This window comes from Triticum aestivum, chromosome 6A (genome assembly GCF_018294505.1).
Source record: "Triticum aestivum cultivar Chinese Spring chromosome 6A, IWGSC CS RefSeq v2.1, whole genome shotgun sequence".
NCBI classification, from domain to species: domain Eukaryota; kingdom Viridiplantae; phylum Streptophyta; class Magnoliopsida; order Poales; family Poaceae; genus Triticum; species Triticum aestivum.
The window spans coordinates 12,591,311-12,663,399 of record NC_057809.1 but is presented as its reverse complement, the minus strand read 5'-3'; the positions used below and the strand labels follow the sequence as shown (position 1 = coordinate 12,663,399).

Genomic DNA, 72,089 nt, shown 5'->3' with positions numbered 1-72,089 from the left:
ATGACACCATTCATCCTTTCGAACGGCATCATGTTGTGCAGGAACGTCATCCCGAGTTGGATGATATCCTCCACGATATGGACCAGCAGATGCACCATAACATCGAAGAATGCGGGCGGGAAGTACAGCTCAAGCTCGCATAGTATCACCATGATCTCTTCCTGTAGCCTTCTGAGTTGCCTCACGCCAATCGACTTCCGAGAGATGACGTCGAAAAAGTTGCATAGGCCAAATAGCGTTTCACGGACGTGCGCTTCCATGATCCCACGGATTGCAACTGGAAGTATCTGCATCATCAGCACGTGACAGTCGTGAGACTTCATCCCGCTGAACTTCTGCTTCGCTGGGTCTAGGTATCTGCTTATCTTCCACGCGTAACCGTAAGGAAGTTTTACTCCTAGGAGGCAGGTGAAAAACTGCTCGATCTCCTCCTGACTTAGAGTGAAGCACGCGGGAGGGTAGTCATTTCCGGTCTTCTTGGCCTTTTTGCCTTTGCGACGACTTTCTGTGTCCTGCTTCGCCTCATCATCATCATCATCATCATCATCATCACCATCATCATCATCATTAGCGTGAAGCTCCTGCCTGATGCCCATTGATTTCAAGTCTGCCCTTGCTTTCGGCCCATCTTTGGTCCTCTCTGGCATGTTGAGCAGGGTACCAAGCCGACTCTCGCACACGTTCTTCGTGATATGCATGACATCAAGGCTGTGAGGCACACGGTGGATCTTCCAGTACGGCAAGTCCCAGAAAACAGACCTCGTTTTCCATACCTTCAGCAGCGGCTCTGGCGCCTTTCGCTTCTTTCCTGGCTCTGGCGCCTTTTGCTTCTTTCCCGGCAGTGGGCAGTCTTCCCAATTTTTCAACAGCTCGTCTATTTCCTCGCCGCTCCTCGTACACGGGCGTTTTCGGGGTTCAGTTTCACCATCGAATAGATCCTTGCATTTCCTCCACGGGTCATCGTCGCGAAGCCACCTTCGATGTCCCATGAACACGGTTTTCGAAGACCCGGGATCTCTATCTAGCTGGCGATACGTTGTGTCATCCATGCACCTTACGCATCCAGAAAATCCGTGGACTACCTGCCCCGCGAGATATCCGTATCCGAGATAGTCGTGCACCGTCGTGAGCAGTGCGGCTCTCATAGGGAAATATTCTTTCTCTGCGGCGTCCCACGTATAGGCTGGCGTTTTCCACAGTGTGTCTAGCTCCTCCTTCAGCAGCCCCAGATACAGATTGATGTCGTTCCCTGGTTGTTTCGGCCCTTCAATTAGCATACTCATGTGAATGTACTTCCTCTTCGTGCACAACCAGGGGGGAAGGTTGTACATCCACACAAACACAGGCCAGGTGCTATGTGTGCTTCTCTGGCTGCCAAATGGATTGACTTCATCGGTGCTCGCGCCCAGCACGATGTTCCTTGGATCCTTCCCAAATTCTGGGTATTCGAAGTTCAACACTTGCCACTGGCTCGCATCCTTAGGGTGACTCGGCATCTTGTGTTTTTTATTTATCTCTGGATCATTCCCGTCATCTTCCCGCTTCTTCTCCTCCCTATCCGCGTGCCAACGTAGGAGCTTTTCTACCTTAGGGTCCGCGAAATACCGCTGCAGACGAGGAGTGATCAGAAAGTACCACACCGATTTTCGAGGAGCTTTCTTCCTCTTCTTGTATTCAAGGACAACCAAGAGCCTAAGCTTGGGGATGCCCCAGATGGCATCCCCTCTTTCGTCTTCGTTCATCGGTAACTTTACTTGGAGCTATATTTTTATTCACCACATGATATGTGTTTTGCTTGGAGCGTCATTTTATTTTGTTAGTATTTTCTTGCTGTTATTTAGATTAGTGTTTTGCATCTTTAGTTTCAATAAAAAAAGTCAAGGATAGCCTTTGCCATGCTTATTTTGCTACTATACATGTTGCTCTTTGAAAACAGAAAGTTTACAGCTGTTGCAAAAATTCTCTAGAGAAGTCTGAGAGTGGTATAATGTTTAATCTTTTTGCATATTGAGCTCTGATAAATTTACTACAGTGGGAATTTTAGTTCATAATTTTTGGAGTTAGGGAAGTATTGACACTCTTGCATTCTTTACAGACTGTACTGTTTTGGCAGATTGCTATTATAGTTGCATTGTTTGCATATGTTTGCTTGTTTAATGATTCTATTTGAGGATAGGAGTATTAAATATGCAGAGGCATTTAGTATTCAATGTTGAATAATAATTTTAGTGATTTGTTACAGTAGAAAATGATAAGGTTTTGCATTGGTTTATACTAACCTATCTCACGAGTTCTTGTTGAGATTGTTGTGAATTAAGCTTTTGATAAAAAGAGAAACCATGATAAGAGAGGAATTAAGGAGACACAAAAGTTCAAGCTTGGGGATGCCCAAGGCACCCCAAGATAATATTTCAAGAAGTCTCAAGCATCTAAGCTTGGGGATGCCCCGGTAGGCATCCCACCTTTCTTCTTCAACAACTATCGGTTAGTATCGGTTGAGCCTAAGTTTTTGTTTCTTCACATGAGTTGTGCTATCCTTGCAATGTAATTTTATTTTGTTTTGCTTGCTGCTTGAATACAATACCAAGATCTGAAATTCTTAAATGATAGAGAGTCTTCACATAGTTGCATAATTATTTCGCTACTCATTGATCTTCACTTATATCTTTTTGGAGTAGCTTTTCATTTACTCGTGTGCTTCACTTATATCCTATGAGTAAATGGTTGAATAAGTTGAATGTCACAAATCTGAAATTATATATGTTTCATTTGCTTATCCCATGGGGAGTAATGACTTCACATCTAAGAAGTAGAGGTTGTAAATTTATTGACAGTTAGCAAGCATTGTATTAGTCATTTGAACAATTCATGAAAGAATATTGAAGGAAGAGAGATTTCACATATAAATATATTATCATAGACATCTTTCATAATTGGGAGCACTCATTAAGTATGACATGCTAAAGAGTTGATGTTGGACAAGGAAGACAACGTAATGGGTTATGTTTTCTCGCATCTCAGTTAAAGTATATTGTCATGGATCATTCAAACATGTTGAGCTTGCCTTTCCCCCTCACGCTAGCCAAAATTCCTAGCACCAAGTAGAGATACTACTTGTGCTTCCAAATATCCTTAAACCCAGTTTTGCCATGAGTGTCCACCATACCTACCTATATGCGGTATTTACCTACCGTTCCAAGTAAATTTGCATGTGCCAAACTCTAAACCTTCAAATTATAATCTGTTTTGTATGCCCGAATTGCAACTAGGGGCTGTCAGTGTCTTCCATGCTAGGTGGGTTATTCTCAAGAGGAGTGGACTCCGCTCCTCATTCACGAGAAAGTGGCGGCAACCGGGATGCCCAGTCCCATGATCCAAAAAGATCAAAGCAAATCAAAATAATTAAACAAAACTCCCCCAGGATTGTTGTTAGTTGGAGGCACTCGTTGTTTCGAGCAAGCCATGGATTGATGCTTGTTGGTGGTTGGGGGAGTATAAATTTTTACCATTCTGTTTGGGAACCGCCTATAATGTATGTAGTATGGAAGATATTGGGAACTCTTGGTTGTTATGTTGACAATGAGATCATAGCTCTCAAAATTATTTATCTCTGTTTTAAAAATTGAGCTCTGGCACCTCTGAAAATCCCTGCTTCCCTCTACGAAGGGCCTATCTTTTACTTTATGCATGAGTCAAGGTGATCTTCACCTTTCCCTTTTTCATTTTATCCTTTGGCAAGCACTTCATGGTGGGGTGATCCTGATATATATATCCAATTGGATGTACGTTAGCATGAACTATTATTGTTGACATCACCCAAAGGTGAATAAGTTTGGAGGCAACATTATAAGCCCCAATCTTTCTCTGTGTCTGATTAAAACTTCATAACCACAAGTATTGCGTGAGTGTTAGCAATTGTAGAATACTATATGATAGTTGAGTATGTGGAGTTTGCTATTCCTGAAAATAAGATAAATTGCAATTGTTTTGAAGTTTGCTAGTTTTCAAGAATGTTTATGGTCTATGCCTTGATATGTGAATTGCTTGTCACTTTATCGTGAGAAGTTTTATGAGATTAACTACTGTTATGACATATAATCATGCTAGAAAAGGTGATTGAAATTATCGTTGATCAAACTTGTGCACCTCTAGCATTCACACTTCATAAATTCTTTCTTTATCATTTACCTACTCGAGGACGAGTAGGAATTAAGCTTGGGGATGCTGATACGTCTCCAACGTATCTATAATTTATGAAGCATTCATGCTATATTACTATGTGTTTTGAATGATTATGGGCTTTATTATACACTTTTATATTATTTTTGGGACTAACCTATTAACCGAAGGCCCAGCCCAGATTTCCTGTTTTATGCCTATTTCAGTATTTCGAGGAAAAGGAATATCAGACGGAGTCAAAACGGAACGAAATCAACTGGAGAAGTTATTTTTGGAAGGAAAGCCACCCAGGGAACTTGGAGTGCACGTCAGGGGAGATACGGGCTGCTCACGAGGGTGGGGGGCGTGCCCCCTGCCTCGTGGGGCCCCTGTAGCTCCACCGACGTTCTCCTTTCACCCATATATATCGTCGTACCCTAAAACTTCCAGAATAGGAGATTAGATCTGCAGTTCCGCCGCCGCAAGCCTCTGTAGCCACCAAAAACCAATCGGGACCCTGTTTCGGCACCCTGCCGGAGGGGGGAACCCTCACCGGTAGCCATCTTCATCATCTCGGCGCTCTCCATGATGAGGAGGGAGTAGTTCACCCTCGGGGCTGAGGGTATGTACCAGTAGCTATGTGTTTATCTCTCTCTCTCTCTCGTGTTCTTGATTTGGCACGATCTTGATGTATCGCGAGCTTTGCTATTATAGTTGGATCTTATGTTTCTTTCCCCCCTCTTCTCTCTCGTAATGGATTGAGTTTTCCCCTTGAAGTAATCTTATCGGATTGAGTCTTTAAAGATTTGAGAACACTTGATGTATGTCTTGCCGTGCGTATCTGTGGTGACAATGGGATATCACGTGATTCATCTTGATGTATGTTTTGGTGATCAACTTGTGGGTTCCTCCCATGAACCTATGCATAGGGGTTGGCACACGTTTTCGTCGTGATTCTCCGGTAGAAACTTTGGGGCACTCTTTGAGGTTCTATGTGTTGGTTGAGTAGATGAATTGAGATTGTGTGATGCATATTGTATAATCATGCCCACGGATACTTGAGGTGACATTGGAGTATCTAGGTGACATTAGGGTTTTGGTTGATTTGTATCTTAAGGTGTTATTCTAGTACGAACTCTAGGGCTGTTTGTGACACTTATAGGAATAGCCCAACGGATTGATTGGAAAGAATAACTTTGAGGTGGTTTCGTACCCTACCATAGTCTCTTTGTTTGTTCACCGCTATTAGTGACTTTGGAGTGACTCTTTGTTGCATGTTGAGGGATAGTTATATGATCCAATTATGTTATTATTATTGAGAGAACTTGCACTAGTGAAAGTATGAACCCTAGGCCTTGTTTCCTAGCATTGCAATACCGTTTACACTCACTTTTACCACTTGTTACCTTGCTGTTTTTATATTTTCAGTTTACAAAAACCTATATCTACCATCCATATTGCACTTGTATCACCATCTCTTCGCCGAACTAGTGCACCTATACAATTTACCATTGTATTGGGTGTGTTGGGGACACAAGAGACTCTTTGTTATTTGGTTGCAGGGTTGCTTGAGAGAGACCATCTTCATCCTACGCCTCCCACGGATTGATAAACCTTAGGTCATCCACTTGAGGGAAATTTGCTACTGTCCTACAAACCTCTGCACTTGGAGGCCCAACAACGTCTACAAGAAGAAGGTTGTGTAGTAGACATCATGGACGCCAAGTCAGCGAAGCGTGTAATATCACGGCGACTTATGGCGTTGAGGATTCCCTTGTCCGTGCAATTGTTGCAGAAGAATGAAATTGCGTCTTCCTCGCGGCAGTCCTTTATCATGTTCATAACCAGGAGGAATCTGGCCCAGTAATGATGTACTATTTCTTTGGGCTCTTGCCTTACTTGGGATAGATCGCTTATGTTCGGGTGGGTGGGTGGAATTAAATCCAAAACCTCACCCAATCTGAGACTCCGGGGCCGAGGAGTTTCCGAACTCGAAAGCTTGGATTCCTGGATGTTGTCCAATGAATCTAGCCCATTACCTGACTTTAAGTTCAGGTCTTGAGTGACGTCCCCCCGTCCGCGGGTATCCGTCTTGGAGGGATCGGGAATCCAGACATAGCTAGTCCTTAAGATAGATGAAGGGTCGCTGCACTGTCCCTCTACCACTGCAACATGATGGGTGACCTGGGGAGAGTTAATCTCTCTCAGATCGGGTTTAGGCCCAATCTGGTCGTAGTCTGTAGCGACTCCCAGGGCGGCGATGCGATCCAAGAGCTCGTTTAGGGAAGAGAGCTCCATTGGATCTAACTGCTCGGCGAGTTCCGAGTTGACATGAAGATTGCTTTTGATGACCCGAGAGGTCATCGTCGGTGCAGCAGCCGAACAGGCAGTCATAAGAAAACCACCTAGCCGGAGAGTTTGGCCGACAGCCAGAGCTCCCTTAGCAACGGTGCCGTCTTTAAATACGGGACGAGGCATCCTTCCTAATGGCGACGACACAGAGGAACTCTCAATGAAAGCACCAATGTTGGTGTCAAAACCGGCGGATCTCGGGTAGGGGGTCCCGAACTGTGCGTCTAGGCGGATGGTAACTGGAGACAAGGGACAAGATGTTTTTATCCAGGTTCGGGCCCTCTCGATGGAGGTAAAACCCTACTCCTGCTTGATTAATATTGATGATATGGGTAGTACAAGAGTAGATCTACCACGAGATCAAGGAGGCTAAACCCTACAAGCTAGCCTATGGTATGATTGTTGTTCGTCGTACGGACTAAAACCCTCCGGTTTATATAGACACCGGAGAGGGCTAGGGTTACACAGAGATGGTTACAATGGTAGAAGATCTACATATCCGTATCGCCAAGCTTGCCTTCCACGCCAAGGAAAGTCCCATCTGGACCCGGGACGAAGTCTTCAATCTTGCATCTTCATAGTCTAGGAGTCCAACCAAAGGTATAGTCCGGCTATCCGGACACCCCCTAATTCAGGACTCCCTCAAGTACCAAACCTTGTTCACCCCATGCAATCAGGTTTTTTGCAAGGCAGATCTATAGTGGAAAACTTTGTCATGGCAGCGGAGATGGTTCAAACTGCTCATAAAAGGAGACTGCCAACCATCGCCTTAAAACTGGACTTCGAGAAGGCTTTTGATTCAGTAAGTTGGGACTGCCTTTTTCAGGTTCTGGAAGCCAGAGTTTTTCCCGCAAGATGGGCACAGTGGATCAATGCACTACTATCCTTGGGCAGTTCTCAAGTGCTTCTCAATGGAGAGCTTGGGGACCCTTCTGTTGCTAAAAAAGGCTTTAGGCAAGGGGATTCCTTGTCACCGTATCTGTTTCTGCTGGTTGCTGATGTGCTTTAGATGCTTTGCTTGTACCATTCACTACAGGAATCCAGTATTTTGCCGTCTGCCACGGCGGACGGAAAAGGCACGGATGGCGGACGGCAAAGAGCTTTGCCGTCAGCGGCGGACGGCAAACAGGGACGGCAAAGACAGGGTCGGCAAACACCTTCTTTGCCGTCTGCTTTTTGCAGCGGACGGCAAAGAGGCCTTTGCCGTCAGTGGCGGACGGCAAAGAAATGGATGGCAAATAGTGGGTGTTAGCCACGTTAGGTGCTAACGAAGGCTTTGCCGTCCGCCAAACTAATGTTTTGCCGTCTGCCGACTAATAACAGACGGCAAAAATGTCCATCTACACGTTTATTAAAATCAGAGACATAAAAGGATTTTATTTATTAAAATATAGTGAACCAGCAGCCCAAGTGCACCACAGTATCCATCTACGCTTTGTTCCAACAATCGACGATGAATAAAAAAATTTCACAATACCAAATTAGTCTATTTACACAGAATAGATTTGCATTTGCTCCATCTACACAAAATTACTCTATTTACATGAACACCACATTATCCATCTACACAAAATCAGCACAAAAACCACAGTATCCACCGCCACCATGGACGCCCGAGGACCTGCCGCTGCTCCTTGAGGCAGAATATGGTGCGGCGTCAAGGGAGGGTGACGGCGCCGGGGCCGACAGAGACCTGGGGGGGACGGGGCCGAGGCCTGCGGGGGCGATAGGCGACGGGGCGTGGAGGCCGCCGGTGGCGACAGGCGACGGGGCGCGGAGGTCACCCGGGCGAAAGGCGAAGGGGCGAGAGGCGACGGGGCGCAGATGAATCAGCCGGGGGCGACGGGCGACGGGGCCGGGCCATGGCCGGCGGGCGCGATGGGGGCCAGCGAGGCCGGGGCCGGGCCATGGCCGGCGGGCGCGATGGCGGCCAGCGAAGCCGGGGCCAGGCCATGGCCGGCGGGCGCGATGGCGGCCAGCGAGGCCGGGGACTGCCGACGAGGCCGGGGACTGCCGACGAGGTGGTGGTGAGCGCTTGCGCGGGAAGTGGATCGAGAGCAGGGAGAGAGATGAGAGAGAGACGTGGTGGGGTGGGGGTGAGACGTGGATAAGGCAGACTGTGGGGTGGGGTGAGATGTGGGGCGCGTGGGTGTTTCCCTGGGGGCGCGTGCATCATGGGTGGGTTGGGTATGCGTCCGACGGAGTGATCAGCGTGCGTCTCAGATCTTGCCAATTCATCGATCTAGGTGATTGATCCGCGTGAGTGTTTCTTTGCCGTCTGCTTAACGACCCTTTGCCGTCCGCCGCGCTTTGCCGTCCGCCTTTTTTTTCTCTTTGCCGTCCGCTAGCAGACGGCAAAGAGGTGGAGCGTTAAGTTTTTTCTAAACGGGCGGGGGGTGGGGGCCACCTCTCTCTTTGCCATCAGCCAGCTGACGGCAAAGAGCCGACAGATGGCAAAGGCCTTCTTTGCCGTCAGCGGTTTCTTTGTCGTCTGCTTTTCGGTAGCTGATGGCAAAGAGCTTCTTTGCCGTCTGCTAGCAGACAGCAAAGAGCTGGCAGATGGCAAAGTAGCTGATTCCAGTAGTGATTTCAATAACAGCAGCCTCGTGCACCCCCTTGGATCTACTGTACAAGACTCCTTCCCGATTTTGTAGTACGCGGACGACACGCTTATCATCTTCCGTGGGGATATTCAGCAGGCCAGTGTGATCAAAAGCATTCTCACTGCTTTCTCAGCTTTCTCTGGGCTTAATATCAACTTCCACAAGAGCACGCTGGTACCTATCGCCGTTGACAATGGCACTGCTTCGGAGATCGCCTCTCTGCTAGGGTGCCCACTGTCCTCCTTCCCTTGCACCTACCTGGGGCTGCCCTTGTCTGTTCATAAGATCAAGCACGGTCTGCTATTGCCTGTCATTCACAAAGTCGATCGCCATCTGTCTGGCTGGTTGGCCTCCTTCCTCTCCTGGGGAGCCAGGCTTACGTTGCTCAATTCTATGCTAGCTGGCATCCCTACTTACTTCATGGCATGCTTCCTATGGCCTAAGGAGTCCCTGGACAAGCTAGATGGTCTGCTTCGGGCTTTCTTTTGGCAAGGCAAGAACACAGTGAAAGGTGGCCAGTGTTTGGTAGCTTGTGATAAAGTTACCTTGCCTAGGGCCAATGGTGGGCTAGGTGTCAGGAATCTCCAGGCACATAATCAGGCCTTGGTCTGCAAGTTTGTGTCCAAAGTCCTACAGTCATCTGACATTCCTTGTTTGTGTCCAAAGTATTGCAATATGTCCATCCCTCACAATGCCAGCACGCAAGACACTGCTATCTGGAAAGGTTTGAAGGCTTGTATCCCTCTGGTCATCTCCTCCTCGAGATATTCTCTTGGAAACGGGACTCTTGTCTCCTTCTGGCACGATCTCTGGCCCCCGGAGGGCAGGTTGAAGCTTCTGTTTCCTATCCTGTTCTCGTTCGCATGGCACCCCCACTGCTCAGTACAATCACAGTATAATGCTGGGAGCTGGGAGCTGGAACTTGTCTCTGCATCCAAACTTATCTTACTCTGCGGTACAACAACTTCAACTGCTACAACAACTCCTTGCGCCAGCATCTCTTGTCAGCTCCAGGCCTGACTCCCGTGTGCCCCTTGTTCTTGGGAAGAAGTTTGACTCGGGACTCTTCTACCGCCTGTTCACCTTCAGAGGAGTCTTTCGGAGTTTTCACGAGTGGGTTTGGGACCCAATAATCCCACTGGTGTACAGAATCTTCCTTTGGTTGCCGTTCTGGGAACGCCTCAACACTCGTGATTTCATGACCAGAAAAGGTTGGTCCGCGGTGGCTCCGTCTGCTTGCTGCGACATCTGCCCGGCCCTGGAAACTGTCCATCATATCGTGCTACGATGCCGGTACGCCAATGCTATCTGGGACAAGTTAATGCTGAACACCCTTGCTTGCAATTCTCCGGATATCCAGTCCTTCTTCCTTCAGGCGAGCGGACAGCTACGCTTCAAAAAGCAATGGCATGTCACTTTCGCGGCATCCGCTGTTGCTCTTTGGCACGCCAGGAACGATCACGTCTTTAACGGAAACTGCTGGTGTGAGCTTAAGATCAGATCCTATGCTGCCAACTTAATTGAGTTGTGGACCATGAGAGCTCGTAAACCAGCTGTTAAAACAGACATGCAAATGTGGGTTAGGATGCTTCAGGATTAGTTTCTCCGGTAGCACAGCATAACTGATCCTTCTGCTGCTTCTTTCTTTCTTTCTTCTACCCCTTTTTCTGTCGGCCACTTGCGGCCATGCACCTTGGTGCATCTAGCAAGACCCTGTAATCTGCCTTCAGGCTTATGCCTGTTTTTGAAATATAAAGTTGGCCATGAGCCATCTTTCCTTAAAAAAAAACGGTCTTGTTCCTGGGTCTAGGTGTGTGTTTAAGCCTCCTAGGTGCTAAGGTTGCAGCAGCGGCAGCGGCGTGTCATTGAGTATCAGGTCAAGGATGGTTATCTCCTTCCGCTCCTTCTTGGGTACCAGGGACGACAAGAGTCACCGGGGTGCATCGTTTGACCAAGCATTCTCTTCGCCTTGTTCCACCGTGGAGCGGAGCTTACTTGAAGAGTTCCAATACTTCCCTTTTAGTACCTGCATGATATTACTCCCATGTTCCGGCGGCATCTTCGGCACAGCATCGGCTTGTGTGAGATGAAGAAGATGGAGAATTTCTTGAGGACCAAACTGTAATTTTTTGTTTCTTTACAGACATTTTTGTAATGATTGTTTTGGAAGAAGAAGATGAGTCCTTCACAACCTTTCCCGGGACATATCTATAAATATTCAGACTTCCCAATCCCAAATCCCGCAGTTCATCATACAATCCCAAACTCCCAATCCCACGCTTGATCCGACCAGCATTCGCTCCAGTACTCCTCGAACATGCACAAGATCTCGTTGCTGTCGGACCTGGGCTTAGACGCCGGCGGAGGGTCGTCAGGCTTCTTCCGCCCTGTGGCCGACGGCTTCCCGATCACACCCATCTCCAATGGCTCACCGCACCACCGCCTCACCAAGGTCTCTGTCATCGGCGCCGGCAAGGTGGGCATGGCCATCGTGCAGACCATCCTCACCCGGAACCTCGCCGACGAGATCGCGCTCGTCAGCGCTCACCCCGACAAGCTCCGCGGCGAGGCGCTGGACCTGCAGCACGCCGCCACCTTCCTCCCCCACATAAACATTGTCTATGGCACCGATGCGGCGGTGACCAAGAACTCTGACATCGTGGTCATCACTTGCGATTTGCAGAATCCTAGATTCATGCTCGATCTTGGTATTGAAGTATGAAATCTTGCAATGGCTAAAAAAAACTCATCTGCAGTACACATGTTCCTCTGGTCTGATTAGTTTGATGTCACAACATTGCCCAAAAGATTCCAGTCCTTGGGTTAAATTTGATCATATGGCAGACAAGTGGGAGCCACTTGGGTTGAACCAGACCACACCATCCGCGAGAATCATCTTCACGCCACCCACCGGTCGTCGGTCTTTCCCCATTCCTCCGTCGTCACCGCCGCCGCCGCGCTCACCATCTCCCTCTCCGCCGCGGTGCCATGCTCTGCCTCCGAAGTTGCATCCTCGCCCATCTCCTCTCTTCTCGGGCCGCCTTTCCCGTATCCCCTCTCCACCACCTCCTATCTGCAGAAGCACCCGCCATCTCTCCAAGTGCCGGATTCGCCACCGAGGAGTACCTTGTCTCCATTTGCGGCCTCACCCGACAACAGGCCCTCAAGGCCTCTTGAAGAGCACGGACGTGATGGAATGGGCCAAGCCCAGACATATTAGCCCATAAGTCTTAACTTAAGTTCTGCATGTACCTAGTATTGATATGCGTTCGCTTCCTGTTTGATTGGAAGTCCATCCTCGATGTTTGCCGCCGCCATCTACGCTAGGTTTTCTTCGAGTATCAGACATGACGAGCCTCCATGCCGGTGACTGCCTTACTGGTGAACTGAGGTTGTTGCATGCCGGTACAGGTCTACTACCAGCCGATCCAGTTGCCCAAGATCCCCGCTTGTCGAAATCTGCGATCTTGACAGTTCAAGAATGACGCCATAACTCTAATCTAGCCTGAATCTCAAGGTATACTACAATACGGTAATTTTACATGTTTATACAAGCCATCAGTTGGAATTACCTTTTTTATCAATTGCGAGCTATATAATTGAGGGTCCGGTAATTGAATCACTGGGATCACATAAAGCACGGAGGAAGATACCACCAAATTATTCAAGTCGTTCGTTTCACCCTCTAACTATACCATTACAAATGTAAATCAATGGTATATATAGCGAACAAATAACTAAAAACGTGGTTCAGATTATTGATGACTTGTTCGATGGCCCTTGTTGACATAAATCTCTCTCCAAATTAGTAAAAGTTAATACTATTTTCAATTTGCAAAACATATTATCTGCGGTTGAATATCTATATTAAGAACAAGCATCTTTGTGTTACATCTCTTGTAGGGTAATGGTCTTTTCTTCGCCCGCCCTCTCTATGTTCAATTCCTGGCTCCGCCCCTGGCTGTAGCGCAGGTCCCAGTTCTTCTTCTCTGGGTTGGAGCCGGCCTAGATTGCTCAACGGTCGTTTATGCTCGGTTACAACCTAGAGGGCCGGTTCAGGCCAGTTTCCCAAGGAAAATGGGATTGATCAAGCGTGTTCCAAGCTGGCATACCATTTTCAATCTTTGACTTCTAATTTTTAAACTTCTATATTAAAAAAATCCAAATTAAGTTTTATATTCATATTCGTGTTTCTCGTGACCAGCACTTTCAAATAAGATCAATTTTGAATATATTCTGATGACTTAAAAAATGTTAAATTTTTAATCTTGAACCGATAAAAATCACGTATTTTGTGCCTACGGCCAAGAAAAAAATTGATTAAAAATTTAGCTCTGAAAATTGGTACAAGCGAGCAAGGAAATCAAAATTTTCAGATGCAAAATCATAAGTTTCACCATTTAGACTTGAAACTTATTGTGCCCTCGTGTTGCATTCAACTATTTCACGAATCGCGAGAGAAGTCGAGCGGTCGGGCAGCACTTGGCAGGTGCGTGCCCCGCACTCGCGTGCCTCTATAAATTTCCGATTTATACTGAGGACTCGAGGAGGGGAGGAAGGTCGTTGAGCTCTTGTAAAGGGAGCTCGCCGTACCGCCGACAATTGCACGGCGACTCGAAGCAATCCTTCGCGCCATGCAACCGCAGTCCTTGGAAATTTCGATTCTCTTCAATGTCCCAAAAGAAAGTTATTGCAAAGTTTATCTGCTCAGTGGGCCGGAACAATCTCCAAGATAGCGAAAGCAGCGAGCATTTGCCAGTGCTGCTTTTCTTTTGCACTGTATCCGCGTCAGAGGGGAAAAAAAATAAAAAATGGGGTTGTCCTTCGTGTTGCAGCCGGCTGGATTCCAGAATCCTCTATTGTGGCAATTAGAAGGGCACTAGACTTTGCGTTTTAATGGCACATCTGGACCACTTCAACTCTATCTGTTTCTTGTTAAAGATGAACAATTCTACATAAAAAAATGGAAGAACAGAACTAAGCTGAGTTGATCAATACTCCTCGTTCGTTCGGTTTATGGTGTTCGGTTCAGCGTTTCCATCGTTAGTTGTTTGTGTTGGCGTGTATCGTCGGTTTTCATCCTACATAACAAAATGGACATCACTTTTCTCTAACTTTCCTACTTTTGTTAGTACGTGTAGGCATGGCCGCATGGCCCTTGGCCCATGTACAATGCATGCCGCCCACGCTACCCAATTCACTCATGCCTCTCCTCTTAGAGTTACTCTCACTGCACTTATTTTCGTCCTCAAAAGGACTACAATCTCTCAACCTAGTTGCATCCCAATCTTGGGGTTAGTTTTACTGCCACAATGCTTAGCTACGACGGCTCTCCGACAGGCGATTATGTTGGATTGGCTCTCCAGCGCTTGATCTTTTTGTTCTAGCTCACCCCAGCGCTAGCATCACATCAATCTTCCACGTGAATCCATCACCCAAGGAGCACGATGCGACCCGATCGCACTTCGCGGAACCAGAAAGCCGGCACCACCCTCTCACGAACACAAGAGGCAAAAAACAGAGTGGTCCTTTCCCGATAACAACATAACCCACATGCGCGAGGGGTCCTATTTAGCGTGCAATGCATCGAAGGATGACCAAACCCACATGCCCCAAGACACTGGCTTCGGTTGGCTGGCCAGTCCCCCTATTGGGCCTCGACCATCCGATGAAACGAAAGTTAAAAAAACAAAGAGGAAGGAAAAGCAGGAAAATGTAAATAGGATATTTAAAATCTAAAAAATTGTTCATGAATTAAAAAACATTGTAAAATAAAAATATTAGTGAATTTATAAAATTTTACAGATTTGAAAAAATATTTGTGAATTTAGCAAAAAAAATCAAAAACTAAGAAATGTTCATGAATTCTAAAAAATGTTCCCTGCAAATGCTCATGAATTTAGAAAATGTTCTTGGATTTCAGAAATTAGTTCCCTGAATTTCAAAAATGCTCACAGGTTTTAAAAATATTCATCAGTTTAAGAAATATATATGAATTCAAAGGTTTGCCTATTGATCAGTTAGGAGTTAATAGGCCCAACCGCAGCCCACAACGAACCCACTCCCTGAGGCCACGAATGCAAAAACTACCTCGAGGCTCCACTACAAGGGAGTTTAGTAAGTTGAGAGATATCATGGAGTCGAAGTTGAGAGATACGAGATCAGCCAGTGGCCACCCCAAACAATAGTGGTAAAATATCATCGGCCAGGATGTAGAACTCCAACCGTTTTGTATTTGAGCTAGCCTACAATATAAATTTGTTCCCAGCACTAACACTCTCCACCTCACATCCAGCTAGGCTCATGGAGTGCCTGAATGGTGCAAATACACAATGCTTCAGCACGTGGAGGAAATAGGAATACATGTCTACCCAGTTGCACCATACACACTGGAATGCCAAAATCCCAAACCCAATGTCTAAATTTATGTGCACAATGAGAACCCAATACCGCAAGGGCGAATGCTTAGGTACTTACTGAAATATCATGTGCCGAAGCGATAGCGCACATGATCTTTGAACCCATGATTGTATTCCGCCACGAAATCACATCACAATTCACTGCTTAGACGATGCCTCAGACTCCAGATGTGCTTCAGTATCGGCACAAAAAGTCCTCAGAGCCTGGACGACGACACTCATTCGTGGCCGGAAGTCCGCCTCGTACTGTACGCAAAGCGCCGCGGTTGCAGCCATCTGCTTGCCAGAGTGTCAATAAACACGAGAGCAACCGTTAATACTTTCAGAAATTTACCGTGAGGTTAGAAACACCAATAGAGCATCTTTAAGAATGGCAAACAAGATAATATGGTGAATACGACTTCCTCTCTTATTCCGACGACCAAAGGACCAAAGGCCCGCCAATCCAAAGACTTTGAGCGCTAGCACCACAGGAAAATTCCTGTTATGGCAATGATAACAGAAGGATGACTCGGTTCACTTTTTTTTGGGTGTTCTTTCGATCGTCGCTGTTGGAACTACTCGGGGTAGGGTAGATTACTGCTTATGCTCATCAGATTTTTGCTGGCCCTTGTTTTTGGGAGATCTGTGTTTTGGTCTTGTGGTATATTTGGAAGGAGAGAAATGGCTTCATTTTCCAGCAGTGTCTTATGCCAGATAGAAAGTGTTTTTCAAGAGAGATTTACATCTTACCAGCCACAGGTTGGACCATTTAAAACCAGCCTTGTTAGCTTGGATAATCACAGTAATCTTGTTAGAATTGTGTCAAATATGAATGCTTCGGTACAACCCCCCCCCCCCCCCCCCCCCTCACAAAGCGTATAAAGGGTAATTTAGACTTTTGACAAATCGTATCCAGTTTTGTACGTAGGAGGACCTCCTCTACGCTGGAATACGGCACAGGCAAAGCTAACCTGGGCCGGCCCATTTGCGCTGGAAAATCAACAAAAATTACGCCCTATATGGGTATCGAACTCACGACCAGCCATATAATTCCAACCGCTGCTAGCCACTTCGGCTGCCTAACTAAAGTGCTACAGACCGCCACGCCTAAAGAATTAGTGAAAGCGGAAACACTTTAACACCAATTCACAAATACATAAATGGGTGCGCGGATCTCACACACAAGCTCCTGCGAGTGCATAACATCACTAGTCCAAAACAATCTATTTTTTTGAAATTTCGTATGTGAATTTCTGTTTCACAAATAACTTTCTTTTAAACCCAAACATTTTCAAAATCTGTGAACATATTTTTTTAAACACAAACCTTTTGTGAACAACGTTTCAGACCCTCAAACTTTGTTTTAGAAAAATAAGAGCACAATTGAAAGTGAGAACATTTCTTGAAACTACAAAAAAAAATTAAAATACGAACATTTTCTTGTAAGAGGAACAAAACTGAAAACATGGACATTTTCTGAAACTATGAACAATTATTTCAAAATGCGAACATTTTATGAATTCCTTGGAATGTTTTTGTATTTTCAAATTGCTCATAATGTCAAAGCACAAATATTTTTACAAAGAGCTAACAAAATTTTGAACCCGAACATTTTTCTTTTAACATTTTAGGAAAGTCACTATTAAATTTGGAATTTCAAGAAAACTACGAATAAAAATTTGTAACAATTTTTTTCAATTTGCTCGATTTTTTGTATTCGTGTAGAAAAATCACCATGTTCAACGTAGGGTGTCGGGGTAGGTCAGAAGGCTCCGTTTGGGAGCATGTTTTTTCTCGACATCCGTCCAATGACCTAATTTTTTTCACTAGCAACAATTCAGGGCACCATGCCAAGGTTTTTTGGTTTTCTACAAATTTTACATTTTCTGAAGCTTTCTTTGTCAAAAAAGGGTGATAAATTGCCAAACGTGTCGCAACTTGCATACGGTGTCAAAAATCGTTCAAACTTGGCATGGATTCCTACCATGGGTAGGCCCACGTGCTTGCAAAAGTTGGGTTATTGCAAGCGTATCCAAAAATAGACATCCATTAAATGGCCCCAATTATTCCCATGGCCTTGTATGGCTAATTCAAGACACCATGGCAAGTTGTTTTGGTTTTCAATAATTTTTGCATTTTCTAGAGTTTTCTTGGTAAAAAAAAGAAAATAAATGCTCGGACATGTGGCAACTTGCATACACTGTCGAAAATAGTTCAAACTTGACATAGATGCCTACCATGTGCATGCTCAACTTCTTGGAAAAGTTGAGGTCATTTGAAGGATATCTAAAAATAGACCATGTTCAAATGAGTGTATTCAGGTAGGTCAGAAAGCTCCGCCTGAGAGCACGTTGTGTTTCGACATCCATGAAATTGCCCCAATTTTTTATATGACCTTGTATGGCCAACTAAATGCACCATGCCAACTTTTTTTTTGTTTTTTTTGATGAATTTTGCGTTTTCTGGAGTTTTCTCAGCCAAAAAAGGTCGATAAATGGTTGGACGTGTCGCGACTTGTATACGATGTTAGAAATCATTCAAACTTGACATGGATGTCTACCATGGGCATGCTCACCTACTTAAAAAAGTTGTGGTTATTTCAAGAATGTCCAAAACTAGACCATGGTCAATGAAGGGTGTTCGGTTGCCAGAAGGCTCTCTTTGAGAGCACGTTGTTTCCTTCACATCCTTGAAATGGCCCCAATTTTTTCATGGCCTTGTATGACCAATTCAAGACACCATGCCAAGTTGTTTGGATTTTCAACAAGTTCTGCATTTTCTGGAGTTTTTCCGATGAAAAAAGACCGATAAATGATCGGGCGTGTCGCAAGTTGCATGCGGTGTCAGAAATCATTCAAACCTATCACTGGTGCCTACCATGGGCAATGCCCACCTTCCTGCAAAAGTTGGGGTCATTTCAAGAATATCCAAAACTAGACTATGTTCATTGAAGGGTGTTCGGTTGCTAGAAGGATTCATGAATTTAGAAAAAAAATCTTTATTCATCTTGAGAAATCATTCATCTTGAATAAAGATTCATCAATTTAGAAAAAAAGAAATCTCTACTCAACTTTTGCAGGAAATGAATAAAGAGTCATCTTGAATCATGCTCGGAAAAAGAAATCATGCATCTTAAAAATCATCTACTCTAAAAAAGAAATCATTCATCTCGAGAAAGATTCATCAATATTAAAAAAAGGTTCATTGATTTTTTTAAAGGAAACTGAAAAAGTTTGCACATTCAAAAGAAAAAGTAAAACAAAAAGGAAAATAAAACTAAAAAGAAAAAAAAGGGAAATGAAAACCGAAAAAAATGTTTGAAAAACTAAGAAAAAAAGGAAATCAGAAACAGGAAAGAGCAAGGAAGAAAAGGACAAGACAGAACTACCTAAACACAAGTGCTCAAGTCGCCGGTTGGTTATCACGTCGAATTTTGTACAAGGTAGAACCTGGTTCGATTCCTCTCAGCCTCATATTTTTTCGCGATTTAAAATCGGAAAAAAAGAAGGGAAAGATGGGCCAGCCCAGCTCACTATACATCGTATACAGCAGATGAATGATTTCTAATATATGACCATCGTGCCCTTACTTATGAAGAGGTATTGATTAATCTGGGCCGTTCACGTGTTTGGGGGGTGAGGGGGAGGGTGTACCGAAACAGAAGTGTTATTGTACAAGTTAGGTTACAGTTGGACTTTGAGTCATATGGTGTGTAGATAGGATATGCAGTTGTGTCCTAAAAGGACACTCGTATCCTAGGCCTCTTATATGATGGGGGTAGACACACGAAATAATCTATGCGAACATAATAGCACAGGCAAGCGGGGGAGTCGGCGGCGTATGCCGGCGCCCGGGCGGTCGGGGTGTGGTATTGTAACGGTGTCACAAGGAGGAGCGTCCTGGTCTGTCCCCAGGGATGTAGCCATATCGATGAACCTCGTTAACAAATCTCGGTGTCCTGCTCGTGTGATTGCTTGATTCTCGGATGATCGACGGTGTGCTTCGAAGTGGTATCATGAACAATGGTTGCGAAGAGGCTGTTTGATTGATCTAGAGGAGGGCGATGAAGGACGTCTGATAACTCGGCCGTGGTGATTGAAAGAGTTTTCGACGGGTGTTAAAATTGTCGGAGGAAAAGCAATCAGAAGTGGCATGCGAAGAAAGCGAGCAAGCAGCCAGCACGGGGTTCTCTACCTGATCGAAGTTGTATGGCGAGGCGGCGGCCAAGGCACGCAGATGAGAGCAGCAGGAGTGTGCGCACAAGCGGCAGGCCACACAGGTTGGCCGAGGTTGCATCACAAAAGTTCGCACACGGGTGTGCTTGTGTTGATGGGCTGCTGCCTAGGCAAATGTATGGACAAAGTACAGAAGAAGAAAGCTCCATGAAACGTTGCATTTGTTAAGAAAAAAAAGAAAGCTACATAATAGATTGATGCTAACCATCGGGAGAAAGATATAGGAAAGACCAATGGATCTACAGCCTACAGGAGTACGTGGTGGACTTTGGAGGTTTTTGATCTTCATGGCTAGGTGCAACGGGATGGCTTACATGACAGAGTTTGGCATTATTTCTTTGTACACGGGTTGTGTATCGGGATGGTGTGGAGTAAGGGTCTGTGGCGCGCGTGGCAAGAATGGCGATGTGCGTATATGGCTCGAAGGAGTTCGGAGCGTGTTGTGGCAGGGATCATGTATATACAGGGCATTAAGCAATACACAAAGAGGTGTGCGGGCGGACACAACGCAGGGTGAGACATGGTTGCAGTCGGACAATTTCGACTAGGTCGGACTGGACAGTCTGATGGATCGACAAGGATGTTGGTCAAAGCAGAAGACGGTGGTGATTTCAGCGACAATGACATAGGAGCGTCATGTTGATGGTGACCGAATTCTGGGGTATGGAAACACGTGGTGCGGGCCTGAGGGCTTGTGCGGGCTTTAGCAAGACTATGACGTAAGGTTGATTCAAGGCAGTGTACACACGAGAGCTTGAAGTCGACAGGGCGCGGGGTAGCATAGCGCAGCTACATGGAGTCATGTTGAAGGTGGAGCTGGAATCTGATGGATGACTACACTCTGTGCTAATGGAGGGGCTATGTCGTAAATGTATGGAGAGTCGAAGCCTATTTCATCAGAAAAGCAAGAGACACATGGATTGGACTGGGTGCCAGTGGTTTGAAGGAAACATGATACTCAACATCGGTCGGTGATGATCGGCGGTTCTCTACAGTAAAGATTTGGGTGGTGTTGGTCGCGACCCTGGAGACTCGACCGGGATAGCAAAGGCTCGGGGCGCGGTGATAGCGGTGAGGTGTGCGATAAGCACGAGACACAGCGACAAGCCAAGGCACTGGTGGTCAGACATGTGATTAGACAAAGTGTGCAGGGGTGCTGAAGCAGTGTTGACGAGTACCAAATTCAAGTTGGGACTGGGTCTTGGTGCCAGAAGATGGACATGCATTGACCATGGAGAATCTGAGAAAGTGGCGGGAAGTCTTAATGTTAAAAGCTGAAATAGTACATGAACATATATTCTGTGGTGTTCAATGCACGTGGTGTGACAAGACAGAAGGAGATAGAGTGCTATAGTTGTGGGGCATGTAAGAGACTATTCGTAAAAAAGGATCAGGCAACCGTGAATTTACTTCAAGTTTCAGATAGACGGTCAAGAAAGAGCGGCGATGTTGAGTTCAGGTAACTCTTGTATGTGGTGTCCAATATGTGAGCTGTTAACTTTCATGCAGACCAGTGATTGGTGTGTGATGGCATGGAACGAATACTCCGAAAGTTGGGAGCACGAAATAGAGTAATGAGGAACTTAATTTTGCTCTAGTGTTGACTATGAAGAAGACGAGAAGAACCTACAGTTGCAGGTGGAGTCACATGAAGTCTGGAGTAGCAGCGGTGCTCACGGCGTATCTCAAGTCCAATGTATATGGAGGTTCGACACAAGGACGGAGCCAGAAAATCAAGATAGGGGGGGGGGCAAGAACTGGAAGCATCAAACCATAGGATATATAGTCAACATACTCCCTCCGTTTTTAAATATAAGTCTTTGTAGGGATTCTACTATAAACCACATACGAATGTATATAGATGCATTTTAAGTGTAGATTCATTCATTTTGCACCGTATGTAGTCCACCTAGTGAAACCTCTATAAAGACTTATATTTACGAACGGAGGGAGTAGTAAATGTTTGGCTGGGCACTTTGGGGCTCTGATCCAAAGAGGCCCCTAAGATAGTTTATATATGTCTCCGTTGTTTCACAATAAGAACAAAAGGTACATAGTTGTTAATTCAAAATTTGATTTACGAACAACAGTATCAAAGATCGATAATTTTCTAACTGATAGTTCTTGATGTCTGTTGTTCTACAGTATCAAAGATCGATAATTTCTAACTGCTAGTTGTTGATGTCTGTTGTTCTACAATTACACTTATACTGTTTACAAGACACAAACTAATCTAATCCAATGATAAATATAAACTAACCTTTTTCATCGTTTGATCGCTCATCCGTGCGGCCGGCCGGACAGAACGCGCGGCGGATCACACGGCGCGCTTGCATTCTTTTTAGAAGAAAGAGGGCCCAGCCCCGATTCCATTGCAAAGCAAAGAAATCACAACAGTTCAGTACATCAAAGAGCACGACATCTCAGTAACTACAGAAGTAACACTACCGCACACTAAAACAAAAGGAGAAAAGGCTAGTAGCCAGCTATTACAAGTAATACGGCCACAAATTAAGCATAGAACACTAGCCACCTCCCCTGTCTAACTCCAGAGCCACAGGCTCAATAACCAACTAAAAGCAAAAAAAAAAACTGCACCCAGCTCTTCAGCCTGGATCTGGCCACATCAACGGTAATGGAGCTTTACTTAGAATCTCCAGCTCCCGCACCATGTTCTGAATTTGCTTCTTAACAGGGTCTACAAACAGCGTTTCCCACCGTGCAGCGTATGAGGCCGTCTTGCGCCATAGCACCTGTATATTAAGCCATTTGGCGCGGTTAAAAATTAAGTCATTCCTGGTATTCCAGATGGCCCAAAGGCCGGCTGAATGCACAATATTTGTGGCACTCATATTACCCCCTCTAAGCCAACAGTCTGACAAGGATAGCATGTTGACTGTTCTATTGTAGCCAGTGATCCTGGAGATGTTTCTCCAAAATTCAGTCATAACATCGCATCCAAAAAATAGATGGTGGCAAGATTCATCACTCGAACAGAAAGCACAAGATAAGTCAGGTACATTGTCTTTTATCCAGGTTATCTCTGGTCAAAATCTCGTTATTGACCACCAGCCACAAAAAAATATGAATCCTGGCAGGGATCTTAATATTCCACACAAAAGGAGTGTTATTGGGAAGCACACCCCTAAGATTAACTACATTATACAAAGATTTAACAGAGTAAACCCCACTGGGATTAAGGTCCCAAATGAGTGAGTCCTCATCCGAAGTAAAAACAATAGATTTAGCAATCTCTACTAGCTCAAACCACAAAGAGAGAAGCTCACTAGAAAAACATCTCCTAAAAGTAATCTTAAGGTTAGAGCCATCCCAAACTTGGTCTAAAGTGCAATCTTGTTCATTGGCAATGTTATATAAGTCCCAGTATAGAGTAGCGAGAGGGGCCGACCCAAACCAGCGATCCTCCCAAAACCTGGCTTTCTTACCATTGCCAACATTCCAGGAGTAACCAAACTTAGTAGCTTGGGCAGCCCAGAGAACACCTTTCTAGAAAGGTGAAGCACTAGCAGAAGGGCAAGTAAAGATGTTAGGGGACTGGGTGTTATACTTAGCATCTATTATGCTTTTCCAGATCTTACCCTCATCTCTATTATATCTGCTGACCCAAGAAGCAAGCAGACATAAGTTCATATCAGAGAGATCAGTAATCCCTAACCCTCCATATATCTTTTTCATAGTAAGAGACCCCCAACTAGCAAGGTGATATTTGTGATGACCTTCATAGTCATCCCAAAAACAATGTGCCAGTTGAGAGTTAATAAGCTTAATAGCCCACTTGGGGAATTTAATATACCCCATAAGATAAGAAGGGATGCTGGCTAGGCAAGCTTGCACCAGAGTCAACCTCTTACCAAAGGAAAGCAGTCTCCCCCTCCAGCCAGCTGCTCTTTTAATAATAGAGTCAACCAAAGGCTGGAGGTCCTCTCTTCTAATTTTAGAGTAGTGGAGGGGAGCACCCAGATATTTAATGGGGAAAGAGCTTAGCTTACAACCCAAAGACTGAGCAAAACTAGTAGTCTCCTCCCTATCAATATTGATAGGAACCAGATCACATTTGTGGAAGTTGATCCTCATACCAGAAAGTTGCTCAAAACAAGAGAGGAGCCACTTTAAATTCCTAGTATGCTCTAAATTCTTATCCAAAAACAGGAGGGTATCATCAGCATATTGCATACTTATGACCCCAGCTGGGTTAGAAGGAGGAAAACCCCTAGCAATCATGTTCTGGTTAGCAGCTTTGGCCAGTATTCTAGTGAACACATCAGCAGCCAGATTAAAAAGCAAGGGTGAGGCAGGATCACCCTGCCTCACACCTTTACCTGCAATAAAAAACTCACTATTGATGTCATTAATTCTGACCCCAACAGATCCATTGTGAAGCAGAGAGCCTAATTTGTACATCCATTTAGGGCCAAAGCCTCTCCTTCTAAGAATGTCCAAAAGGAACTCTCTATTCACCATGTCATAAGCTTTTTCATAATCTAGTTTAAAACAAAATCCCTAGAGATGGTTGCTAGCTACAGCATGCACCACCTCACGGGCTGAAACAATACTCTCCAATATAAACCTGCCTTTAATAAAAGCGGTTTGGTTAGGAGAGATTAAATCATTGCAAACTAGGCCTAGCTTATTAGCAGCACATTTTGCAAAGATCTTGAAACTACAGTTAATCATTGCAAGGGGTCTGAACCTATCCAAGGAAACAACATTTGGTTCCTTTGGGACAAGGGTCAGAAGGGAGAAGTTGAGTCTGTATAAATCTAGCTCCCACTTCTCCCAATCTCTAAAAAGAGCAAACAAATCATTTTTAACAAGATCCCAAAAATGTTGATAAAATAAAAAAGGGAAACCATCAGGACCAGGAGCAACTTCAGCATACGAGCCAAAAACTGCATTTTTAATTTCTTCTTCAGAAAACGGTTTTTCCAAGAATTCAATATGATCAGCAGTAGCCATGCTAGACTGATCCCAGAAATTATCAACAAGTTTAATATTAATAGCAGGAGAGTAGCCAAAGAGCTTTTTATAGTAATCTACTGCATTAGCAACAACACCTTTAGTGTCTTCAACTAGGCCAGCAGCAGTTTCCAGTACAACAATATGCTTCTTCCTCCTCTTCTGATTGGCCAGGGCTTGGAAGTAATCAGAGTTCAGATCCCCCTCTCTGATGTCCCTTTCCCTAGCTCTTTGCCTGGCCTTGATTTCCTCTTTCTTCCAAATCTCATTTAGCTCACCTGAAATCACTTTAATTCTAGCTTCAGGATTAGGAGAAAGAGGCTGAGTTTCTGCAAGAATGTCTAAGCAATTATATTCAGCAACTAGAGTTTGCTTAGTCCTGTTTTGAGAAGCCTCATAATTGAGACTCCACCCCTTGGTGGCTTTTCTAGTATTCCTGATCTTGAACTGCCAAATATCAATAGCAGAGGAGTACTTACAATCAGCATTCCAAGCTTTGTGAACAATCTCATCAAAGCCAGGAACTTCTAACCACCACTTTTCAAATCTATAAACTTTATTCTTAGGAATGGAAATAGCATCTGAATTGTAAATAAGAGGAGTGTGATCACTCCCAATTCTTGGAAGAGATTTAACCTGGCTAGCAGGAAAAAGTTTTTCCCAGTCAGCAGAAACAAACATCCTATCTAGAGCAGCCATGACTAAATTGTCTTGGTTATTGGCCCAAGAAACTTTCTGCCAGCATTCTCGATCTCAATGAGGCCAAATTTATTAATCCAGTCATTGAAAAGATCAGCCCAATGCTGGATAACTAGTCCAGTGTTCTTGTCCTCAGCAGTTCTAACCAAATTAAAGTCACCTCCCACTATGGTGGGTCCAGTCCAGTTATTTAGGAGGTTATGAAGCTCATTAATAAAATCAAGCTTAAATTCCTCATAAGCAGAACCGTACACAGAGATAAGCCTCCAAACAGTGTTATTACACTTGTTCTTCAGCAAACAAGAGATATTGTAAGTGAATACTTCACAAGCTATGATCTCAAATTTATCTTCCTTGACCCCTACTAATAAGCCTCCAGCAGTGTTATTAGCAGGCAGCCAATTCCAAATAAAACCATTTCTAGAGTCTATAGCCTCTAGCTGAGTAATACTAAACTCAGTTTTCTTGGTTTCAGATAAACAAACAAAGTCAGGGCAGTGAGCTCTATTGAGCTCCTGCACCTTAGTGATCTTATGAGGGCCATTGAGCCCTCTAACATTCCAAAATAGACCTATCATCTAAATCTAGTGGAAATTTTAGCTTGACACTTTTTGGACCTCTGACTTTTAACCTCCACCCAAGAAGAGGCATCATCAGACTCTTTTTCCATATTTGGATCAGAGTAATGGTCAATTTTTGTGTCAATAGTAGCAACAGAATTGTAAATATTGCAGTATTCTTCCTCGGTGACATCAATATCTCCAGGAAGAAAAATATGGATTATCCTGTTTAAACTTGTCTAATCTTTCTAGTTCTAATTTCTTAACAACTTCAACATTATTGCTAGCTTGAGAAGGATTATCTCCCATCACAATTCCAGCATTGAAGGCTTTAGAAATTAGATCATCATTGTCTAGACAAGCAAAAGAATTATGGAAGACCTTGGGGTTATTACCTCTGGGAATCTCCAATTTCTTCTTCTGCTTAATCTCTTGAGCTTTGACCAGGGCTGGTTTCCCATCTCTCTTGATCCTGTCACTCATCCTAGTGGAAACAACAGGGCCCCATTTATCTCTCCCAGCTTTAAGGCTAGCTGTGTGGGAGGGGCAAGGGATTAACCCCCCAAGAGAAGCAGGAAAACTATCATAACTGGTCATTCCAGCCTTTGAAGCAGCTTCAAACTCAGGAAGCAGGATAGTACCACAATTCTCAACTGGGGTTCTTTTAACAGCTTGCAGGTAGCTTTTGGTAAGAGGAGCATCCTGAATCTTTAAGAAAACCGATCTCTCCAAGGTGATGTTGTTATTCATCTCCACCCCAGAGATAGCAGGAGAAGAGACAACATCTTAGTATGAGTTCTGTTTCTAGTCCCACTAGGAGCTGAGGCAGTTCTTGGCCTGAAATTGGAGTTCTTCCTACTATTATCTTGGTCATGTTCCATCTCCTCTCCCAGCAGGTCATCATTGCTGAACTCATCTTCACCCTCCTGTTTCTTGCTACTGTCATCATCATCAGTTTTGTGATCTGTGGGATCAGAGGGGTTATCAGACTCCACAGGCTCTCCCTCCTCAACTTTGAAGGTGAGTAGGAACAGCTCTTGTTGAATTTCAAAAAGTCTGTCTCTAGGAATCAAAGCAGGGTCTCTAACAGCAACCTGAACTCTCACCACCTCATAAAAACTACTGAAGATCCCATGCCAATCCATGTTAGTGATGACACCTAAGGTAGCAGCAACTTGGGCAATCACAGACCAGGAGCACCACACAGGAGGCAGGCCCACAATATCCACCCATATCTCAGTCAGGGAGTCATAAGCAGTTAGCTCTCCATGGCAATTCTTGAAAGAAATTGAGACCCCTTTCTTCTTGAGGTTGATGGAGTCATAAGCAACTAAATCAGTGATTTTCTTGTTAGGGGGAAATCTAACTAGATATTGGGACTCATCATAGGCTCTAATCTGCCAAGGCCAGTTGGTTTTCCACATGCTAGTGAAGCAAGCACCCAGTTCCTCAGCAGAAATTTCTCCTTCTTCAATAACCACCAGACCCACATTCCAAAATTCAGCCAGTCGCTATTGCTTTTTTCTCCAGCCTCAAGATGAAAGAAGCCCAAGCCATCCCAGCACTTCCCCAGAACTGAGCAGCTGGGTAGGGCTTGTACCACAGGGGGCAGGCATCCATATGGTGACCAGGAATAGCACACATGAAACAATTCCTAGGTATCTGGCACATACCCACATAATGTCCAGGTAGCCCGCAGTTGAAACAAGTAGCCCCAATATACTTAGGGTCTACGTTGTAAGAGTCAGGAGCATCAGTAGACACAGTAACTTGAGGAGCAGCAAGCCCAGCATCAGTCTTCATAGCTTTCTTCCCAGCAGCATTCCTCTGTTTCTTTTTACTTTTACTCTGACCAACTTGACCACTCTAGATCCAGAGCCACTGCCAGCATTCCCAGGCTGAGGGTATTGCATTGGAGCGATCTGGTTAGGGGCCATGAATGGGAATTGAAACTATTGCTGATTAGGCCAAGTAATAGCAGGATATTGCTGATAACCAGGAGGAGGGTATCCTGGGAACCCCGACCCCATGTTTTGCGGCTAGAACATCTGAGAGTTAGAGGCCAAAGGGAAAATGGGAGGCTTAGCATAAATGGAAAGGGGGGGAGGTTGGTTTTGCTGCTGAATCTGCTGTTGCTGTTGGACCATAGGAGGTCGAACAGGGGGGCAGTAGGCGGCACAGTGGTGAGCTGGGGAGGAGGGCGCGCCTCGGTGCGCCCACGGCCACCGTTGCCCCTCGCACCTCCTCTAGCACCCTGACCTGCAGCAGCTCCAGCCATCTTGCGGGTAACCTCCGCATAGGTCTCCCTTCCTTCACGCTTCGCCCAAAAATCAGACGAGAAACTAAATTTGATGGGAATTTGGTGTTTGGCAGTAGCACCAGCAGGATAACAATCATTAGCAGTGAAACATCCACTCCAGAATTTGTCCTTCCTAATCCAGAATTGAGAAGGAGGAGGAGGGGGGCGCGCTTGCATATCCCCTTCCTTTCTTGAAGCAGGCGGCTGACAGACGATCTAGCGGGCGGCCGGCGGCAGGCTCGATCGCAGGAGCGGGTTGGAAACGAAGCGATTAGAGGGGAGATCTAAACTGCAAACTGTGCGTACTGCTTCTAGCCTGGCCCCTTTGCTTCCATGGTGGGCTATTTCCCTTTTTTACTTTTCCTGGGATTTGGGCCTTTTACGTGCAATTTTTGTTGTAAACAGTACACGGGCCCTTTTTGAAAAAAAAGAAAGAGAGAATAGTACACGGGCCCTGGTTAAGAAAGGAATAGGGGGGGCGAAGCAAGCCACTTGCAGTTATATAGCGAGAAAAACTAGCGAACAACCGATCGATATTAAGGGGCGACACGATCGTCAGGGGGGGTCTCGCCCCCCCTTGAATCCGTCCCTGGTTCGACACATGAGCGAATTCAAGGTGGTCAAGGATATTCGCCAAGATGGAGTTCTTTAGAATTGTATCGAATATTATTTTACAAGTTAGATTACAGTTGGACTCTGGGGATAGGATATAGAGTTGTGTCTTAATAGGACACTTGTATCCTAGGCCTCTTATATATAAGGGGGTAGACACACGATGTAACCTATGCCAATATAATAGCACAGGCACGCAGGGGAGCCGGCAACGTGTGTCGGCACCCGGGTGGCTGGTGTGCGGTATTGTAACAGCGTCATGAGGAGGAACGCACGTAGTCAGGCCCTGGGGATGTAGCCATATGGATGAACCTAATAAAAAAATATTGATGTCGTGCTCGTGTGATTGTTTGATTCTCGGATGATCGACGGTGTGCCTCAAATTAATTTTAAGAAACATGATCTCACGCAATTGCGCCTTTTTTACATATAAAAATTTAAGCGTAGGGCCTTCCCCTACTGTTTTGGGTAAAAGAAAAAAAAAGGGTTCAAGAACATACCTTAGCGACAGCCTTAGGAGGGTAATCTCCTCCCATCCTCGGATCCACGCATTCTTGCACCTTGCATTCAGAAAGTCTTGGTGTAGCCTGCATGTTGATGTCATTAGAGTTTCGCTATCGCATCTTCTGAACAAATTATATCAGCGCATCCAATGCATACGTACCCACATCACGAGGGATTGTTGGCCACACGGTAGTGTATGATCAATTGCCTTTCGACCGGTTAGAAGTTCCAGCAGCACGACCCCAAAGCTGTAGACATCACTCATTGTAGAAAGTTGTTCCTTCATTACATACCTGACAGGACAAAAGACTAGATAAGTAGGAGAGTACTGATTTTCAAAACCGGTGGAAGAATCTGACAGCAGTGAAACATTTTGTTGCATACTCAGGCGCATCATAACCGTAACAGGTAGTAAAGTTAATACGATCCAAAAAGATATTGTCTATAGGGGGCTGCCGTCTGGAAACATCAGGCCAACCAATTTTCGCAACGTCGCTGTCAAAGAGAAATATGTTGCTGGATTTGATGCCATTGTGGACAGCGCAAGGCTGTGTCTTCTCGTGGAGGAATTCTAGCCCAGTTGCAGCACCCATGGAAATCTTCACACGCTGCGCCCAGGATAGAACCGGTCCTGGTTCGGCTCCCCTGACATTCTTCTTACCTGTGATCATAAGCCACAAGAATATCAGCTTTTTTGCGAGATAATTTTTTTTAATCCAATATTCATACCAGTTGATCAATTTGATGATACTTGTTATCGTTTGATAATATATATATATATCTTTTGGCTCATAAACGCCCCAGATTAAGATTGATCTGGCACAAACATGAATATTCACACAACAAAGTGCCCCTCTCCTATTTGGCCTTGCTTGGATTGCGTGTAATATTTATGTGCTCTCGCTAAATACCAGAGAGCACATAAAAATTTGGAAGTAACAACTCACCATGAAGAATATCGTACAACGATCCCCTGGATGCATACTCACAAGCAAGAATGTGGTTGTCTCCTTCAACACAGTATCCAAGAAGCTAGATAACATTTTCATGTTTGAATCTTGAGACCATCGGAACCCGCAAAAAGTCAGGGGACGCAGCCATGACCTCCAAAATATTTTTTGTACTAGGCCGCCTAGGCTTCTTGATCGCAGATTTATGTCCATCTTTCAGCACTCCGAAAAAAACTTTATTGTTTGAGCCCTCTCCTATTAGAGCATCATTGCTAAAGTTCCTAGTTATTTCCTTCAGTTCAGCCATGAAAATGGTTGGTACCACTGATGGTGGAATTCCGTCAGTGTTGTTGACAGTGGCAGTGGTAATAGTGATCGGGGAAGCCACATCCTCTGTCTTTCCACTTATAGAAAGACCAGAGTTGCTACCTGCATTAGGAGAAAATTGAAATGAAGATTTAAAAATGAGAAGCTCTTCAAGAAACAGTCGATTATTTAGTTCTACTATTTGGCACAACAATATTTATCAACAAGTTTCTAATGTGATAACAAATGAAATTGGTCTCTACGTAGTTGACCTGGTACACTGAACCACCAATAAGACACCAGGAATGAGAAACACAAAGCATGTTGATAGCATACAAGGAAAATTATTGATATTTATATACTAATATTTTGAAATAAAAATGGTGTATTTTTATCGATTCACAAATTATTGAGTTAACCATTATAACTGAGTTCAAATGTAATATATATAGGAAAACAACTAGTGAGGCAGACTCGACATTAATTGAACGAGAGAGGAACTATTAAAATTGACATCCCAATTGGAAAGGGCCATACAAATTCATTATTACCTGCAGAACTTCTGCCCTTGCGCTGGTGGTAAGCTTTTCTAATTGTTCTAAGTCTATCCGCTACTTCAACCATTTCAGGACGCATTTTGCCCTCCATTTTTAAGCACTCAGCTGCTAGTTTTGCAACATCTTCAAGAAATTTCATGTTCTTTTTGTCATTCGCAATTTCCACATCAAACAGTTGTCTCATCTTTTTCCCTTTTCTCAGGGCTTCAGCAGAAGTTTGAGCAAGGATGATGTTCCCATCCACAGCTTTCTTTCGGGTGATGATTTCCAGCAAAACGACTCCAAAACTGTATACATCATTCTTTGGTGTTAGTCTCCCACTCTGACAAAACAAAGGGTCCATGTAACCTATGCAACCAATGACATATCTGGTATGTTGTGTCTCATCAGCAGCAAGCAATCTTGCTATCCCAAAATCCGATATCTTTGGCCGGAGATTTTCATCTAGTAGTATGTTAGCAGGTTGTTGACACTGATTTTGGCAAGATACAGATTGCAACGAAGATGGTCTCGAGTGAATGAGTTTTCAGCATAAAAATATTCGCGTCACCGAGTGGAACCACTTTGATGTTTCGGTTATATTCATTCGACTTTATCTTACGGACCGAAACTATACTCCGAGTGGCATAGTTCAATATTCCGAGTGGTTTTTGGCCAATCACGTTTTCAAGATGACCTCAGATGAAGGATCACTCTTAAGGAATTGTCTTTGTCTCATCGAGGCAATCGATTTTGATATATAAATAATCTCAATCCGAGTTCATATGCAAAAGTTAGAGGCAATATACTGCAGACTGAACCTCAACGGAAATATGACGCGAGGTGCCAGACACTTGTCTGATAGGTTGCGCGAGTAATTCGGCCATCAATACGGCCTTTAATCGAAAAACCTTCAACATGGAAAAGTTTCGTCTCGTCGAGCCGATCGGTTTTCATATATAATTTGTCTCAATCCGAGATCATATGAGGCCTGGAGAGACAAATCAAGATCGGGCTATGCTTTCAGTCGGAAATCCGAGTGAAAAGTTTACGGTCGAGTGAAAGTTTACGGTCGAGTGAAAATTTGCTGACCGGATGAACTTATTATTATCCAAGTGAAAATATAGTCATCCGAGTGGAAATATGATCATCCGAGTGAAATTGTCGTCCAGGTGAAAATATTCTGAGTGAAAAGATTACCATCGGGACGAAAACTTGCCGATTGAATAAGATAGTGCCTTCCAAGTGGAAATATAGTCATCCGAGTAAATAAGATAGTGCCTTCCGAGTGGAAATATAGTCATCCGAGTGGAAATATAGTCATCCGAGTGAAAGATTGTCTTCCGAGTGAAAAGTCCAATCGGACGATCCGAGTGAAACTATATAATATCCGAGTGGATGAGCTCAAGTCCGAGTGAAATTGAACATGTGCTCGAAACTTTATCAAAATGACCTTGGATGAAGAAGTGTTCAATACAGAAGTTGTGCGTATCATCAAGACGGTAAATTTTGATTTTGGAGTCATCATCATCAGAGATAATCCAGTCTACAAATTCACTACGAGACTCAGATAATCTAGTCTACTGCAAAACCGAGTCCGACTGGAAGATAAAGATGACCTCAAAAAGTATTCAAGATGGCCTTATTGAAAAAAATGATCAACATGAGAGTTGTTCGTATTGTCGAAGCGCACAAGTTTGATATTTGGGCCGTCTCGATCGGAGATCATATGCAAGCTCGGCGGCCCGCGCAAGAAGGAAGACAGAGTTTGGGCCAGATTCAGACTGAATCCGAGTTGGAATAGAATTAGGACTCTAGGATGTGAATTGATGTAATTTTTCTTGTAAGGAAAGCCTAGATGAATCCTTTACTTGTACGAGAAGTCCAGCCGCCTCTTATATATGTTGGGGGTGACGGCCGATTGAACAACACACAATCAAACAAATCAATATACTACTTTTTCATATACGTTTTATCTCTCCACCATTTTTCTATCTCGTTCTTCGTTGTTCTTCGTGTTTGCGAGCTGCGAATTCCGAGGCTCTAGGGGCGAGCGAATCGACCTAGGGCAGCCCATAGCCGCCGCACTCCCTGACGGGGTCCCTCCCGGGGGTGTGGGGTTTTCGGGTCTGCAAAAGCGCCCGTCGACTGTCTTGCGTATCGCGCTGTCGGTCGGGTTTCCTTCGACGTGAGCTGCGGTGCATCACCCCCGGCATCGAGGGTACACGTGACGTGTTCGTATGTCAACACACTTTTTGGCGACTCCGCTGGGGATCGAAGATCAATCGTCATCATCCACCATGTCCGATCTTCCCAAGCCATCTGAGGTAGACACCGATAACATCATTAAGCCTAGTCTTGATGAGATATCGGCCGATCATTGCCAAGTCTATGAGGAGTACAAGAAGGCGCGCGAGGAGAAGGACCTGCAGGAGTTCCTTGCAAAATTCAAGAAAGATCGCCAAGGCAACATCACTCCGATTGAAGAAATCAAGTTCCCTCCTCTTCAAATTGAACAGGTTAAGCCTTCTGTAAGTACTGCCTTTTCTCCTGAGCAATGGGCTGAGATTGAAAGTCGTATTGCTGATGGTAACAATCTAGTCTATCAAACTTTTATAGAAAATACTAATGCTCAGAAGAATATATCTCAATCGTCTAGTGGTAATAATGGTGTAGCTGCTAGTGTGCAAAACCCTAATCTGACTTTACCTATTGCATCGGCGCCTCCCGTGCCGATGACTTATTATCCTATCCAAACAAATCAGATTGTGGCTACACCCATTAATCCTATCATGAACATGCCAGGTTCGGTGGCAACGCCGAACCAAACCCTACCTACAGCTACAACCACTCGACCATTACCAAATTATGGGTCGACATACATGCCACAATTCTTACCTACGGCTAGTAACCCTACTCTTCCTATGCCACTGCCACAAGCTTCATCGTCCACTATGGATGATGGTCTAGCTAATCTTAGAGAGGAGATGGCTAAGATGCTTCGGGAGAATTTTGGAGTTGAGTTACCTCGGAATCGGATTTACCAAAAGCCGTACCCCGAGTACTTTGATGCCATCCAGTGCCCTCCGGGGTATAAGATTCCAGATTTTGTTAAGTTCAATGGAGAGGGCACAAAAACCACATGGGAGCATGTTAGTCAATATTTAGCATAATTGGGTGAAGCAGGCTCATTAAATGAGTTGAAAGTGCATTTGTTTCCTTTATCTTTAACTGGTACTGCATTTTCATGGTTTTCTTCTTTACCACATGGTTCCATTCGAGTTTGGTCGCAGCTAGAGCAGAAATTTCATGATCACTTTTATAGCGGCGACAATGAACTCAAGTTGTCACATCTAACATCGGTTAAACAGAAGCATGATGAATCGGTCTCCGATTACGTCAAGAGATTCAGAGAAACAAAAAACCGGTGTTTTAGTTTGGTGATAACTGAGAGGGACTTGGCAGACCTAGTGCTGAGTGGTTTGAGAACTCCCATTAGAGAAAAGCTAGAAGGCTATGAGTTCTTAAATATCAACCAAGTCTTACAAAGGGCTTTGGCTCAGGAAAGCCGAAGCAAAGACCTCAAAGAAGTGCATAGATACAAAGCCGATCGTCCAAAGATGAATATGGTGGAATATGATAGTGATCACTCGGACGATGAGGGTGATGTTTTTGCTATTGAGTTTGTTTGGCCATCTAAGGCCAAACCCTTTACTTGCAATGATCTGAAACCGATTCATAAGAATCGTGATGAAGAAATGAAATTTACTTTTAACATTGCTAAGTGTGATAGAATATTTGATGCTTTGCTGCAGGCTAAAATTATTAGAGTATCTCATACTTTGCCGCCGTTTGAAGAGCTGAAACGGCGCGCTTATTGCAAGTATCATAATTCTTTTTCTCATGCTACTAATGATTGCAATGTTTTTCGACGACAGATACAATCGGCCATTAATGACGGACGATTGAACTTTTCTGAGATGCAAGTTGACAAACAACCTTTTCCAATGAATACCATGGATTTGGAGGGGAAGAAGCTACTCATTCGGCCGGAGATAGCCGAATCTGCTAATAAAGCTAATGTCATTGTTGGTGAGCCCAGGAAAGACAAGGAGGACAACAAGGTCTTGGGGAGACAGGTTGTGCTTGATAAGCAACCCGATGGCAAGGAAGTGATCAAAATCACCATCAAGAATCCTACACTCGGGGGGCAACTGCAAGTGCAAGAAAATGCTCGTGTGAGATTTGTCAAACCCAAGAGTCCAGAAATTGGCAAGTGGAAAAGGAATGAAGTTAAAGTACAGCGCAAGCGGATCAAGCCAACTTTTGATATGTTGATGTCCAAGTACACCAACCAGTCGGCCGGTTCTAGCTTTAATCGGCCGACTCATCTGAAGCGACCAAGGTCACCATCAGCTGATATGTTCAGTCAGTATATGAAACCGAGTGGACCAAGGGTGCCGTTTCCAGAAGAGCATACACAATCTGTTTGGGATCGACTTGACTATTCATATAGAGGCCGACTGAACATCGGTAACTATCGGTCGGCTGGTCAAAACATGCGACCGGATGGAAATTATCCAAGTGTAAGAATGCACCCAGGTGGAAGCTATCCGAGTGAAAAAATGTGGCCGAGTAGATTCCATCCGACTGAATTCCATCCGAGTGATATCCATCCGAGTGGATCCCATCAGAGTAAAAAGGTGCGCCCAAGTGGAAATTTCATGCATCTGGATAGTCGAAAAGAATGGCGTGTTAAATCACCAAGTGTTGCAGCAGTTGAGTCGGGAAAAGGCAAGGAGAAAATGGATGTCGACTCACTTATCTTGGGCACCAAAACATTCGCCATACATCAGCCGATTGTGCATAGCAATCCGACTGAGCCGATACTTGCTATCGCGCCAAAGCACTCGGCTAATGACCATGAGGCAAGCACCAGCCAGGTAAAGAAGAGAGATCCTAAATACACTCAGCCAAAGTGGTGTCCTCCAGGGCTAACAAAGACACAAAAGAGGAAACTGCAGAGGTTACAGAGTCAAGAGATGGCAGAACAGGAGGCCGAGAAACAAAGGGATAAGTTGTTCGATGACACTCGACCCATGGTTCCACCAAAACAAGTATGGAGGCCTAAACAAATACAAGATACAGCAACTTCTACATCTATCACAGCAATACCTACATCACCAGAGGAGGGCCATGCAACAGATATGACATCGTCTGCGACACTTCTTACTTCTCCTTCACTCGAACAAATTTCAGAATCTGTGGATGCACCCGAGGAGGGGGCTGATATGTTGGACTATGAGTCTACGCCGGTTCATGAAGGTATGGATATCAACATGGTGTATTACTTACCTGCTGAGTTTCGTGCTGTAGACGAAGAAGGGGAGGTGGCTCAGCTGGATTTTGGCCCTAAAAACGCAATATTCGAGAAACCAAAAGAACCAGTAACACATCTGAAACCATTATATCTCAGAGGTCATATCAATGGGTCGCCGCTCACTCGGATGCTTGTTGATGGTGGTGCTGTGGTAAATCTTATGCCCTATTCGGTCTTCAAGAAATTGGGTTTGCCTGATGAAGAATTGATCAAGACCAATATGGTGCTCAACGGGTTTGAAGGCAAAGAGAAAACTGAAGCCAAAGGTGTAATGTATGTGGAGCTTACAATCGGAAGCAAAACTTTGGCTACTGCATTCTTTGTCGCTGAGGTGCAAGGTAACTACAACGTCATACTAGGCCGTGATTGGGTTCATGCAAACCAGTGCGTGCCATCCACTATGCACCAGTTTTTGATTCAGTGGGTTGATGATGAAGTGGAAGTTATTCACGCGGATAACTCGGCCTGTGTTGCTTTGGCCGATGCATCGGTGGATTGGCAACATCCCAACGCTACTTGCTTGACGGGACGTGACTTATCAGAATTTGATTTTCTCAGCGCGACCAAGAATGGTTTTGTGCCCGTCTCTTTAAAGCCGAGTGAATGCAATCGGCTCCAAGGTATGATATGTTTAAATGGATCCTAATTCCGAGTGGTTACAAAAACGTCTTGTAAAGTATCGTTCCAATGAGAACGATATGTATGAGTCTATAGAGGAGTTGGATGATATGGACAAACTTGGACAAGGTTTTACATTAGCCGATCCGTTAGAAGAGGTAGATATTGGAGATGGTTCAGTCACTCGACCGACATTTATAAACAAAAATTTGAAAGCCGATTGTAAGGCTAAGTTAATCGAGCTACTGAAAGAATATGTTTGTTGCTTTGCATGGGAATATCATGAGATGCCAGGGTTAAGCCGAGAGCTAGTGGATCATCGGTTGCCTATAAGGGCCGGTTTTAGACCTTATAAACAGTCGGCCAGAAAATTTAATCCGAAAACATATGACCGGATCAAGGAAGAGATCGGTCGACTGCTTGAAGCTAATTTCATTCGACCTTGCAGGTATGCCGAGTGGATTTCTAACATTGTCCCGGTAGAGAAGAAAGGATCTGGCAAGTTGAGGGTGTGCATTGATTTCAAAGATTTGAATAGGGCTACACCCAAAGATGAGTATCATATGCCAATAGCCGATATGCTTATTAATGATGCTTCTGGACATAAGGTTATTAGCTTTCTAGATGGTAATGCCGGATACAATCAAATTTTTATGGCCGAAGAGGACATGTACAAAACGGCTTTCCGATGTCCTGGTTTCCTTGGTTTATTCGAGTGGACAGTGATGACATTCGGATTAAAAAATGCGGGAGCCACGTATCAAAGGGCTATGAATTTAATTTTTCATGATTTACTCGGTGTCATACTTGAAGTTTATATTGATGATATTGTTGTCAAATCGAATGCTTTTGAATCTCACTTGGCCGATTTGCGTTTAGCTTTTGAAAGAATGAAAAAGTATGGACTGAAAATGAATCCTCTGAAGTGTGCTTTCAGCGTGTCAGCTGGCAAGTTTTTGGGTTTCATTATTCATGAAGATGGTATAGAGATTAATCCCAAAAAGATAGAGGCTATACAGAAGGTGGAGGCTCCAACATGCAAGAGAGATATGAAAAAGTTCCTTGGCAAGGTCAATTATTTGAGAAGGTTCATAGCTAATCTATCAGGGAAAGTTGATGAATTTACTCCTATCCTTCGGTTAAAGAATGATGCTGATTTCACTTGGGGGGGCAAAACAACAAGAAGCATTTGATATGATCAAGAATTATTTATGCACTCCTCCGGTGATGAAAGCACCCAAGCATAGGAAACCCTTCAGACTTTACATTGCAGCAGAGGAAGGAGTTATTGGTGCTGTTCTAACTCAAGAGACCGAAGGAAAAGAGTATGCCATCACTTATTTGAGCCGCCGTTTATTGGGCGCAGAGACAAGGTATACATTTATTGAGAAATTATGTCTATGCTTATATTATGCTTGCACAAAATTGAGACATTATTTAGTGTCGAGTGTTTGTGTAGTAGATTGTCAAACCGATGTCATTAAATACATGTTGCATAGGCCAATTCTTAGTGGTAGAATTGGCAAGTGGGCTTATGCTTTGATTGAATATGATTTGGCTTATGAATCTCTAAAATCCATGAAAGGCCAAATTGTTGCTAATTTCATTGTTGAACATCGGATTAATAACAAGCATGATGTTGATATGAACCTTGTTTCATTAGTACCATGGAGATTATACTTTGATGGTTCAGTTTGTAGCAATGGCCAAGGTGTTGGTATTGTTTATATATCTCCTCATGGTGCTGTTTTTGAAGCCTCATGCCGCTTAGAATATTTTTGCACAAACAATCAAGCCGAAAATGAAGCATTGTTATTCGGCCTAGAGATGTTACTTGCTATAGGTGCTACACGTATTGAGGCTTATGGTGATTTGTTACTAGTGGTGCAGCAAATATCCAAAGTCTTTCAGTGTTTGGACGAATCACTTAATGTTTATCTTGATAGATGTCTAGATATAATTTTTACTTTGGATTGCTTTAGCATTGCTCATATATCTAGACATGACAATTGGAAAGCAAATGAATTGGCACAACAAGCATCCGGATATCATGTTGGTCATGGCATGTTTCATATCTCTCAAAGACCGATATCTTGTCTTGCCAATATGGGAGAGGCCGAACCTGAACCCACTGATTCGGCCATTAACAAAAAGTCTAGTGCAGGTAACAATCCCGACTGGAGGAAGCCCATTGTTGATTACTTGTGCAATCCGAGTGAAAGGGTGGACAGGGCTGTTCGGCGTATGGCTTTCAAGTATACAATGAGAGATGATGGTCTTTATCGCCGAACCGTCGATGATGTTCTTCTAAAGTGTTTGGACGAGGACCAGGCAAGAGTTGCTATGGGAGAAGTACATGAAGGTATTTGTGGCACTCACCAGTCGGCTCCCAAGATGAAATGGTTATTGCGACGTGTTGGGTTTTATTGGCCGACTATGATTAATGATTGCTTCAGATATTATAGGGGGTGTGAAGCTTGTCAAAAGTTTGGTGATATTCAATTGGCTCCTGCTGCTATGCTACATCCTATTATCAAACCGTGGCCTTTCAGAGGTTGGGGTTTAGATTTCATTGGACAAATCCATCCATCTTCCTCAAAAGGGCATCGGTTCGTATTGGTGGCAACTGATTATTTCACTAAATGGTCTGAAGCAGTACCTCTCAAGAGCATGACACATACGGAGGTAATTCAATTCATAACCGAGCACATTATTCATAGATTCGGTATTCCTCAAACGTTAACTATAGATCAAGGTTCATCTTTCATGTCACACCAAGTCAGAGAGTTTGCCGAATCTTATAACATAAAGTTGCTCAATTCCTCTCCATATTATGCTCAAGCTAATGGACAAGCTGAGTCTAGCAATAAAATTTTAATCAAGCTTATCAAGAAGAAGATTGAGGATAATCCAAGGAGATGGCATGACTTGTTGTCTGAGGCATTATGGGCACATAGAATCTCAAGGCATGGTGCTACGAAAGTGACTCCATATGAGCTAGTATATGGTCAGGAGGCTGTTTTACCGGTGGAAGTAAATTTGAATGCTTTGAGAATAGCCAAACAAAATGATTTATCGGCAATAGACTTCTATAACTTGATGATGGACAACATTGATGAGGCTGCTGATAACGTTTGGCTGCTTTGAACGCCATAGAGAGAGATAAGTTGAGGGTGGCAAGGGCTTACAATAAGAAAGTTAAGTTGAAGAATTTTCATGTTGGTGATCTCATTTGGAAAGTGATTCTGCCGATTGGTTCAAGAGATAGAAAATTCGGGAAGTGGTCTCCGAGTTGGGAAGGTCCTTTTAAAATTACAAGAGTTGTTCCCGGAAATTCATATTTGGTGGAATCAATACAAGGGGCATTGTTACCTCGAGCTCTCAATGGCAAATATATGAAGAAGTACCACCCGAGTGTGTGGCAGGAAGCCTAAGTGGGCAATGGCCGATATACGATTATCGCCCTTAGCACAAACATGGCCGATACGTAACTATCGCCCTGAGGAAAATAAATGGTCGATGGAGTGTTGATATCGTCCTTGGAACAAACACTATGCATATTATTTTTCGGCATGCAAGCTTTGCCGAAAAACAGGGGGGCATGTGTTGACACCTGATTTTGGCAAGATACAGATTGCAACGAAGATGGTCTCGAGTGAATGAGTTTTCAGCATAAAAATATTCACGTCACCGAGTGAAACCACTTTGATGTTTCGGTTATATTCATTCGACTTTATCTTACGGACCGAAACTATACTCCAAGTGGCATAGTTCAATGTTCCGAGTGGTTTTTGGCCAATCACGTTTTCAAGATGACCTCGGATGAAGGATCACTCTTAAGGAATTGTCTTCGTCTCGTCGAGGCAATCGATTTTGATATATAAATCATCTCAATCTGAGTTCATATGCAAAAGTTAGAGGCAATATACTGCAGACTGAACCTCAACGGAAATATGGCGCGAGGTGCTAGACACTTGTTTGATAGGTTGCGCGAGTAATTCGGCCATCAATACGGCCTTGAATCAAAAAACCTTCAACATGGAAAAGTTTCGTCTCATCGAGCTGATCGATTTTCATATATAATTCGTCTCAATCCGAGATCATATGAGGCCTGGAGAGACAAATCAAGATCGGGCTATGTTTTCAATCGGAAATCCGAGTGAAAAGTTTACGGTCGAGTGAAAGTTTACGGTCGAGTGAAAGTTTGCTGACCGGATGAACTTATTATTATCCAAGTGAAAATATAGTCATCCGAGTGGAAATATGATCATCCGAGTGAAATTGTCGTCCAGGTGAAAATATTCCGAGTGAAAAGATTACCATCGGGACGAAAACTTGCCGATTGAATAAGATAGTGCCTTCCGAGTGGAAATATAGTCATCCGAGTGAATAAGATAGTGCCTTCCGAGTGGAAATATAGTCATCCGAGTGGAAATATAGTCATCCGAGTGAAAGATTGTCTTCCGAGTGAAAAGTTGTCAGGACCCCGACTCAATGCCACATCGATCTAGCATGTAACACCTCATATCACTTTGCGGCCTCACGCACGGTATTCCCACGGGTGTCGCCTTACCTTTGCCCGGGACCGTTTGCGTCTTTTGGCACACGTATATGATAGTGTCGCTAGCATCCATATGATAAGGAGCCCGGGCTGACATGGCTAGTCGTAAACCCAAAGTGGCCCAAACTTACAGGGACAGGCATCCATGACCCAACATCGAACGTGTCGGTCATCAGGGAGTGAATCCAGGCTGTAGCACTGGGCTAGCAGGACTCCGGTGAACCGGGCTGTAGCGGGCTAACAGGACTCCGATATTCATCGCGTGACATTTCCCCGAAGGGACAGACACAGGAACGAAGAAGGACACATGCCGGCCAGCCTAAGTGTTTCGGAGCAGTAGCAAGCTACCATGGCTCAGTGGAAACACTAGGAGACATTTCCCGGTAAGAGAGGCTACTAAGGATAAACAACTAGATAGCCAGATCCCACACATACCAAGCATTTCAATAACATACACACAATATGCTTGATATGTGCAAATACAACATGGCATCACAACATGACTCTACGACTCAAGTATTTATTCATTAGGCTCCGAGGAGCGAGATATTACAAACATGGGTCTCATGACCCAACAATCAGAGCATACAAATCAAAGCACAAGCGGAAGCTATCATGTCTGGGTACAGACATCTATAACTGAAAAGGGCTGAGAAGCCTGACTATCTACCAGATCCTGCCGGGGCACAAGATCGTAGCTGAGGTAACAAGCTAAACGTCGAAGTCCACGCGAAACTACTAGTGAGACCGAAGTCTCTCTGCAAAAACATAAAATAGGCAAACGTGAGTACAAATGTACCCAGCAAGACTTACATCAGAACTAACTACATATGCATCATTTTCAACAAAGGGGATGGTGGGGTTTAACTGCAGCAAGCCAGCTTTGACTCGGTGGCTATCCTGAACTACGACTGCAATGTAACTCTTTTGAGGTGGCGCACACGAGTCCACATATTCCCCATATCAATACACCACTATGGATCCGCTCCCGTCTTCCTACGAGAACGCCATCCATAGCACTCACGCTTATCTTGCGTATTTTAGAGTATCCACTTTCACTTGTCTATGAACTGATATAAGCAACCCAGAAGTCCTTTACCGCGGACACGGCTATTCGAATAGATGATGTTAACCCTGCAGGGGTGTACTTCTTCATACATGTTTCCACCACTTAGCGTCTGCACACGACATGTGCTCGGCAGACTTCAAGCGAAAGCCGACGTGGGTGTAGACCACGACCTACCTAAACACTTAAGCCTCTAGTCCAGGTTTATCGCCTATTCAGGTTCCATCCGCAGGGAGTCCGACCGAGGTTTCCCATACGGCCCCGAACGATGTGAACAGGGTTCCCGAGATACCTAACGGGTATTCGGTACACCCGGCCACGTACCTACCGCATCACAGCCCACCCCTACGGTCAGCGCTGTCCACGGCCTCCAGTAGACTACAAACACCAGAAACTACTTGCAACTCCTGGACAGAGGACAAGAGTGAATAAGAAGTCGAGCGGGGTCATATTTCAGGGCCCAATGTATGGTAGTAGCTGAATCATGGATCACAAACACAGAACTCAGTTCCTGAGGACGGCTTCAATGAGACAACCCACCATGTACTCCTACATGGCCTCTCACCACTACCTTTACCAAATCGTGTTCACACACTTAGCTCACACACAGTAGGACATGTTCACACACCTCTAATTCATCCCCGATGAATCAGACCTGACTCAACTCTAAGCAGTAGCAGGCATGACAAACAAACATGAATGAGTAGGCACAACAGGGCTCAAACAACTCCTACTCATGCTAGTGGGTTTCATCTATTTACTGTGGCAATGACAGGTCATGCAGAGGATAAAGGGGTTCAACTACCGCAGCATGTAACAGTTGAATCGGTGTTGTCCTAATGCAGTAAAAGAGAGCAGGAGCGAGAGAGTGGGATTGTATCGGAATGAACAAGGGGGTTTTGCTTGCCTGGCACTTCTGAAGATAGCATTGAGTCTTCATCAGTGTCAACGATCGCATCATCGGTATCACGTCTATCGAGAGGGGACAAATACCGGCAACACAGAAGGAAACATAATCAATGCAATGCACAATATGATGCATGATCATGACATGGCAAAATGAATGTGTTTTGGGCTAATGCAACTAGCCACAGATTAAATGAAGTTGGTTTGAATACAAGATTCAAATTCAAACTCCATATGTGATTATTCAAATGCCATTTAATTGATTTGTGCTAAACAGCAGCTATAAGTTGTTCTAACATGCATGAAAATGGTACAGATGGATTCCTTGAATTTTTCTGATAATTTTTCATATATAATTTATTTAATTTGGAGTTATGGTTAATTTTCTATGATTTATAGAAGTTTATATAATTTTCTGGATTTTCTGATTTATTTTAAATCCAGAAAATCATTTAATGCATCAGCATGACATCACCTTGACGTCATCAGGTCAACGGGGCAGATTCAGGTCAAACCTGACCAGTGGGGTCCACTGGTCAGTGACACAACTAATTAACCAAGTTAATTAGTCTTAAGTTAATTCTAACTAAACTGTTTGTGGGGCCGGGGCCCACTGGTCAGCGACTAATCAGCTAACTAACCTAGGTTAATTAGTGTTAAACTAATACTAACTAAAATGTCAGGGGGGGTGGCCCACACGTCAGTGACACACGGGGAAGGTCAAACCTGGGTCAACTCGCCGGAGTTGACCCGCGACTCGTCGCCGGCGGAGCCAGAGACGGCGGAGGGGTGCGGGTTTCCTCCTCCGGCGACCAAATGGCCGGCGGAGAGCGTCTACGTGACGCGGGCGCTCGTCCGCGTCGAGTAGTGGCAGCGGCTGGGCCTAAGATGGCCGGAGTCGTCACCGGCGTCGAGCGTGGCGGTCGCCGGAGCTCGGGCGAGCTCGGGGTTGACGCTACGGTGGCCGGGGAGGCTCGTGCGGGGCACCTACGTGTTCCAGGCAGCGCGGGGAGGAAGCTGAGCACGACAGCCGGGCCACTAGGTGGCCGGAGGCACGTCGGCGGCGATCACAGACGGCGGCGGGTTTCGGTCATCAAGGGGGCGACGGCTACGGCAACCAAACGAAGAGGAAAAGAGGGGGAAACGGTGGCGGAGCTCACAGGGGTTGCGACGGTGGCCTCGGGGAGCTCGGGGAGGCGTCGGAGGCGGCGAATCGACAGCGGTGAGCTTCGGTGGCCGGCGACGGAACGGCGATGGTGGCGGCGTTGCAGGGCTTCCGGAGGGCCGTGGGTCGGTGGAGAGGGAAGAGGGGGTCGAGGCGGAGCCTCTGGGCTAGTCGGGGAAGCGAGGGAGGCCCGGTGGCCGTGGTTATGGCGAGCGGCGTCGGCGGCTGCGCTCTGCTTCGGGAGAGGGGGCGAGGGAGGCGAAGCAGGGAGAGAGGGAAGAGGTGCATGGGAGAGTGAGGGGGGTCAGGGGGATCGGGACGGCCTGCGGAAGTCGTCCACGCGGCCAGGAGCTCGTCGGCAAGCAGGAGGTGGCCGCGCGGCCGTGCGCGTGCGAGCACGCAGCAGCTTCGGGGCGAGGGGAGGAAGACGACGGAGGGCTGCAGTGGTGGGCTGGGCCGGCTGGGGGAGCTGGGCCAGGTAAGTGGCGCCAGGTAGGTGGCCCAGGTGGCCTTCTCTCTCTGTTTTATTTATTGTTTTCTATTTTGTTCTGTTTTATTTTGGTTTAGTAAAATACTAAACCATTTTATAAAATCCTGAAAATAATTATGTGGCTAGAACTAAAATATACTAAACCACATAAAATGTTCCAGAATTATTGGACATATATTAATTATATATAATATATATATCCAATGCAAATAATTATGCATTAATTCCAAATGCCCAGAATAAATACTTATGGGCTCCTAAAAATATTGGTTTGATTTTTATCTCTGTCCAATATTTTCAGAGAGCAACATGAGCATTTTCTTGGACCTTTTTGGAGCAATTTTTATTTGGGTCATTTCCAAAAATGATTCTAAGGGTTTCACAAATCCCCATTTCAAATTTAAATGGAATTTAAACATGATGCACACATGAAGCTAGCCTAGAGCATTACCAGAAGCTAGGGATGTGACAAAAGTCCAATCGGACGATCCGAGTGAAACTATCTAATATCCGAGTGGATGAGCTCAAGTCCGAGTGAAATTGAACATGTGCTCGAAACTTTATCAAAATGACCTTGGATGAAGAAGTTTTCAATACAGAAGTTGTGCGTATCATCAAGACGGTAAATTTTGATTTTGGAGTCATCATCATCAGAGACAATATATAGCCTACAAATTCACTACGAGACTCGAATAATCCAGTCTACTGCAAAACCGAGTCCGACTGGAAGATAAAGATGACCTCAAAAAGTATTCAAGATGGCCTTATTTGAAAAAAATAATCAACATGAGAGTTGTTCGTATTGTCGAAGCGCACAAGTTTGATATTTGGGCCGTCTCGATCGGAGATCATATGCAAGCTCGGCGGCCCGCGCAAGAAGGAAGACAGAGTTTGGGCCAGATTCAGACTGAATCCGAGTTGGAATAGAATTAGGACTCTAGGACGTGAATTGATGTAATTTTTTTTGTAAGGAAAGCCTAGATGAATCCTTTACTTGTACGGGAAGTCCAGCCGCCTCTTACATATGTTGGGGTTGACGGCCGATTGAACAACACACAATCGAACAAATCAATATACTACTTTTTCATATACGTTTTATCTCTCCACCGTTTTTCTATCTCATTCTTCGCTGTTCTTTGTGTTTGAGAGCTGCGAATTCCGAGGCTCTAGGGGCGAGCGAATCGACCTAGGGCAGCCCATAGCCGCCGCACTCCCTGACGGGGTCCCTCCCGGGGGTGTGGGGTTTTCGGGTCTGCAAAAGCGCCCGTCGACTGTCTTGCGTATCGCGCTGTCGGTCGGGTCTCCTTCGACGTGAGCTGCGGTGCATCACCCCCGGCGTCGAGGGTACACGTGACGTGTTCGTGTGTCAACACAGGTTTAATGTCACCATGAAGAATAGGACTGTACATTGAATGCATGCATGATAATGCTTCAGCTGACTCAATGGCAATGTCCAAACGCTTGTCCAAAGGGAAGGGTATAGAACCATTACCATTGCTGCTGCAGCAGTGAAGGATGTTGTAGAGGTTGCCATTGCATACAAACTCCATAACAATTGTAAGAGCATTTACCTCTGTGCAGCAACCAAACAGTCTGACAACATTCTTGTGATTTATCTGGGAATGCACTATCACCTCTTTGGCAAACTCTTCTTTCTTGGTTCCATTTTTGTATATCTTTACTGCGACTGGACGATGATTATCGAGTTTTCCTTTGTAAACCTTACCGAAGCCCCCTTCTCCCAGCACAATTCTATACCCACCAGTGATGTCTTCTATCTCTTTTTGAGTGAAAGATCTTAGATTATAGTTGTTATCCACTCTTTCAAGAACCACATGTCCATTAGCATGAAGGAATTTTTTAACATTGCTCCCTTGATTATTCATTTGCAAACCAAGATCAAATTCCTAAAAGGAGGAGAGGTGTGGCTTGCCTGAGTCAGAATGTGAACCAATATCAATGTGCTTACTTGAGTATGTTTTACAAGAGGGGATTTTACCCCCGACAATTAAAGACATCATAAGATTGGTTGAACTTCAATTTACTGTAACTAGGTTCATTTCATAAAAATAGAAGATTGTAAAATACTACCTCCGTCCACGATAAGTGTACAAATAGAAATTTGGAAGGTGCAAGCCATCATCTCTGTCCTCTTTAATTACCCAACCCCCAATAAGCTAAGTGTATGTAGAAAGTGAGGAGACCATGTGTTGAATGTTATTGGTCTTGATTACCGTGTGATGAGAGAGAGACATTTATTTTATTTTAAAGTGTATTGGGAAGATATAAGTACACTATTTTCTGGACAAATTTTAAAGCCAAACATACACTTATTCGCAGATGGAGAAAGTATACTCCATACACAGTCTATAGAGAAAATGTTGATATCAACGAGACCTATGCTTTTGCATGCATATCATTACAAGTAGGACATAGTAGGAGTGCTCTGTGCTCAGCTTGATGCAAGAACACAGGATATTACTAGAATTACCTGTTTGATATAGAATTCTTATGGAGAGAAGCAATTTCGCCCTCATGCTTAGACGGGGGCAATGGAAAACTGAAAAGGCCAAGGCGATGTGAACCAGGAGGAAGGGAATCGGGATCCTGATTTGTTATATACCTCACACAGGTGCATTATTTTGATGTCATACCCTTGATTTAAGCCTGCAAAGATCTGAGGGGCTGCCTCTGTCCTAGGTGAAGCTGGCCATTTGCTTGGGTGTCTTGTGATTAGATTGTTGAGAAATTACGACCCCCAAAACATTGATACTGAAGCCAAACCCCTCAAAGCATACTACTTACTAGAACATAAAGGCGCACGTTGTCGCACCCGTACATCTACTGAAATAATAATATAAAGAGAAAAGTATACTTTTCGTCCCTCAACTCTTCGCAAAGTTTAGTTTTCGTCCCTCAACTCTAAAACCGGACAGAGTGCACCCCGAACTCTCAAAACCGGTCACTTTTCGTCCCTGCTGCTGAGTCAACCCGGTTTTGACCAACGTGAACAGTGCACCAGATGAACAGTAAATTTGAAAAAAATAGCAAAACATTCAAAAAAATCTGAGATTTTATGGCATCGAAGATACTTAGGTGTGCCACATGGGTGCAAATTTTCATCATGTTTGGAAGTTCGAGGAGCACGCAGCAAAAAAAACAAAAGTAAATGTACACTAAAGTGAACAGTAAAATAAAAAAAAGCAAAAAAATAAAAAAAAATTCTGAATTTTTTTCGCATCGAGGATGCTCAGGTGGGCAAGGTGCGTGCAAAATTTTGTGGTAAAATAAGATCCGAGGGTTTGGAAACCACCCAAAGCGGCACACACACGTACGCTATTTTGTTTTTTTTTGCACGACCTTCTGGGATGTCATTTTACCACAAAAATTTGCACACACCTTGCTCACCTGAGCATCCTCGATGCCAAAAAATTTCAGAAATTTTTGAATTTTTTTGCTATTTTTTTATTTTACTGTTCACTTTAGTGTACATTTACTTTTGTTTTTTTGCTGCGTGCTTCTCGAACTTCCAAACATGATGAAAATTTGCACGCACGTGGCGCACCTGAGTATTTTCGATGCCATAAAATTTCAGATTTTTTTTGAATTTTTTTGCTATTTTTTCCGAATTTACTGTTCATCGGGTGTACTGTTTACGCGTGGTCAAAACTGGGTTGACTCAGCAGCAGGGACGAAAAGTGACCGGTTTTGAGAGTTCGGGGTGCACTTTGTCCGGTTTTAGAGTTGAGGGACGAAAACTAAACTTTGCGAAGAGTTGAGGGACGAAAAGTATACTTTTCTCTAATATAAATATATTAGAAAAATCTGGACCAAAAACGAACATTTAGATGGTGGAGCATTATTGAAGCTTTCGGTATAAGTTGCAAAACTGACACGGGTGACAATGCCATCTAAATCAGCATTGGAACGTCAATGTACAAAAAAGTTTGTCTAAGCATCAAATTTGCTAACGTATTTGAATAAGTGGTGGAGATTCTCTGTGTGTCACACATCATCGTCCGTTGTAGCCTTGCCATAGTAGAGTGCACATAGGATGAAAAGGAACAAATGATGATGCAGTTGACCCGTAAGTAGCCAAAACAAACTGAGATCCACTGGAAAGTTGCGATTGCCGGGTGTTTTTATTTTTGCGTGCTAACGGACTGACGGAGGAAAGGCAACAACCGGCCCACCTCCTGCACCATCACTAAGAATTGACTGTACCTCACGTCCTCACCTCACGGCCGCACAGCCCACCGCAGCCCGGTTCATGAGAACGCCCAAAAAAAGGTCTGTGGAGCAGCGGCCCTTTTGACGTTCGCTCGGTCGGTTTCAGCGAGCAGATGAGGCGAACGAGGCCCGAGGGACTGCTGCGGGGCGGTGAACTAATCTGAAGCATTCGTAGACAGAGGACCTCTCCCTCACGTATGACCTAGGGTTTGAACCTAGGGTTTCGACGTCTTCCGGCGATCTCCGCCGGAATCCTACCTCTCGACGCAATTCTCGCGGGCGATTGCTCCCTCCCGCCTCTGGAGGGTCGGGGCGATCCTTCGAGGAGTTTTAGACGGAGTCGATTTTTTCTGGGAGCGCTGGGGTTTTATCCTTAGATCGGATCACGGATATGGCGGATGAAAGAGGAACTCAGAGGGAGAAGATGAAGGAGACGGCGGAGGATCTACTCGCTCGTCTCACCTTGCAGGAAGAAGAAGAGGACGACTTTGTCTGGGAGGAAGAATTACCAGATCAGATGGAGCCGGCGAAGTGGCTGGCAATCGCGAGGGTGCATACGCCAAAAACTTTCAGCCTTAATGCACTGTACGGTGACATGAGAGCGGCCTGGAATCCGGCCAAAACGGTTGTATGGAGGAGGATCAAGGAGAATCTGTTTACGGCACAATTTGGTTGTCTTGCTGATTGGAAAAAAGCCATGCTTGAAGGACCATGGCTATTCCGAGACCAAGCGGTGATTCTAGAGGAATATGATGGTTTCAAAAACCCAGACTCGTTCAAGCTGGATAAGATTGAAGTATGGGCTCAGATCCACCGCCTGCACGATAACTTTCTGATTGAGCCGGCTGTGAAGGGGATGGTGTCACGGATTGGTGAGGTGATGGAGGTGCAGCTGAAATTGCCTGTTGGTTTCTTCGGTGAATTCGTAAGAGTCAGGATCAAGATTGATGTGAATGCAAAAACCAAATTGTGACAGCAAGGAAAGGTGGGGAGAGGGTCAAATATCAAGTTAAGTATGAGAAACTTCCTATCTTCTGCTACCACTGTGGTGAATTTGGTCATTGGCATGAGGAGTGTGGAGACGGAGTGCATGATGAAACAACCTTTGAATGGGGCGATTTTGTGTTGGCAGAAAATGTAAGGGGCCGTACAGCAGGGCGAGGAACTACCTCGCAGAGAGGCAGAGGAGGCTATGCAATGGGGGGACGCGGGAGGGGGAGGGATCAGTATAACCCGAACCAAAGCTGGCGTTTTAACACTGGGCCACCGCAAACCCCTGCAGCCGCTTCTGTTTCGATGGGGAGATCGCAGGAAGATGAAGGGGAAGATGATGTGCCCAATCCACACCAAAGTGAGCAAACCCATGCTCAAATTCAGAAGCAGAAGGGTCGTATCCCGGAAGGTCTTGATCTGGTAAAAGTGACCAAAAGCACAATGGTGGACATGCATAATGAGACTGCAGGGACGTCGCTCAAACGTTTCTTGGCGGACAACATCATTGCTCCTAGTTCGGAGCCAGCTGATAATGTAGAAGGAGGGAAAACTGCACAGGGGGTGGTAACAGCACTTGTGGCTGCGGAAACCCCAAAGGGAGTGCCTCCTCCACCTCCAGTGTATGTTCCCCCGAGGAAGGAAGTGAAGAGGCCAAAGAAGGGCGATGGCAAATGCAGGAGTCTGGATATTGATGCGGGAGGCAGTGGCGAAGTGATAAGTGATGACAGGATGAAAAGTAACATGGCAGACAATCATAGATCGGCGGGCTCCTTTGTGGAGTACCGCCGGGAGCAATGAGTATCATATGTTGGAATTGTCGGGGTGCGGGCAAAGCCTCGACAATTCGCGAGCTTCGCGGGATCGCGAAGAAATTTGCCCCGACGGTGCTATGCATAGTGGAAACGCAAATATCGAAAGCACGTGTCGAAAACCTTGCTGGTACTTTAGGTTTTAATTATGCTTATGCAGTTAGTAGTGTTGGCCGTAGTGGAGGCATGGGTATGTTCTGGAATGATGGAATAAAGCTTGATGTGTTTGGTTATTCTGAGTACCATATTGATGCATCTGTTTCCGTTCCAAATCAGGAGGAATGGCGTTTGACTTGTGTTTATGGTGAAGCACAAGTCGCGGAGAGATACAAGACTTGGGACCTTCTCAAGTCGCTCGTGTCAGCGAGTTCCCTACCATGGTTGTGTATAGGAGACTTCAACGAAGTTCTTCACAATTATGAGCATGTAGGGGCAGGACAACGGAGGTGGTCACAAATTCAAGGATTCAGGGATGCGATTGATATATGTGCTCTCACTGACATAGGATATAATGGAAAACGATGGACCTTTGAAAAGAAAACTTCGGGAGGCGGATATTGTAGGGTACGTCTGGATCGAGCCCTAGTAAATACGGAGTGGCTTTCAATCTTTCCACATGCAACCCTGCACCATGAAACGGGGGCGGCGTCGGACCATTGTCCGATCAGGTTGCAACTAGAGCATGCCACTCCACAGCAGATGGTCTCAAAGCTGTTTTGCTATGAGGTATACTGGGAGAAGCAAGAAGATTTCGGCTCTTCTCTCGAGGCAATGTGGAAAGGATCAGCCGATGGTATGACTGTTGAGCAGATTAGCAGCAAACTTTGTAATCTGTCGGCTTCTTTGAAGCAGTGGAGTGGAGCAACAATTGGCTGCGTGCCGAAAGATATAAAGAAGTTGAAAAAAGAGTTGACAGTTTTGCAAAATGACCCCCAAAGAGTAGCGCCATCACATGCAGAGATAAAAATTATTGACCGTCTTGTTGAGCTGTATCACATGGAAGAGATCAAACAGAGGCAGCGATCCCGAGTGGAGTGGCTTAGGGATGGGGACAAGAACACCAAATTCTTCCAAAGACGAGCTAGTATGCGTCGCCGTAAAAATACAATAAAATCTCTTGAACGTCCGGATGGATCAGTAACAACCGATGAAGCGGAGATGGCTTCAATCACAACCGAGTTTTATAAAAACCTGTTTAGATCAGGGGGCACCAGCGGTATGGATAAAGTACTAAACTCGGTCCCAGTCAAAGTCACGCATGCGATGAATGTGGGACTTATGGCTCCTTATACGGGTGAAGAGGTGAAAAGTGCCCTTTTCCAGATGTATCCTACTAAGGCCCCTGGGCCTGACGGATACCCAGCTCATTTCTTCCAAAGGCACTGGGAACTGTGTGGTACGGAAGTGACCAATGTTGTTCTTCGCATCCTTCGTGGGGAGGAGAGTCCTGAGGTGATTAATGAGACTTTCCTGGTTTTGATTCCAAAGGTAAAGGACCCCACCAATCTTGCTCAATTCAGACCAATTAGTTTGTGCAATGTACTTAATAAAATTGCTTCGAAGGTCCTATCTAACAGACTGAAAAAGATACTCCCTGATATTATCTCTGAAGAGCAGTCTGCTTTCGTCCCCGGTCGGCTTATAACAGACAATATCATTACTGCTTATGAATGCTTACATTTTATGAAGAGGAACAAAGCTAAACGCAACAGATTCTGTGCTGTTAAGTTGGATATGATGAAGGCGTACGACCGTGTTGAATGGAATTATTTGGAAGCTATCATGATCAAGATGGGATTTGCGCCATCGTGGGTGGCTTCGGTCATGAGGATGGTCACATCGGTGAAATTCTCTGTCATGTTTAATGGTGGTAAGCTTGAACAATTTTCACCATCCAAAGGAATCCGTCAGGGAGACCCTATTTCTCCATACCTTTTTTTGCTAGCAGCAGAGGGCCTTTCGTGCCTTTTTAAAACCCAAAATGAATCATCACACCTCACCGGAATTCGAGTTGCTCCGACGTCACCGCCGGTAAGCCACTTGTTATTTGCTGATGATAGCCTGCTGTTTGTCAAAGCCAGTTCTGTTAGAGCAAATGAGCTGTCGGTCTTGATGGAGGACTACTGCAATGCTTCCGGACAAAGGATAAATCTAGCAAAATCCACAATCTTTTTCAGCAAGGGGTGCCCTGCCACTTTGAAAGCTGAGGTAAAGAATGTTTTGAATATTGCAAATGAGTCCCTCTCTGATAAGTATCTGGGCATGCCTTCTGATGTAGGGAATTGTAAGAATGGAGCCTTCAAATTTCTGAAAGACAGAGTATGGAACAAGGTTAAGGGATGGATGGAGAAGCTATTGTCAGCGGGAGGGAAAGAAATTCTTATAAAATCCGTTGCTCAGTCAATCCCAGTTTACTCTATGTCCTGCTTCAGGCTGCCCCGGGGTCTATGTGAACACATAAATACTCTGATCAGGAAGTTCTGGTGGGGCAGTAAGGAGGGAAAACGGAAACCAAGCTGGGTCTCGTGGAGCATAATGACACAACCAAAATATTGTGGAGGCTTGGGCTTTCGAAATATAGAGCTTTTTAATCTCGCCCTCTTGGCTAGACAGGCATGGCGAATCCTGATGGAACCGGACTCACTTAGTGCTCGACTTTTGAAGGCCAAATACTACCCTACAGGGGAGTTTCTGCGAGCTGAGCTGGGATCGGCTCCGTCACATATCTGGCGTGCTATCATTGACGGTAGGGGGGTCCTTACTCAGGGTTTGATCCGACGGATTGGAGATGGGCATACCACCAACATATGGCGTCACAATTGGCTGCCTAGACCCTCGAACATGAGGCCGATAACGAGTGGGTCGCTCATCCTCCCCAAGAGGTGAGCGACTTGATTTTACCCAGTGCTGAGTGGAACCGAGCGTTGATAAATGAAGTTTTTCTTCCAACAGATGCGGCAGCCATATATTCTATCCCTCTGTGTACGCGGCAAGTTGATGATTTCTGGTCGTGGGTACATGAGAGACGGGATGTTTTCTCTGTCAGATCTTCATATCGCATGTTGGTGGAGACAAAGATGAGAAGAGAGGCCTGGTTGGAGGGGCGTGCGGAATCCTCCGACACGGACAGAGAAAAGCTTTCCTGGAAGGCGATGTGGAGGGTAGATGTTCCTCCAAAACTTAAAATTTTTCTATGGAGATTAGCCCAGCAATCAACACCGACAGCGGATGTTATGCATCATCGAAATATGTCAACGACCACTTGTTGTGGTTTATGTGGAGCGGAAGATTCATGGCAACATTCTTTGCTTCACTGTACCATTGCAAGATGTGTTTGGGCTCTTCATGACCAGGATCTTGTCGATGCATTGAATAGCATTACAGAACCAGATGCGAAGCGGTGGCTGTTTGCGATTCAGGATATGCTATCTTCTGACGATTTCATTCTTGTTGCCACAACATTATGGGCTATCTGGTATGCGAGGCGACAGGCACTCCATGAACATATGTTCCAGAGTCCGCTTTCGACATACAATTTCATCCTGAAATATATTCAAGAGTTGGAAGAATGCAAGACGAAGAAGAATCCAAGGGTGGTCGCACGAGCTGAATTAGTTCAGCCAAGATGGGTAGCTCCATCGGAAGGGACAGCAAAACTCCGTGTGGATGGGGCAGTTTCCAGAGATGGTAGCTTTGGCTCTTTCAGTGCTGTATGCAGAAGCTCTTCGGGATCTTTTTTGGGAGCCTCGGCCATCAAGATCGAAGGCATTTCAGATCCAGCGACTTTGGAAGCATTGGCCTGTCGCGAGGCACTTGATCTTGCTATGGATCTTGATCTTGCTAAAATCCTCATAGCAAGTGACTGCCAAGAGGTGGTGAATGACATAAAAAACTGCACTGGTGGCGTCTATGCTAGTACCATTAGAGAGATAGTGGAGTCAAAGAATTCTTTTGATGATTGCTCATTCATCTTTGAGGGGAGGGCAACGAATATTGAGGCACATAGTCTCGCTAAGCATGCTTTTGGTTTGGATTTCGGGCGCCATGTATGGCTTTTAAACCCTCCAAACATCTCTTGTATCCCTATGAACATTTTTGAGTAATTAATAAAGTGTGTTTAGACTCAAAAAAAAATCTGAAGCATTCGTAAAGTATGAACATTTTTGAGTAATTAATCGGACGGTTTAGCATTCCAAATCACTGTGAGGAGGCATAGCTAACCCGGTTTTACTGTTTAGTAATTATGCTAGTCTATGAGGCAAGATTCATTCAAAAATATACCCAGAATATCGCATGCAGAACCATGATTAGAAATAAAATCAGTGGTGGACAACGAAGACACATAATGATCTCACAAACTGAGCATGTCTGATTGAGTCAAGCAGCGTTTACCTGTTGATTCCTCTGAGGCAGCCTTGCTTATCTGAGGCCGAGATGTTCTTCCTTCCTTTGCATATACACACGCGTTAGTTTGCAGTGCGGGATGAGGGAACGCGGTTATGAAGTCAAAGTCAGCAGCTGGAGGTTGCAGCGGCCGGCCCAGAAGAGTTTTCAACTCACCACAGGTTGATTATCCACATATATTGGCCATACGCTGGCGACGAGCTATCCGCTGGAGAGCATTCCAGGGACAAAAGCATCCCACCTGCACGGAATATATGGCAATCCCTTGGAAACAGGTACCCGAGGAGAAATCTACCAACCGATCCAGAAATAAATATCAGACTCACCACGATGTGGCGAATAGGGCAAGCGGCGCCCTGAGCCGCCACCAGCGAGTATAGGGCGCGCGCACCGGGTTCGAATCCCCAGCGGTGAGGCATGGCGGCGCGCTTCGGCCATGGACGTGGTGGGCCAGAGAGAAAGGTGCGTACGCGGGGGTTAAGCTTTTGACCGCTAGAAACGACATCGACGACGACGACTCCGGGGTGGACTCGACGATGTGGGGCCCTGTGTACTGTGCACATGGGAACAGCTACAACCTTGAATATTTCTTTTTTCTTTTTCTTCAAGGACACTATTAAAGGTTTGCCACATGGGAGCGCGGGCTCCGGAACGAATATATCAATGTGCGGAAAAATTCCAAACAGAAATTTGGTGTATACATCTCAACATTATATGCGTGCACATCAAGTTTCGGAGAAAATTGACGTTGGCTTGTGTAAAAAAGACAAAAAGAAATGTCTCATGTAAAGCACTTTTTAACATCATGTTTTGTCTTTTTCAAATATGACATATAACTTGTCGGTTTTTCGCGAAACGACTTTGTGAGCATGTACAATATGGAGATGCACGCGCCAAAATTTTGTTTGCAATTTTTTGACATATCAAAATACGTTCAAAACACATTTTAAAAATGAGGAGCGCGCACTCCCGTGTGCCAAAACGTCACTCTCATCATCTCATCCTATATACTTAAAGAAGTTCATCACCACTACTGCTGGAAATATCAGCACCTTTTTTATTAGACTAATCACAAGTAAATAGTAAGCATGGCAAATACAATGCACAACTCACACCGATATTGTAACGCCCGGGATCCGATGCGCCAGGTGTCCGCCAGTTATCCGCCGTCGTTGCCTTGTCAGCTGCTTGCGTGTTGCACTTTGCTATGTCATTATGTGCATCTCTTTTTGCATACGTGTTCGCCTCATGCATCCGAGCATTTTCCCCGTTGTCCGTTTTGCAATCCGGCACTCCTATGCCCTCCGGCGTCCCCCTTTTATCTCTTGTTGTGAGCGGGTGTTAAACATTCTCGGAATGGACCGAGGTTTGTCAAGCGGCCTTGGTACACCACCGGTAGACCGCCTGTCAAGTTTCGTTCCATTTGGAGGTTGTTTGATACTCCAACAGTTAACCGGGTAACCGCAAAGGCCTCTTTTGTGATGCAGCCCAACACCCCTCCAAAACAGCCCAATAACCCATCCAAACCCCTCCATGCTCTCGTTCGTTCGATCACGATCGTGTGGGCGAAAACCGCACCTCATTTGGAGTCTCCTAGCTCCCTCTACCTATATATTTGCACCTCCCCCGAAAATTCGCACACAAACCCTAACCTTCTTCCTCTCCGCGCCGCCGGACAAAGATCCCGTCGCCCGGGCATGTCCGCCATGCCCGGCCACCTCACTCCAGCCAATCCGGAGTCGCTACCTCTGTAGCGCCGCCTCCCTCCTCCTCTAGCGCGCCGCCACGTGTCCCCCCAGCGCCCCACTTCGCTGCGGGCCCGTCGAGCCCATCTGAGGCCCGCTCGGGCCCGGACGCCGCCGCTGCTCGCTCGCGCGAGACCGAGGCGCCGCCACCGCCCCGCGTCTCCCGCCGGCCGCCCGGACCTCGCCAGAGGCCGCGCGTCCATCCGTGCTCGCCGCCGACCTCCTCCGCGCTGCTCGCCCGACGTCGCCTCCACCCCGCCACCTGCTTGTCGGCGTCGCCACCGCAGCACTTCCGCATCGCCCGCTCCTTCGCCTGACCTCGCCGCCGCTCCGGCAGAAGCTCGCCGGAGCACGAGCTTGGAGCCTGCGGGAAGCCCCACCGCCGCCGACCTCGCCCCGGATCCGCCGTCTCCCCGCTGTAGCTCCTCGTTTCGGCCCTCTCCGGCGTCCTCCTCTCGCCGGAGCAGCTCCCCGACACCGGAGCCCCGATCCACCGTCGTTCGGTCGTCGGGAGGACGACGACGCCCAGCGCCCCGACCGCGTCGCCAGCTGCTGGGCCCCGTGGTCCGGCCCAGATCCGCCGGCCCGCCTGGCCTCTTTCTAGATGGGCCGAGCCCATGGTGAGCTACCCCTCAAAATCCGCCTGTGCGCATTTTGTCTATTCTACGCTCACCTGTTTTTTCTGCGAAGTCCCTAAGTCTGTGATATTTTGTGCCCATGTTCATCGCATCATAACTTCGTGCATACTGCTCCGTTTTGTGTGTGTAATATGTCAAAATGTTCATCATGAGATGCTCTTCACTTTATTCAATTGGGCGTTGACTGTTTGAGTTCATCTTCATGCCCTAATCATCGCTGCAAGAGTGCTATGTGATGTTAACTGCTGAAACTTATTATAACTTGATGATTTGTCATTTTTGCATCTTTTTGTGTGATTTTCTTTCGAGCATGAAGTCTATATGTGTTATGAGCATCTCCATGCCTTATTTACAGTGGTGCAAGCCATGTATTTCTTTTATGCCCTGTAGTGAGTGCATCAAGCTTGTGAAGTGGGCTACTTGCTGTTAATGTTCTGTTATGCTGAAACTGCTATATCATGTTGCTATCTTTGCTTGATGCTACCAATTAATCCATGCATAATGTGGATATGCTTATTTTACATGTTTTGTTATACATGTTATGCTTTATAATTCCATGCCTTTTGATGCCTCATATATGTCCTGTAGCATATGTTTTCATTGCCATTAACTTGCCTAAATGATGTTCCAGTTTTTTTGTTAACTTCATGATGCCATGTTATGAGCTTGATATTGTTTAATCTATGCCTCTTTTGGAGTTTCTCCAATTACTTGATTTGAAGTATGCTATGAGTACTCTGTTCACATGCCATGTTTGTTAATTTTGGATATCATATGCGTCTGTTCCATGCTTGCAAACATGCTATCATAATGTTGCTGTTTTACGCTTGCTGAAACTGTTATTATTTGCAATCTTGCCATGTCCTTTTGAGCATGTTCTAGTAGTTTCTGGAGATAGCTCACTGTTCATGTTTTGTTAAGCTTCAGTTGTAAATCATGTCCATGCCATTTGTTTTCATGTTGTGGTACTTTAGAATGTTGTTTTGGTGCTTGCAATATGCCTAGTTGCTGTTTTGGACAGCTTGTTCTTTAAACTTGTTTAATGTGTATGTGTTGAACCGTTGCTCCATTTTGAGTGTGCTCAACATGGAACTTGCTTAGTTTTGCATGTAGTTTCATGTTACCTTGTGGCATTCATGTTTTGAGTGTGTTTGCTTGATCTTTGAATGTATTTTGCGTCAATGCCATGTTTAACTTGTTTTGCTCATATCTTCTAGGCCGTAGCTCCGAATTAAATGAACTTTATATGTAACTTGACTAGAATTTCGTGTAGATCATCGTGGTGCATTTTAACTTGCTGTTTAACAACTTGAACATAAGATTTATTCAGATCTGGATCAATTTCGAAATTTGCATATGAGGACTTATCGGAATTGTTATATGATGTTTCCGGCCTCATTTAAACTTGCTTTGATGTGTTGTTCTCGTATGCATCATCTCTTGCCATGAGTAGCTTCATGTAGCCTTGTCATGCATGATACTTGGTTGAGCATCATGCCTTGTTCATGTGTGGTGTGTTTACCGTGTTGTGTGCTTCTTCTCGATAGTTCCCGTTTCGTTGCAATTGTGAGGATTCGTTCGTCTACGCTTGGTTCGTCTTCGTGGTTTCATCTTCTTCATGGACTCGTTCTTCTTCCTAGCGGGATTTCAGGCAAGATGACCGTCACCTTGGATCTCATTACTATCATTGCTATGCTAGTTGCCTCGATGCTATCGCTATGCCGCGTTACCTACCACTTGCTTATCAAGCCTCCTAAATTGCCATGAACCTCTAACCTTTGTCACCCTTCCTAGCAAACCGTTGTTTGGCTATGTTACCGCTTTTACTCAGCCCCTCTTATAGCGTTGCTAGTTGCAGGTGAAGATGAAGATTGCTCCATGTTGGATTATGTTTATGTTGGGATATCACAATATCTCTTATATTATTAATGCATCTATATACCTGGTAAAGCCTTATGCCTGGTGTTTTGTTCCACTCTTGCCGCCCTAGTTTCCGTCATATCGGTATTATGTTCCCGGATTTTGCGTCCCTAACGCGGTTGGGTGATTTATGGGACCCCCTTGACAATTCGCTTTGAATAAAACTCCTCCAGCAAGGCCCAACCTTGGTTTTACATTTGCCTCACCTAAGCCTTTTTTCCCTAGGGAGTCGCGCTCCTGGGGTTCATCTTTATTTTACCCCACCCCCTTCCCCCCGGGCCAGTGTTCCTCTGAGTGCTGGCCCAAACCGAGCGATGTCCAGCGCCTCCTGGGTAATTAGGGTCTATGCCAACCCGACGTCTTGCTCATCCGATGTGCCCTAAGAACGAGATATGTGCAGCTCCTATCGGGATTTGCCGGCACATTCAGGCGGCTTTGCTGGACTTATTTTACCATTCTCGAAATGTCTTGTAACCGGGATTCCGAGACTGATCAGGTCTTCCTGGGAGAAGGAATATCCTTCATTGATCGTGAGAGCTTATAATGGGCTAAGTTGGGACACCCCTGCAGGGTTTGAACTTTCGAAAGCCGTGCCCGCGGTTATGTGGCAGATGGGAATTTGTTAATATCCGGTTGTAGTAAACTTGAAGTAAACTCTTCTAAAATACATCAACCGCGTGCGTAACCGTGATTGTCTCTTTTCGGGGTTGTACGAGAGGAGAACACGGTTTTTGGGTTATGTTTGACGTAAGTAGGAGTTCAGGATCACTTCTTGATCATTACTAGTTGACGTCCGCTTGTTCAGCTCCTCTTCTCGCTCTTGCTTCGTAAGTTAGCCACCATACATGCTTAGTCGCTACTGCAACCTCACCACTTTACCCCTTCGTTACCCCTTTAAGCTTTGCTAGTCTTGATACCCATGGTAATGGGATTGCTGAGTCCTCGTGGCTCACAGATTACTACACAACAGTTGCAGGTACAGGTTATGCGATGATCATGACGTGAGAGCGATCCTTATTTGTGTTGGAGTTTTTCTTCTTCTTCGTTGATCAGGGGATAGGTTCCAGGTCGGCAGCTTGGGCTAGCAGGGTGGATATTGTTTGAGTTTCTGTTTATGTTTCATCCGTAGTCAGATGTTGTTCTCATGTATATTGATGTATTCTTGCGGCATTTTTAAGCCTTGTATGTATCCCCATCTATTATAAAATGTTCATGTAATGATATCCACCTTGCAAAAGCGTCTTCAAGATGCGCTTCTATCCTTGGTGGGACCTGTCGTGGTTCTAACTCTGACAGTAATGTAGGGGGGTATGAATGGATAGGCTAGATCTTAGCTATGGAGGAGTTGTAAGCACACGAGGTTTACGAGTTCAGGCCCTTCTCGGAGGAAGTAACAACCCTACGTCTCGGTGCCCGGAGGCGGTCGATTGATTTATGTGCGTATGAGTAATAGGGGTGCGAACCCTTGATACTGAGGAGGGGGTGGCTTATATAGAGTTCGCCAGGCCCCTCCAGCCCTCAGTAATGCAGGGTTTAAAGTACATTAAGGCTGGGCGTTACTGGTAATGCCCCTAATAAAGTGCTATGATGACCATAAAAGCTACTTAATGACCGACCGTTTGCATGCGGAGTGACTTTAGATCTCCTAGCAGTCGAGTGGTTGGTTTCGTGGTCGAGTGATAGCTTCGTGGTCAAGTGTCTTGAATTCGTCGAGTGGGATACCTCCAAGTCGATTGAAAGGTGACTTCTTCTAGGGATGTCCTTGGGTAGGGCACTTAGGACAGGTCCATGCCCCTACCCTAGGTACATAGCTTCATCATTAGCCCCCGAATGGATCGAGGTTCGAGTGGGGAAGGAGTTGGGGATCCTTCCGACTGGTTCTTCCTGCTATATGAACGTCTTGCTCTGGATCAATTGTCACAAATGACGCTGTCAACTTCTTTCAGTCGCCTTGATCCATTCTTGGCCTCTTGTCGAGTGAATTTCTTTACTTGTGAAGTTCCGAGTGATGGTGTGAAAAGGATCTTCCGTTTGACGAGTTGTTCTATAGCCCGCGGATTTTGCGGGATTTGAATTTCGGGAAGCGCGCGGGACGGGAGTGGCTGCAGTAATTGGATGGGATAGAACGGAACCTCCTCGATCTCCATGCCACCTTTTTCACCACGTACAGCGCGCGCGCCTGTTGCAGGATTTCGCAGGATTGCCTGGGCCTACCAGTCAGTCACTCGGAAGCGACCCCTTATAAGCTGCCGGCTCGGGACCCCCGAACAGTGCGCCTTCACTTTTCCCCCTTCCTTCACAAGATCCTCCGCCACCTCCGCTCTCACCTCGGTGCAGCAGGTCTGTTCGAGCTTCGCCGGCGACGATGGTGAACGAGAAGACGTCGACTCTGGAGCGCGTGAAGAAGGCGGCGGTGAAGGGGAAGGCGAAGAAGTTCGGCCGGGGCGGATCTTCTTCGAGGACCGCTCTGCCCAAGGATTGGATCCAGGTCGATTGGATGCCGTCGGCAATTCGGCAAGATGATCTTGATGATCTGGTTGAGGGGGGATTCATTCCCCACGAATCTGCGCGTCTCCCGGGGAAAGAAGTCGAACCCTAGCATCTCGATGGTGAGTGCGTCCTCCTCACCACCCATATTGATCGCGGATTCTCTCTGCCTCCTCATCCTTTTTTCCGGAGCTTCTTGAACTTCTTCAGAGCGCAGCTCCATCATTTTACTCCCAGTTCCATTGTGTATCTTGCTGCTTTCGTTTCCTTGTGTGAGAACTTCTTGGGTTGCCGCCCCCATTGGGGACTCTTTAAGCACATCTTCACTTGTCGCTCCCAGTCGGTCAAGAAAGCCAAGTCGAGTGACGAACGGACGCAGGTGATCCAGCTGTGCGGGGGCCTGGCGATCCAGATGAGGGGAAAAAGCTCTTTTCCGTCTATCACTTTTCCCGAGTCGGTCCGTGGGTGGCAGTCGACCTGGTTTTACTGTAAAGACCAGGTGACCCCAGGACAGTCGACTGGGCTTCCCCCTTTATCTCTGAACCGAGCACAAAAACCTGCCTCTCTGAAAGTGACGCTAGAAGAAAAGGCGCAAGTCAAGGTGCTGGTCGGCGAGTGGTTTAGCTTGTCCGCGAGGGCGTGACTGGCATGGATTTGTTGGAGGTCTTCCTTCGGAGGCGCATTCAACCGCTTCAGGCTCGTGACCACCCGATGTGGATGTACTCGGGTCTCGAAGACACCACTCGGATTCACCCGGAGGAGGTCACTGACGAGATGCTGGAAGGGTGGCTGTCAAGTATCACAGGGAACAAGGACAACTCCCGAGGAGCCAGGAGGATTCCTCCACTCGACCAATCATACGAAGTGGACAAGGTCTAACTTTGCGTTTCCGACTGTAAGCTTGCTTTCTTTGTTTGTTCTCTTTGAATCAGTCGATTAACTTTTGTCTTGTTTATTGTCTTCCAGACTATTACTGAGATGTAGTCGACACCCAATGGAGCGCAGGAGCAGGCCGAGGAGGGGGAGGCGAGCGGGGGCGAAAGTGGAGAAGAGAGAGAAGAGTGGGAATCTGACGGCGAAGGAGAAGGGGATGACGACGACGACTCCAGTGAAGAGGAGGAGGAAGAAGTCGAACCTCCCCACTCGGAAAGGAGATCCAAGCTTACACACGACCCTGTGCGGGAACGTGGTAAGGCGACCGTCCCTGTTGGGCAGTCATCGAAGCGCCCTCGGACCTCTTCTCCGGCGCCGACAGAAAAAGCTCCCAAGCATCCACGAGCGACGCTGTCCAAGCCGCCCAAGGCTCTGCCCAAGATGAAGATGACTGTTCCCACCATTTCTGGGTAATAGTAGAACTTGTTTTTCTTTGTCGACCGTGGACGGATCCTTGGTCGATTCATTGAATAATCCGACTGATTTTCGAAATTTCTAGTGCTGCTACCTCAGAGATCTCTGCCAAGGACGATGATCAAGAGATGGAAGATGTTGTTACCTCCAACCCTTGTATGATTTCTGATGCTCCGCTTTTAGTCGACGGACGATCTCTTCCGGTCGATTGGATTTTTCATCTTTAACTTAGGACTTTTCTTATAGCTCCCCCTCATGTCATTGATCTCCCTGATGATGATGACGAGGTGCCGCTGAGGGCGAGAAGGAACAGGAAGGCACTGGCTAGCAAGACCTCACAAACCACATCGGCGCCTGAGGCTGTAGTTCAAGAGGGTGGTAATACCACTCGGGCTTCTGTGAACTTCGTTGTGCCTCTGACAAGTGTTCGGCCTTCATCGTCGACTGCAGATCCTCCTTCGCTTTTTTCCACGCACCACGTCCCTGAGGATCAAGTGGGCGCTGCTAAGGAGGCTATACGCCAGGCGGGAATCATGATGGAGCAAGTGAAGGTGGTCCGGGAAGCCAGCGAAGCAGCTTATGACGCAAGTTCAGCCCTTCAGAGCAATGTCCAGGTCAGTCGATCACTGCTTGTTCTATTAGGATATGTCACCTGAAGGCTCTCTTTTCCGAAGATCTTTATATCTGTACACCCACTGGGTGTGTCGATTGAATATTCTGGATGAGTGGGGGCACGCTAAGTGCACCCACTGGGTGTAGTCCCCGAGACTACGGTGGACTGCTGGCAGTCGACTGTAGTCTTTATATTGTGTTGCTTGATTTGAACTTCTTCACTCGGTCTGGACATGCCATGTCGAATGGAATCTTTGAACTAGTGGGGGCACGCTGAGTGCGCCCACTGGACATGGTTGACTGCGGGCAGTCAACTTCTTCTTTTTCTCTTTTTTTTGAACCAGTGGGGGCACGCTGAGTGCACCCACTGGGTGTAGTCCCCGAGACTACTGTCGAATCTTTTTGATTCGGCTGTAGTCTTAGAGATGTCGCAATTTTTCTCTTAGTTGCTCGGAAGCAACCTACCTTTGACATCTGTCAACTGATTATTTGCAGAAATCTTGCGAGCTTGTGGCTCGCTATACTGAGTTGGAAAACAAATAGATCCAGCTCAACCTTGACTTGAAGCTTGCTCAGGAGAACTTGCAGAAGGCGAGGGACGAAGCAAAAGGTATGGCTGGTGAGCTTTTGACGCCTGTCTTTTCTTTCTGACCATTCTCGATGTTGATCTCACTTGCTGTTCCACAGGCAAAATGGAGGAGGCTCTGAAGAAGAAGGACCTTGACCTTGCAGAAGCGCAGAAGACGGCCTCGGACAAAACGAAGCTTGCAGAAGAGAAACTGGCTTCAGTCGGAAACCTTGAGAAAGAAAACTCCAGACTGAAAGCCGCTCTTGACGCAGCTAACCAAGAGGTCAGCCGTCTAAAGAATGATAAAATAGCTCTGAATGACAAGGCAAGTGAACTGGCGGGGAGGAGGAATGATCTGGAGGCTTATCTCAGTGGACTTGCCAAGAAGCTATTCGTCATGCTTGAGGATAACCACTCCTACTCGACTGAATCGTTGTCACCAATATTCATGTAGAGCCATTGACTTATCTTTGAATTGAGTTTGCAGAATTCTGTCAGAACTTCGAGGAGGAGACCAGTCGAGTGGAGACGGGTTTGGACCCCATCAATTCTCCAGTGAAGGATGAGGCTGCTATGAACATGCTCCGACTGGAATCTCATGTTGCTGGCGTGGTTGACTATCTTGCTCGACTGAAGGTTGCCATGTCGCGGATCGACACCTTGCTCTGGCCTAGGACGACGCTCCAAAACGACCTCGAGTCCCTGATGACTCGACTGAATGAAGTCCCAGGTCGAGTGACGGAATGGAAGAAATCTTCTGCTAGATGTGGTGCTGACGTCGCTCTGTCCTTGGTCCGCGTTCACTACAAGGAGGCGCAGGAAGACAAGTTGGCTACTATCTAAGTTGCCAATACCAGGAAGCACAACTTTCAAGACTTCATGGAGACTTTCATTGCTGCTACCACTCGCATTGCAGACGGGATCGACTTGGACGAGTTCGTCGCCCCTTCCAGTCCTCCGCCTGAGGAATAAAACTTTACGCTTCACTTTAAATTTGCCTCGGAATGCCGAGTGGATTTTGTAACCGTTAAACTCTGTCGAGCTGAAGGCTCGACTACTTTGATCTGTGGTCTGGGACCTTTGGGTTTTATCCGAACTTGATTTATCGTAGAATATCTTCATGACTTGTCTGTCGAGTGGAACTTGTTCCTCACTCGAAATAATTTTGTATTTGTGGTGCAGCTCCGAAGGAGAAGGTAGCAGTCGACTTGCACCTCGTCGTCCTTGCGGATTGGGATGTGTTTCGTACTTAGGCGAGTACTGGACTGCAGCTAAGCCCCCGAGTGGGAGGTTTGCTCACCACTCGGTAGGATTTTAAACACTTAGGCGAGCACTGGGCTGCAGCTAAGCCTCTGAGTGGGAGGTTTGCTCACCACTCGGTAGAATTTTCAAAAACTTAGGTGAGTACTGGACTGTAGCTAAGCCCCCGAGTGGGAGGTTTGCTCACCACCCGGTAGGATTTTTTCAAACTTAGGCAAGTACCGGACTGCAGCTAAGCCCCCGAGTGGGAGGTTTGCTCACCACTCGGTAGGATTTTAAACACTTAGGCGAGCATTGGGCTGCAGCTAAGCCTCCGAGTGGGAGGTTTGCTCACCACTCGGTAGGATTTTCAAAAACATAGGCGAGTACTGGACTGCAGCTAAGCCCCCGAGTGGGAGGTTTGCTCACCACTCGGTAGGATTTTTTCAAACTTAGGCGAGTACTGGACTGCTGCTAAGCCCCGAGTGGGAGGTTTGCTCACCACTCGGTAGGATTTTTTCAAACTTAGGCGAGTACTGGACTGCAGCTGAGCCCCCGAGTGGGAGGTTTGCTCACCACTCGGTAGGATTTTAAACACTTAGGCGAGCACTAGGCTGCAGCTAAGCCCCCGAGTGGGAGGTTTGCTCACCACTCGGTAGGATTTTTCAACACTTAGGCGAGCACTAGGCTGCAGCTAAGCCCCCGAGTGGGAGGTTTGCTCACCACTCGGTAGGATTTTTTCAAACTTAGGCGAGCACTGGGCTACGGCTAAGCCCCCGAGTGGGATGTTTGCTCACCACTCGGTAGGATTTTTTCAAACTTAGGTGAAGCGGGTTCGCAGCTAAGCCTCCGAGTGGGAGGCTGGCTCACCACTCGGTAGGATTTTCAAATACTTAGGCGAAACGGGTTCGCAGCTAAGCTCCCGAGTGGGAGACTGGCTCACCACTCGGTGGGATTTTTTTTATAGACTTAAGCAAAACGGATTCGCAACTAAGCTACCCACTGGGGGATTTCACACGCAAACAAAAGCAACAACAATTACTGGAAAAATTGTAACACTCTTGTCTTTGATAAATAGACTACAGAAGTTTTTCTTATTACATCTCATCCGAGTGAGAATTCAAGTGTAAAAGGGGCGGAGAAGTTCCGCATTCCAAGCTCGTGGCTCATCGATCTGGCGATCGACATTGTAAAGGTGATACGCTCCATTGTGGAGGACTTTGGTGATGATGAAGGGGCCTTCCCAAGTAGGAGTGAGCTTGTGTGGTTTCTATTGATCCACTCGGAGGACCAAATCTCTTCTTGGAAGGCTCGACTCTTCACATTTCTAGCATGAAATCGACGTAAGTCTTGCTGATAAATGGTCGATTGGATCATAGCCATTTCTCTTTCTTCTTCCAGGAGGTCGACAGCGTCTTGCCAGGCTTGCTCTGCTTCATCTTCGGTGTAAAGCTCGACTCGGGGTGCATTGTGAAGTAGATCACTCGGCAGAACTGCCTCCGCTCCGTAAACCAGAAAGAATGGGGTTCTTCCAGTCGACCAATTCGGGGTGGTCCTCAATCCCCACAGAACTGACGGAAGCTCGTCGACCCACGCGCCTGCTGCGTGCTTGATATCACGCATCAGCCGAGGTTTTAGCCCTTTGAGAATCAGACCATTTGCCCTTTCTGCTTGTCTATTCAAATGGGGGTGGGCGACCGACGCGTAGTCGACTCGCGTGCCTTGAGAGGCGCAAAAAGCTCTGAACTTGTCTGAATCAAAGTTCGGTCCATTGTCAGTGATGATGCTATGCGGGACTCCATATCCGAATGTTAACTCCTTGATGAAACTGATGGCCGTGCAAGCATCAAGATTCTTGATAGGCTTAGCTTCAATCCGTTTGGTGAACTTGTCAACTGCCACAAGCACATGTGTGAAACCGCTCCTGCCTGTTCTCAATGGCCCAACCATATCCAGTCCCCAAACAACGAAAGGCCAGACGAGTGGAATGGTCTTCAGGGCTGATGCGGGTTTGTGTGACATGTTGGAGTAGAACTGGCACCCTTCACACTTGTCGACTATCTCTTTTGCCATTTCGTTTGCCCTTGGCCAGTAGAATCCTGTTGGGTATGCTTTAGCCACGATGGTCCGAGAGGACGCATGGTGACCACAGGTCCCCGAGTGGATATCATCAAGGATTATCTGACCTTCTTCCGGTGTTACGCACTTCTGGCCGACTCCAGTCGCGCTTTCTCTATACAACTGTCCCTTTATGACTGTAAAGGCTTTGGATCGACGGACGATCTGTCGAGCCTCTTCCTCGTCCTCCGGGAGTTCTTTTCTCAGGATATACGCGATGTATGGTATCGTCCAGTCGGGAGTGACTGCCAAGACTTCCATGATTAGGTCGACCACTGCTGGAATTTCGACTTCAGTCGAATCCGTGGCACTCTTTGGCTGCGGGGCTTCTTTTGTAAAAGGATCTTTCTGGACTGACGGTGAGTGGATATGTTCCAAAAACACATTGCTGGGAATGGCTTCTCTCTTGGAACCTATCTTTGCCAAATCATCAGCTGCTTGATTTTTCAGTCGGGGGATATGATGAAGCTCTAACCCCTCAAATTTCTTCTCTAACTTTCTCACTGCATTGCAATAACCAGTCATAGCTGGACTTCTGACGTCCCACTCCTTCATCACCTGATTAACCACCAAATCTGAGTCGCCATAGACCATGAGGCGACGGACGCCGAGTGAAATGGCCATGCGCAACCCATATAAAAGCGCTTCATATTCTGCTTCGTTATTGGAGGAATCGAAGTGAATCTGGAGAACATATCTGAGCTTATCTCCTCAGGGGGAAACCAATACTACCCCAGCACCGGAACCATTCAACATCTTAGATCCATCGAAGAACATGGTCCAGTGCTCCGAGTGAACTTTTGTCGGAAGTTGCTATTCAATCCACTCGGCGACGAAATCTGCAATTGCCTGGGACTTGATAGCCTTCTTTGCTTCAAACTTGATATCTAGGGGAAGGAGTTCAATCGCCCATTTTTCCACTCGACCAGTTGCATCTCTATTGTGCGAAATCTCTGACAGTGGGGCGTCGCTGACGACTGTAATGGAGTGGTCAGAGAAGTAATGTGCAACCTTCTTCGTGGTCATATAAATCCCATATACAAGCTTCTGGTAATGAGGATATCTTTGCTTTGAAGGAGTCAGAACTTCAGAAACATAGTATACTGGGCGCTGAACTTTGAAGGCCTTTCCTTCTTCTTCCCGCTCGACCGTAAGTATTGTACTGACAAATTGTCCCGTGGCTGCAATGTAAAGCAGCAAAGGCTCTTTGCTGATTGGGGCAGCAAGCACCGGCTGGGTGGAGAGCAGGGCTTTGAGCTCTGCAAACGCTGCATCAGCTTCTGGAGTCCACTCGAACTTGTCAGACTTCTTCATCAGTCGGTAAAGAGGCAATGCCTTTTCACCGAGTCGAGAGATGAATCGACTTAAAGCGGCCAAGCAACCTGTAAGCTTCTGGACATCGTGCACGCACACAGGACGCTTCATCCGAAGTATAGTTCCAACCTTTTCAGGATTGGCGTTGATTCCTTGTTCAGAAACGAGAAAACCGAGTAACTTTCCACCTGGAACTTCGAATGTGCACTTTGATGGATTGAGCTTGATATCGTACCTTCTGAGGTTGGCAAAGGTTTCAGCAAGGTCAGTCAGCAGGTCGGAACCCTTCCGTGACTTGACCACAATATCATCCATGTACGCTTCCACATTCCGACTGATTTGAGTGAGCAAACACTTCTGAATCATCCTCATGAACATGGCTCCGGAATTCTTGAGGCCGAATGGCATGGTGACATAACAGAAGCACCCAAATGGAGTGATGAAAGCAGTTTTGATCTCATCGGGCCCATACAGACGGATCTGATGGTACCCTGAGTAGGCGTCTAGAAAAGACAACCGCTCACACCCCGCGGTCGAGTCGACTATTTGGTCGATGCGAGGGAGAGGAAAATGATCTTTCGGGCAGGCCCGATTGATATGCTTAAAGTCAATGCACATGTGAAGTGACTTGTCCTTCTTGGGGACCATGACAACATTGGCGAGCCACTCGGAGTGGTAAATCTCTCGGATGAACTCTGCTGCTAGGAGCCGAGCCACCTCCTCACCAATATCCTTCCTCTTCTGCACGGTGGACCGTCGAAGATGTTCTTTCACAGGTTTAACTTTTGGGTCGACTCGTAGACGGTGCTCAGCCAGCCCCCTGGGAACTCCAGGCATGTCAGAAGGCTTCCATGTGAAGATGTCCCAGTTCTCACGGAGGAACTGGATGAGCGCTTCTTCCTATTTGGAGTCGAGCGTCGTTGAGATGTGAGTCGGAGCAGCATTTGGATCGGTCGGGTGAATGTGAACTGGTTTCGTTTCACCGGACGACTGAAAAGCTGATTCTGAAGCAGGCTTCTTAGCTCGTAGCAACTCACTCGGATCTGCAGTCTTCTGATACTTTTGCAGCTCGATCACTGCCATCTGAGCATCAGCAATCTTCGAGCCTTTCTGAAAACACTCTTCTGCTTTCTTCCGATTGCCTGTAACAGTGATCACACCTTTGGGACCGGGCATCTTCAATTTGAGATACACATAACATGGTCGAGCCATGAAGCGTGCATAAGCTGGCCTGCCCAAAATAGCGTGATAAGCACTCTGAAAATCCACCACTTCAAATGTTAACTTTTCCTTGCGGTAATTCTTGGAATCACCGAAAACCACATCAAGAGCAATTTGGCCGAGTGACTCAGCTTTCTTCCCAGGAATGACTCCATGGAAATTCATGTTAATGGCACTGAGCCTGGACATCAAAATGCCCATCCCTTTTAATGTTTCTGCATACAGTATGTTCAAACAACTGCCACCATCCATCAGGACTTTGGTCAGTTGAGTGCCTTCGACAACTGGGTCGACCACCAAAGCTTGCCTCCCAGGGGTGGCAATGTGCGTAGGGTGATCAGATTGGTCGAATGTGATGGCAGTCTGAGACCACTTCAGATAACTGGGTGTTGCTGGAGCAACCATATTCACCTCACAGTTAATAACCTTCAGTCGACTTTTGCTTTCAACTTCAGCAAAAATCATCAAGGTGGAATTGACCTGGGGGTATCCATCGTCACTATCTTCCTTGTCCTCAACTTTGTCTGACTCCTTTTCCTTATCTTTGGGCTGCTTGCCCTGAAACTGCTGGATCAAGAGCCGACACTGTCGAGTGGTATGCTTTGGGTAAATGAGTTTACCCTCTTCATCTTTCTTGGTGTGGATGTGACACGGCAGATCCAAAACATCATTTTCATATTGGTCTTTAACTTTCTTCGGGTTCCAAGGTCCTTTGGGTTTTCCCTTAAACTTTCCCTGGGTTATGGCCAGGGCCTCCCTGGGAGCGGCTGGCTCGGCTTTCCGCTTCTGTTTCCGACTAGAATTTTCTCCGGTTTCATGGGCGACTGACTTATGCTTGCCACTCCGGAGTCGATCCTCATCTTCACCATTAGCGTATTTGGTGGCAATCTCCATCATCCGATTCAGAGACATCTCTCCGGTTCGACCGAACTTCAGATTCAATTCTCTATACTTAACGCCTTCTTTAAAGGCACAAACTGCTTGATGATCTGGTACATTTTCAACTGTGTGATGCAACGTGATCCACCTCTGGATGTAATCCCTCAGAGTTTCATTCGGCTTCTGC

The 72,089-nt window shown here is 45.8% G+C and overlaps 1 pseudogene; it reads right to left on the bottom strand.

Moving 5' to 3' along the window:
* Positions 1-15,670: 15,670 nt before the first annotated feature.
* On the bottom strand, positions 15,671-56,233 carry LOC123129295 (probable serine/threonine-protein kinase DDB_G0271682; annotated as a pseudogene).
* Between the last annotated feature and the right edge of the window lie 15,856 nt (positions 56,234-72,089).